The sequence below is a fragment of the Lepidochelys kempii genome, chromosome 7 (assembly GCF_965140265.1).
Source record: "Lepidochelys kempii isolate rLepKem1 chromosome 7, rLepKem1.hap2, whole genome shotgun sequence".
NCBI classification, from domain to species: domain Eukaryota; kingdom Metazoa; phylum Chordata; order Testudines; family Cheloniidae; genus Lepidochelys; species Lepidochelys kempii.
In genome coordinates this window covers 55266107-55336907 of record NC_133262.1, presented here as the reverse complement: position 1 = coordinate 55336907, position 70801 = coordinate 55266107, and the positions used below count along the sequence as shown (strand labels likewise).

General features: G+C 48.2%; 2 protein-coding genes across 2 annotated transcripts; both read left to right on the top strand.

Moving 5' to 3' along the window:
• Positions 1–30060: 30060 nt before the first annotated feature.
• LOC140915298 (broad substrate specificity ATP-binding cassette transporter ABCG2-like) lies at positions 30061–56737 on the top strand. Its single transcript, XM_073354880.1, has 16 exons — positions 30061–30167; positions 32917–33201; positions 33505–33564; positions 38274–38388; positions 40047–40199; positions 41604–41761; positions 43173–43324; positions 44875–45000; positions 46105–46361; positions 47453–47535; positions 48005–48094; positions 50230–50354; positions 50860–51014; positions 52391–52480; positions 53892–54010; positions 54897–56737. Exons 2-16 carry the CDS (start codon positions 32930–32932, stop codon positions 55042–55044), a joined length of 2103 nt encoding a protein of 700 aa, XP_073210981.1. The 5' UTR covers positions 30061–30167; positions 32917–32929; the 3' UTR covers positions 55045–56737.
• A 746-nt stretch (positions 56738–57483) lies between these two features.
• Positions 57484–67601, top strand: BLOC1S2 (biogenesis of lysosomal organelles complex 1 subunit 2). The gene is made up of 5 exons (XM_073352904.1): positions 57484–57623; positions 59424–59540; positions 61450–61569; positions 64897–65001; positions 65576–67601. The coding sequence occupies exons 1-5, from the start codon at positions 57566–57568 to the stop codon at positions 65605–65607; spliced, it is 432 nt and encodes a 143-aa protein (XP_073209005.1). The 5' UTR covers positions 57484–57565; the 3' UTR covers positions 65608–67601.
• The last annotated feature ends 3200 nt before the right edge of the window (positions 67602–70801 follow it).

Below are 70801 nucleotides of genomic sequence, written 5' to 3'. Positions count from 1 at the left end.
CCCATTGGCTTAATAACAGCATCTCTGGAAGAGGCAGCAGCTATGTTGGCAGCAGAAGCTTTCCTGCCAACCTAGTGCTGTCTACACGGGGTAGGGTGACCAGATGTCCCGATATTTAGGGCTTTGTCTTATATAGGTGCCTATTACCCTCCACCCCTGTCCTGATTTTTCATACTAACTATCTGGTCACCCTAACACGGCGGGGTGGGGGTGTTAAGGTCAATATAACTATGTCGCTCAGGGAGTGAAAAATCCAAGCCTGAGTGCACGATTTTTAGTGCCTAGCAGAGTTATGAGTTTAAGCTCCCAGAAGCATCTTTTGAAAGTGTTGTGCAGGTTCCCTTTGAGGATGAGGACTGATCAGTCAGAGACGGAGTGATCGCTTTGTGAAAAGAATTCGCCCACAGGTGATGTGGGGTTTTGGTGTCTTACTTTCCTGTGAGAGTTCATTCAAGAGCCTAGTGATTCTCTGGTTTCACCCATATAGCTGTTGTTGTTGGGACAGGTACATCACATGTTGTGATAGGCAAGTGTAACCCTTCTGCCAGGTGGAGCCAGCAGCAACAAGGGCCGCGTTCAGTATCTAGCAGTTCCTTTTCAACAGTACAACACAAAACCGGCTCGAGACCCCACCGAGTGACCTGGGACAATTACACACCACCCCCTGGTGCCTCTAGGAGGCAATACTTCCCCTCTCGCAAGCACAGAGTCTGAGTGTAGGAAAAACTTTTTTAATAAAAGGAGGGAAGTAACTCAGCATTAATTTGGGAAAACACCACCACTAGGGCTCATAAACACAAACCATGAGCAAAAGACCCACCCCCAAGTAAGCAGTGTCCTTTTCCCCTCAGGTTCTTAAATCCAGCAACCCAAAAGTCCCTTTAACGTGCCCGTCCGTGCTCTGTACCCCACTCACAGTTGCTGTCCTTGGCCAGTGCAGCCCCAGAGTTCAGAGGTTCATCCACAGAGTTCACCTCCCATGCTGTGTGGACGGTGGGTGGGGGGGTAAGGAAGCACTTTATACGCTTCGCTGCTCAGGCACTCACTCGTTGCTCCAATGGCCGATTGCCACGCCTCTGCGGGGCTCTGCTCTGCTCTGGCCCTCTCCGCCAGCCTCCCTGCTGGCCGCTTGCCGCACCTCTCCACCAGTTGTCCGTCTGGCTACTTGCCAAGACATCTTCAGGGTTCCCCCCACTTAACACGGCTCTCGGTGATTTCAGCTGTTAGTGGGGGAGCCTCACTGCTGGTGCACGCTGGGCAGTCTCTTGCAATAGAGACACTGTCCCAGAATAGGTCTAATACGTAGACCTACATATCATGGAGTCACCGGGTCAATGCTCTGAAACTACTCCCTATGAGGCCAGTCAAGACTTTGGGGAAGCATGCCTCCTCTCTCTGAGCATACTGTCTCCAGGGCAAAAAGCGTACACAGCTTCGACCTTCCTGGGTCTGTCCTCGGAGCATTCAGCATCCCCTTCCACACCGTGCGCTACCGAGAGCAAGTCTACCCAGGCAGTGCCCTTGGGGAAGTCAGAGTGCCCTGCACCCCAACTCCACCATCAGACGTAACTCTCAGCCAGCTGGTAAAACAGAAGGTTTATTAGTTGACAGGAACACAGCGTAGGGCAGAACTTGTTAGCACAGAAGTCAGTGACTTTCAGCCAAGTCCATCTTGGGGGGAACGGAGCCCAGAGCCAGGGCTCTGGTCCTCCCCCTGAGCCCCAAGGCAGCTGAAACTGACTTGCTTCTAGCTGCCTGGCCTCTGCCCTGCCCATTGCTCCTCCTCGGGCCTTTGTTTCACTTCCCAGGCCAAGAGTCACCTGGTCACATCCCCCTCCTGAGTCTCAGGTTACAAAGAGGCACCATAGCATCCATGCAGGCAGCTGGAACAAGCCCCGCAAAAGTCACACACACTTATTCCCTATAAGCACCAGACATTGGTGCAATCCACAGGGAAACTGAAGTACACACAGCATTCATGCAAAACAGTCAGACTCACATACAACATAACAAGAAAAAATCCCCACTTCATCACACTATGCATCAGTGATTTCAGCTCCACAGCATGTAACAAGACTCTTAATTGAATCTAAATTAGCTCTTTTATTAAACCATGGGGAGAGACAATGAGCCCAAGCCCACTCAACTTGTTGGGTTTTGGAACCCGTGTCCCCTGCCTAGGGAGGGCCTTTCAGTTGAGGGTGAGTCCCTCCATTGGCATATGCCAGGTACAGTTCTGCTGCCTTCAATTCACCCAACAAGGATAACAACCCTTTATTACTCCTGCCCCAATAACAAGGAGACTGGGGATCCAACACCAGCCACAAATGATCATTTGAGCAAGCAATCCCATCATGCTGAGCACCTAGGTAGGGTGGATGTGTCCATGCAAACAAGATCAGCTTCTGAAGTCTTTTTCCACTGCTCATCACTAGATATCAGGGGAGAGCTCATTCATACCCTGCTTACATCCTCCTCCCCAGCCAAGAATTTGTCCTTCAGACAAATCACAGTCCATATTATACCAGATTCATTAGTTCCCCCCAGAGGGCCTCAGAAAACCCACTATGGCTTCCACAAGCCTATGAACTAAGTATATTGGCTCTTCACTAGCCACCCCAGGTGCATCATAAATTAACCGCCTTACTGGCCTTATAACCCTGTCCCGCCTATTGAGAGTGGACATTGCAGGGGTGGGGGGGCATCTTCTTGGGCAAGGGATGGTGAGGGTTCCTTTCAGGATCCCTCAGCTATTGGCATAGGTCCCTGCATCTCTGATTCTAATAGGGAAGGTCCAAGGCATCTGGGACACCTTCCACCTGTATGTCTCCACTGTCCAATAACCTAGATGTGTCATTGCAGGGCGGTCTCATTGGTGGCATGGATGTGCCAGCAATGGGCCTAAATACCCATAGGCTTCCAACTGATCTAGAACTTTAAGGAGTCTTTCTTCATGTTCCTCCAAGTCTTTCTTCTTTCTTCATGCTCCTCCAAGATTCTTCCAAACACAATCAGGTCACCCAAATAAACTAATGCAGTAAATTCATGTTTCCCACAACTTTCTTCATAAGACGCTGAAACATATCAGGTGCTCCAGAAATCCCTTGGGGCATGCACTCAAATCGATAAAACCCTAACGGACAAATGAAGGCCATCTTCTCGTTATCTTCTTCTCCTAGAGGGAACTGGTAGTATCCACTTCGAAGATCCAACACAGAGACCCACTGGCTCCCCAACAAACAGTCCAAGGCATCTTGTGTATTGGTCAACTACATTGTGCCTGTTTAGGGTGCAGTAGTCAATACACATTCGGATTTTCCTGCTCTTCTTACAGACCACCACAATGGGAGAGGCATATGGGCTGCGGGCCTCTGTAATGATACCATTCGCGATGAGCTCTTGAAGGTGATGCCGCATGTCTTCCATCTCAGAGAGAGCAATTTTCCTAGATCCCTCCCTGAAGGGTCGGGGGTCTTGTAGCCAGATGTGGTGTTCCACTCTTGCAAGTCCTGGACAAGTCCCCAAAAATGTAACCCTTCTGCCAGGTGGAGCCAGCAGCAACAAGGGCCGGGTTCAGTATCTAGGGGTTCTTTTTCAATAATACAAAACAAAACCGTCTCAAGCCGGGGAGAGCTCATTCAGACCCTGCTTACACAAGTGTAGGACTCATGGATCCTGAAAGGCGTGTTGTGGAAGGTGTTGATCATTGTAGAAGCAGAGATATGTCTGCAGGTTTTGAATCTGTTGTTCTGGCAGGGTCTGGTGCTGCTTTGAGTTGGTGGGTCCTGGTCTGTGGGGAACCTGCTTCTAATGATGAGCTTGGAGAGGTTGGGGGGTTGTTTGTAGGCGAGGACAGGGGGTTTTCACAAAGCGCTCACTCTATATCTGACCTCTCAGTCCTCATCCTCATAGGAAACCTGCACAACACTTTTAAAAGACGAGCCTGGGAGCTTAAATTTATAACTTTGCTAGACACTAAGAATCATGGACTGAACAGAGAGACCCTGGATTCTTAGTGTCTAGCAAAGTTATGAATTCCAGGTGTCATTCCTTACCCCCTCCCCAAGCCCTCTCTTCCCCGTTATGTTTAGTAAAAGTCATGGACAGGTCAGGACTCCTGTGAATTTTTGTTTATTGCCCGTGACCTGTCCATGACTTTTACTAAAAATAACCCTGAAAAAATCTCAACCTTCACTATGAGTAAGTGCTCTGCAGGAAATCAGTGAGGCACATGCTTCACTTTAGGGGGTGGCCCACCCTACATGGACACGTGCAGGGAGGAAGGCAGGGCGTGAGCAGACAGGAATGACACTGGATGCAGTTCTCCTAGGCTCCACCCTGAGCCATGAGATGAGGGTAATTAAAGAAACCCATCCTCTATTGGACCAGAGCCTCAGCTAGTGCAGATCAATATAGCTCCAGTTGAAGTCAATGCAGGTTTACACCACTCTGATCCACAGGTGTTGCTGGCATCGGCCCAGCGGCAGCAGATGCCCAGAGCTGCTAGTAGCTAAACCAGCACTGTACTGTAGCTTCAGTGAGCAGATGCCTCAGGCTGTGGTAGGTAACATCAGAGCAATGCAGGCACTGTCCCGGAAGGGGTGTGGGGCGCACCCATTGGGGCTGAGCCCTTGTATAAGATCCTGGCAGGAGAAAGGTATTTAATGAAGCTGATAGGGGAGTGCATGGGTTTGGTGACAGGCATTCGGCACGAGGCCCAAGAACAAAGCCATCGGTCACCTTGCAATGCTATAATTACACAAGGACACATTATCCCATCCACCCATAAGGCCTGCCTGGTACAGCCGGGCCTGCAGGGAGCTACAGGAGCCGAATGCAGGGAAACCTAAAACTGTCCAAAATTGAGGAAAGGCCTAACTAAAGAACAGGAGGCAATATTCAGGTGCCATAGCCCCCCCCCGCCCCCCGCCATTGCCATGAGGCTAACAATCAGTTCATTGCTAATGGGCCCAGCCAGAAGCTAAGAGAAGCCATAACCAGGAGCCAACAGCCTCATGTCAGAGTCCTGTGCCAGGCTGGAGTGGTTGCACCACTCTGCAGGGGGTTCAGCTGGATAGTAAAGGCAGGAAAGCAGCATGCTTGTGAGGCAGTGTTGCCTAAGGCATAGAGCACTAGTCTGGGACTCAGCAGATCTGGATTCTGTTCCCAACTCCACCACTGACTTTCTGGGTAACCTTGGGCCAGTCACTTCCCTGCCCCGTGCCTCAGTTTCCCCTTCTGTAAACTGGAGATAATGATACTGGTCCCCTTGGTAATGAGCTTTGAAATCTACTGATGAAAAGTGCTGTGTAAGTGCTAGAGCTTAGCATTAATAAGGGTGTCTGGTTCTGTTTGCCAGGAGACAAGAGATCTGGGAGAACAGGCCTAGGAGGGGATGGGGGAGTCCCCCCTGACTGTAGGGTGGCTTATTAAAAGTTGGTTCTGGAGATTTGTCTCAATAAGACATCACAGAAGATGCTGGGAATTCAGGAGCATGCAGGATACGTGGGTAAGGGAACTTGGTACCAACCAGCCCTACAGACATTCCCAGAGCATCGCTTGGTTGATCCATAGTGCAGCACATGTTGCCAATAGAACCAGCGATGTAGGTATTGTGATCAGCAGACCATGCTTGGGTCTCACAAGTGCCTCAGCCACAACAGCTAGCTAGATACAAGGAGAGTTTAATGCGTAAAGGGGATTCTCACCGGATGCTGAGTGCAGGCTGTTGTGTTAGAGACAATGCCATTCCAAGCTGTGCTCTGACCAGCTCAGCGGAGCTGACCAGGACCCTGTCACCAATCAATGGAAGAACCCAAAGGAAAGCCATGTGCTGTAGGAAATGGTATGAATGACTCAGGTACCTGCCCTCCAAGTCAGAAGTGACACAACGCCCCAGTATGGAGTTTGGGGGTGCTCCACTATTGGCTTGCACATGAGATATCTGGCTGAGGTCCAGGACCCTGGTGGTTATTAAAGATCCACTATCCATTTTTTGTCTTAACTCAGGCAGGGTGGCCAAATCCCAGCACAGGCGATTATATTCTCCCTCCCCAGGGAGACTCCCCAGGGTAGCTTCAGCAGGCTGTTTCTGTTCTGAATGGATGCAGTGGCCTGTCAAACAAGTGCCAGCTCCCACCCTCAAAGGGGCTGCATTTCAGGGTGGGCGCAAGGATATATGTATCTTCCCAGGCAAGCTCAGCCCAGCCCTAAGCACAGTTCAGCAATGTGATTCCACTTTATCCTTTAAAAAAGGTGGGACCTTTTCCCTCTTGACTTGTGCAGAGTACAGGCACAAGAGTCACTGGCCCACGGGTAACAGGGATAAGACCTGCATGAGGATAACGTAACCAAAGCCAGAAAAGTGTGAAAGACCGGCTGTAATTTGGGCTGTCCTAAAAATAAACCATCCTCTTTGTGGCGGTGACCTCGGGCAGCAACTCCCTGTGATGCTTTAGTCCAGGTGGCTGTTCTTCGTTCACCCTGGAGTCCCCTCTCCTGGTTGCCCAGGGACTCCCACCCACTAGTTGCTTTTCTATATTTTTAAAGACGATTTCACACTGGTGGAAATTGCCTGATTTGCAGCCCCTTAGGCCTCCGCTTAATCACAGAGCAGGAGCCCTGGAGGGTCAACATCTGAGGGAAAGAAGGGAGTTCGGGTCCCCTCTGCGGAGATAGCCAATAATGCCAATTACAGTATTGGGTTGATAGAATCATAGAATATTAGGGTTGGAAGAGACTTCAGGAGGTCATCTAGTCCAACCCCCTGCTCAAAGCAGGACCAATCCCCAACTAAATCATCCCAGCCACGGCTTTGTCAAGCCGGGCCTTAAAAAACTCTAAGGATGGAGATTCCACCACCTCCCTAAATAACCCATTCCAGTGCTTCACCACCCTCCTAATGAAAGTTTTTCCTAATAGCCAACCGAGACCTCCCCCACTGCAACTTGAGACCATTGCTCCTTGTTCTGTCATCTGTCACCACTGAGAACAGCCGAGCTCCATCCTCTTTGGAACCACCCTTCAGGTAGTTGAAGGCTCTATCAAATTCCCCCTCACTCTTCTCTTCCGCAGACTAAATAAGCCCAGTTTCCTCAGCCTCTCCTCATAAGTCATGTGCACCAGCCCCCTAATCCTTTCTGTTGCCCTCTGCTGGACTCTCTCCAATTTGTCCACATCCTTTCTGTAGTGGGTGGGGGACAAAACTGAACACAATACTCCAGATGTGCCTCACCAGTGCCAAATAGAGGGGAATAATCACTTCCCTCGATCTGCTGGCAATGCTCCTACTAACGCAGCCCAATAAGCCATTAGCCTTCTTGGCAACAAGAGTATACTATTCACTTGTATCCAGCGTCTCATCCACTATAATCCCTAGGTCCTTTTTTGCAGAACTGCCGCTTAGCCAGTTGGTCCCCAGCCTGTAGCAGTGCATGAGATTCTTCCATTCTAAGTGCAGGACTCTGCACTTGTCATCATTGAATCTCATCAGATTTCTTTTGGCCCCATCCTCCAATTTCTCTAGGTCACTCTGGACCCTATCCCTACCCTCCAGTGTATCTACCTCTCCTCCAGCTTAGTGTCATCCACGAATTTGCTGAGGGTGCAATCCATCCCATCATCCAGATCATTAATGAAGATGTTCAACAAATCCTGCCCAGGACCAACCCCTGGGGCACTCCGCTTGATACCGGCTGCCAACTAGACATCGAGCCATTGATTCATCCAATTCATCCAATCCATACTTTTTTAACTTGCTGGCAAGAATACGGTGGGAGACCGTATCAAAAGCTTTGCTGAAGTCAAGGTAGATCACATCCAACACTTTCCCCCTATCCACAGAGCCAGTTATCTCATCATTGAAGGCAATCAGGTTGGTCAGGCATAACTTGCCCTTGGTGAATCCATGTTGACTGTTCCTGATCACCTTCCTCTCCTCCAAGTGCTTCAAAATGGATTCCCTTGAGGATCTGCTCCATGGTTTTTCCAAGGACTGAGATGAGGCTGACTGGTCTGTAGTTCCCTGGATTCTCCTTCTTCAAAGATGGGCACTATATTTGCCTTTTTCCAATTATCTGGGACCTCCCCCAATCACCACAAGTTTTCAGATATAATGGCCAATGGCTCTGCAATCACATCAGCCAACTCCCTCAGCACCCTCGGATGCATTGAAACCAGCCCCATGGACTTGTGCATGTCCAGCTTTTCTAAATAGTTGGTAGGGTTGCCAACTTTCTAATCGCACAAAAGCAAACACCCCAGCCCCGCCCCTTCCTGGATGGCATGCCTCCTGCCCTACCCCATCCCTTCCCCGAGGCCTCGCCCCCAACTCACTCCATTCCCCCTCCCTCGGTGGCTCACTCTTCCTCATCCTCACTTGCCCTCACTGGTCTTGGGCAGGGGGTTGGGATGCGGGAGGAGGTGAATGCTCTAACTGGGAGTGCGGGCTCTGGGGTGGGGCCAAAAATGAGGGGTTCAGGATGCAGGAGGTGGCTCCGGGCTGGGGCAGAGGGTTGGGGTGCGGAAGGGGTGAGGGCTCCGGTTGGGGGTGCAGGCTCTGGGGTGTGGCCAGGGATGAGGGGTTTGGATTGCAGGAGAAGGCTCCAGGCTGGGGCAGAGGGTTGGGGTGCAGAAGGGGTGAGGGCTCCGGTTGGGGGTGCAGGCTCTGGGGTGTGGCCAGGGATGAGGGGTTTGGATTGCAGGAGGAGGCTCCAGGCTGGGGCAGAGGGTTGGGGTGCGGAAGGGGTGAGGGCTCCGGTTGGGGGTGCAGGCTCTGGGGTGTGGCCAGGGATGAGGGGTTTGGATTGCAGGAGGAGGCTCCAGGCTGGGGCAGTAGGTTGGGTTGCAGAGATGGTGAGGGCTGCGGCTTGGGGTACAGGCTCTCGGGTGGGATGTCTCAGTTTCCATCTGTACAATGGGGTTGCCAGCACTGCCCTGCCTGCTAGGAGTGGTGTGCAGATACTGTGATAACGTGGGGCCTTTGGTAGATGACCGACCACACTGAGGTGAAGGGGAATGTTCGCTGTCAAAGGCCTTGTCCACACTACGAACGCTGCGCTGGGATAGCTCCACCGCCGAGTCCCCTAGTGTAGGTGCCGGAGGTTTCTTGCTCAGCATAGTGACACCAGATGACACTGGCTCTCCAACAGAAGCACTCTCCTGGGGGCATAGCTGCATCTACACTGAGGGTTTTGCGGGCATGGGAAGGGTGTGGGAGTTTTTCCCTCCCCTCCCCTCACTAACAAGTGCTGATGAAACGCTGTAGTGTAGACCTGGCCAAAGACTCTGAAAACAGCATGTGTTCAATCTTAGCTCCTGATTCACTGGTGCTCTGCACCATGTGGTGTCACTTGCATCAGTGCAAAGACAGTGTGAAATGCCACTATTCTGATGTGGGCGCATTCTCACACCCACTTTGTACTGTTAGTGACAGCATGAGGGGAGGGCAACAAGCATTCAGACCCTCAGGTTTGTCTGCACTTAAACTGCTGCAGTCGTGTAGCTGTAGTGCTTCAGTGTAGCCACTCCCTACAGTGGTAGCTAGATCCACAGGGGTTTAGGTGAGCTTAACTACATTGCTCAGGGGTGTGAATTTTTTACACCTCTGAGCAACAGCTGGGTCAACTTCACTTTTTAGTGTAGACCTGTCCTTAATAATTCAGGCTGCTTTAGCAAACTCTTTGGCCTTGTCTTCACTGCAGGAAAGGAGTGCTCTTCACTCATGTTAACTCACTCAGGGTAGAAATCCAAGTGAGGACAAGGCAGTTAGTTGTTTTCACACATGTTAGCAGGCCAAGTTAATGAGCAAAGTCCCCCATCAGTTTTTACTTGAGCTGCTAACTCATGTGAAAACTACACCCTGCCTAGCCGTCACTAAGATTGCACCTTGAGTCAGGCCAGGTCTACACTACAAAGTTTTGTTGGCATAGCTGTTGGTCAGGAATGGGCAAGGCCGGGGGACCACCCACTAGCTAGTGGTAGATTAATGATTTTGCCGCCCCTAGGCCCAGAAATAATTGCCACCCCCCATTCCAGCTCACCTCCGCTCCAGCTCCGCCTCCTCCCCTGAGCGCGCCATCAGGTCCTGCTTCTCCCCGCTCCCTGCCCGTGCTTGTGCACAAAAGAGCTTCGTGAAGGAATGGGGGGAACGCAGCACGCTCAGGAGCGGAGGTGGGGCTGGGGCGGCGATTTGGGGAAAGGGACCAACAGGGACAGGGAGGGGGCAGGGAATGAGGGCAGGGAAGGGGTGGAGTTGGGGCGGGGTCAGGGGTGGAGGGCGCGAACTGGCACTGGGGGAAGCAGCCTCTGGCTGCTATTATAAATTTGCCGCCCCTGCAAATTTGCCACCCTAGGCCTAGGCATTGTTGGCCTAGGCGTTAATACGCTGCTGTTGCTAGCACCATAGCGGTGCCCGCAGAACCCGGGCTGTAGCTGCAGCTATGCCAACAGAAGAGGGCCTTTGTCAGGGAGGTGGTGTCACCATGCTGGCAGAAAAACTCCTGTCAGCACAACCTGCATCTATGCTGGGGAGGCCCCGCCAGTACAGCTGTACCAGCACAGCCTTTGTAGCATAGACATGGGTAGGGTTGCCAATTTTGGCTGGACGTATTCCTGGAGATTTAATCACATGACATAATCTTTAATTAAAGATTAATCTTTAATTCCTGGAGACTCCAGGCCAATCCTTTAGGGTTGGCAACCCTACACACAGCCTGAGCTAACTTGAGTGAGGAGCACACGTTTCCACGGCGAAGTCGAGGCCTTCAACACCTTTCAACGCAGTTTCTGACAAAGCTAGCAGGTATCCGCTAGTCTCAAAGAAGCTGGCTTAAACCTAGTCAGTCTCACAGCGACTCACCACCTTTGCAGACCTTCTTCAGCCCTCTTCAGCCAGTTGTTTCGTAAACAAGGGAAACCACCCGATCCTCTGTCATTGTTGAATAAGAGCTCAGCCAGCGGTTGCATAAGTTGTTGACGTTCCAACGAGATTAACGTTACTTCTTTCCAATAAAAATCCCATTCAGGCCTTGTATTAAAAAAATTCATGAAGCATAACTTACTTTGCAAGACCGCTGCTGCCAGTCTGGAAGGCAGGGTTTGTGGCAGAAGACATTTGGATTTGAATTCCGGTGAGAGCTGGGGAATGAAAGAGCTACTGGTTTTGGTCCCCAGACAAAACTGAAACTGAGTCAGCTTTTGAAAAATGACATGGATTTTACTGAAAGCCACGCACTTTTCAGACACACCATCTCCCCCCCACCCCCCCATTGCCATTGAAAAAATGTTTGGGGCGGGTGGCTGGTTGTTCTTTCAGAATGTTGCCTGGAAATTACTTACTGTTTGCTGACAGTCCTAGCCCTGATCTCACAAGTCCTGGCACGGGGTGATTGGCCCCTGAAGAGAGAGCAGAGTCCAGTGCATCTGCCTGATCAGCTACCTCCCAATTGTGCTTAAGAGAGGGCACCTGGGCCATATAAATGGGGATACCCAGAGAGTGTGAGGAAGGGGTAAGAGAGAGTTGTCTTTTCAGATTTCACTGATGGGATGGGCAACTTTCAATGGGGATCCAAGGGTAGAGTCCCCTATACTTGGGTGGGTACCTGGGGGATGGTGAAGCCCCCAGGTAGGCAAGGCAAGGCATGGCACGATGTGATATGATATGATTGGGCAACTGGACCTCTCAAATTTGGGGCAGTCAGGCAGGTAACCTGGGCCTGCTCCTTAGCAAAATTCTGGTCATGTCCCTGGCTCAAATACTGGTGGGGCTGGACCTGCTTTCCAGAATATTGGTGTCTGTATAATCTGGGACTCATGAGCCTATGGAGATGGATATCTGCCCTGCCCTCCCCTGCCCTTCTTTTTGGTGCCTTGGGAGTTGCCTGAGGGAAAGAGCTGCACAAGACCTGGTGGAGGGTGGTAACTGTGAGCTGCTGGCGATGAGTTCTGAGCTGTGGGGAGGACCAGCTGGAGCTGGGGGACCCTGCTGAGCTGCATGAAGGCTTATGCAGAGGCGCCCAGGAATGAGGGGAAGAACCGGCTGGGTCAGTGTAAGCAGGGCCCACAAACCAAGGGTTGGTCCTGGAAAAAGATTCCCCTGAGCAGTAGTAGGGCTCACAGGTAAGGAGACCTTGGGGAGTGAAATTCTGTGGGGAGGCCCCTCATGGGAGACCTGACTTGGGGCTACAGAACCAGACTTGTGGGAGCCGGTGGGACTTGGTACTCTCAGGTGGACAGCCTGGAGAATGTGGTCCTAAAACAGGGCTAAGGAGCTGGGACTCAGTGGGTAGGTGGCCTTTGAATGGGACTGAAAAAATGCTCCACTGTCACCTGCTCATGGAGTGGAGTGGGGGGAAATGACTGTTTTTATCATGGGGAATCTGTGGGCTGTAGCACTTGTATATAAAATCAAAAGGTTTGCATTTGTGGCTGGACACAATATTCCTTTGCATGGGTGGATAAAGGGGAAACCAAGGTGGGTCATGCCAGTGCTTCTGAGGTCTGCCATAGGAGGGTGTTGGTGTTGGTGTTTCCCTGTAGCAAGCCCCCTAGAGCAACAGTTCTCAATAGGGGGTCCATGGCCCCCTAGGGGTCCACATAGCCTCTCAGGGGGGCCGCGGGGCCCCACGGCTAAAATCCAGAGCCCAAATCCCCAGCATCCCCTGCAGGGCTGAAGTCCAGATCCCCGGCACCCCAGAAGCAGCAGGGCTGAATTCTGTAGCCCTGAGCCCCGGTGCTCCCCACGGGGAAGAAGCCCTGAGCCTGTGGGAAGAGTTGGGGGGACATGGGGGTGTTGCCCACCCTGAAACTACAGTGCAAGAGCATGGCAGTCCTGGGGACAACCACCCCCTCTCCCATCTCCTCTCCCTGCCCCCTGGCCAGGTCAGAAGTGGGAAGCTGGAGCTGGGCAGTATGGGACAGTGCTGCTGTTCTGGCTGGTGCCATGGAGCAGGCAGCCACAGCGTTCCCTCGTCTCCTGCTGGTGTAGGGGGCTGAAGCTGCTCCTCAGCTCCCAGCCCCCTTTGCTCATGCAACTGGTAAGCCCAGTGGCTGGCAGAGCCCTCAGGGAGCAGCCATTACAGGGGAGCCCTCTTGGCGCACAACTCCTAGCCACCCCTCTCCCTGCACCCTGAGCTACCCCCTCCCTGCACACAGCCGCTAGCTACCTGTTGGTGGGGTAACTCACATAACTGGAGCACTGTCATGGATGGGAATAAACTGTTCGTGAAGGACAGACCGGGGAGAAAAGGTAGAGGAGTTGCACTGGATGTAAGAGAGCGGAATGATTGCTCAGAGCTCCAGTATGAAATTGGAGAAAAGCCTGTTAAGAGTCTTTAGGTTAAGTTTAGAGGCAAGAGCAACAAGGGTGATGTTGTGGTGGGCGTCTGCTATAGACCACAAGACCAGGAGGATGAGGTAGACAAGGCTTTATTTGTGTAAGGGGACTGTTGCCCCCTTACTAACATTCAGTGCGGGTGTTTTAGTTGCTAGCTCCCAGTACTAAAAGGGGAAGGGTCTATGGGAAACCAGGACCCTAAGACTGATAGACTCCAGGAACAATGGGGAGAGGCCAATGCTCCAGGTCAGCCTGAATGACAGGACGAGCAGGCTAATCAGGGAGGCAGGAGGCCAGGGAGGTCCCGTCCTCTGTGTGAGCTGGATTTGCCTGGGTCAGACAGAGTGGGGCCGAGCTAAGGAGAAAGGAGGGGCCCAAGCTAAGTTGGGGAGCAGAGCAGCGCCAGATCCAGAGGGACCAGAAAAGCAGCCCAGAGAGAGCAGACCCTGTCCTGGGAGCAGAGCTGCAGCCCCAAAGCTGAAGGCACAGCCCAGAGAGAGCAGACTTGCCCTGGGAGCAGAGCTGCAGCAACCAGAGCCAGAGAGGCCAGAAAAGCAGCCCAGAAAGCAGGTCAGTGCTGGGAGCAGAGTCACAGAAGCAGCCAGCAGAGCAGACGTGTGCTGGGAGCAAAGCTGTAGCAGGCAGAGGGGCCAAAGAAGCAGCCCAGGGAGCTGGAGGCAGAGCAGCAGCAGTGCAGAGACAGAGTGGTGGAGCTGGGGCTGGAGCAGTCTGGAGCTGGGTGCGGTGAGCAGCTGGGTAGAGCGAGGGGGGCCCTGGGCAGTGGGCCCAGCATAGGGAGATGCCTCAGCTGAGAGGCTCTGCAGGCCAGGCTTGGATCGTAACCCCGACAGGGCGGGGGCGACACCAGAAAGAAGGGTCCTACCACTTAGAGCCCGAGAGCGTGTGGCCACCACCAGAGCAAGTGTCCAACCCGCAGCATCCCTGCAGCACAGCCAGGGCCTGAGAAGGAGGCCTGGGACTTACAAGGAACAGACTGTGAACTGCCCGGACATTCCAGAGACACTGTTTGTGAAGTTCCCTGCCACAGAGCGAGTTGATGTGTTTCCTTTAACCTTTCCCATTTTTCCTTATTCTTTTTAAAATTAATTGTTGATTAAATAACTTGCATTTGCTTTAAATTGTATGTAATGGTCCGTGGGTCAGAGAAGTGCCCAGTGTAGAGAGTACCCCGGAGTGGGGACACCCTAGCCCCTGTCTCAGGTGACCACAGCAGAGTTGGGGGTCGAGCCCCCCCAGGAATCCTGGGCCCAGCCTTGTTGGGGTTACAAGGACTCTGCCAGACAGGAGAGCGGAAGGGGAGTCCTCAAGGGCAGGGAGGCCACTGGGTAAAGGAAGTGGGAGCGAGGACTCGGATCCTTTCGCTAGCCCACTTCACCGGGGTAGTGCAGGAGCCAGGAAAGTTCCCCACAGTAGTGGGACTATTCCTCCGCTTACATTTGGACAACTAGCAGGAGTTTCCAGATGACAGGCCCTGGTTCTCATGGGGGACTTCAATCACCCTGACATCTGCTGGGAGAGCAATACAGCAGTACACAGACAATCCAGGAAGTTTTTGGAGACTATTGTGGACAACTTCCTGGTGCAAGTGCTGGAGGAACCAACTAGGGGCCATGCTCCTCTTGACCCGTCTATTACAAACAGGGAAGGATTGGTAGGGGAAGTAGAAATGGGTGGCAACCTGGGCAGCAGTGACCGTGAGCTGGTCGAGTTCAGGATCCTGACAAAAGGAAGAAAGGAGAGCAGCAGAATGCGGACCCTGGACTTCAGAAAAGCAGACTTTGACTCCCTCAGGGAACTGATGGGCAGGATCCCCTGGGAGGCTTATGAGGGGGAAAGGAGTCCAGGAGCTGGGTGTATTTTAAAGAAGCCTTATTTAGGGTGCAGGAACAAACGATCCTGATGTGCAGAAAGAATAGCAAATATGACAGGCTACCAGTGTTCCCTCTAATGTTTCCCACCCATGTGTGGAATGAATTAACAAAATTCATGTGGTGGGGGTGGGGTGAGGGGTTCGGAGAGTGGGAGGGGGCTCAGGGCTAGGGCAGAGGGTTGGGGTGCAGGGGTGTGAGGGCTCCGGCTAGGGGTGTAGGCTCTGGGGTGGGGCCGGGGATGAGGGATTTGGGATGCAGGAGGGTGCTCTGGGGCTACAGCAGGGAGAGAGGACTCCCCACAGCTCTCTCTCCCCACAGCAGTACTTGGGCTGGGTGGGAGGGGCACCTCTCCCCACCGAGGTAGCTCCGGGGCTGAGGCCACAGGATAGGCACCTCTCCCCTGGGCCCTGCAGGTCTGAATGGGGCTGGGTTCAGGGAGGGGCACCCCAGCCGTGACGGGTCCAGGCTGGGCCACCCCGGCCGCAGCTGGGTCTGGGCCTCAGCATAGTTAGGGATGAGGGGCCACCCCGGCCACAGCTTGGTCTGGGCTGCAGCATAGTTGGGGCTGGGGGGCTGCCCCTGCCTTGGCAGGTTGGGGGCTGGGCTAGGTTGGGGCTGGGGGAGGGGCACCCCTCCCCCAGCTGCAGCAGGTTCCCAGGGGGGTTCCCTGAGCACCTGTGTGGCGCTAAATAGGCTGCTGCACAGCTGCATGGCCGTGCAGCTTGCAGGGTGTCACGGACTCACAGGTCATGCCCACTTTTGGCCCCATGCGGTCCGTGGGGGGTGCCCCTTTCAGTGAGACAGCCCTTCTCGGGGGTTCACTCTCTCTCTCTTGGGGTAAGCCCCTCCACCTCCTGGATCCACACCTCTTGGAGCTTTAGCACCCCTGTCTCTGTGGTGGGCCCCCTCGGGGAGTCCCCTTGCTCTGGACCCCCCCCGGGGCCTCCACCCCCTGAAGGGGACGATGCAACCCTGTTCTCTAGACTGGAGCGACTCTCAGCCAGCGTAAAACAGGAGGTTTATCGAGCATTGAACACAGCCCAGCAACTCTCAGGACCCTCAGGCCTGGCCTCCCTCAGCACAGCACATCCAAATCTCCCTGCATCCAGGTGGGCTCTTCCTGCCCCCTCTCTCCTGCCCAGAGACTCCCTGCCGCCCAGCTGGGCTGCTAGTATCACGGTCCCCAAGCCCCACCTCTGTCCATTGTCTTCTCTCCAGGTAAACAGAAAACAGGGTCGCCTGGGCCTCCTCTCCTCTGCCCCTCTGCCCTCTCACGCCTCTGGCTGGAGCTGGCTGGTCAGGTCCCCAGGGGGTCCTCTCGTCACAGCCCATTGTTCTCCCGCTGGCCAGAACCGGCTGCAACAGAGCTGGGCCTCCAGGTCACCAGTCGCTGGGGTATCCATGCTCCAGGCCATCAGCTGGGGTCCCCAGTTCCCTGGATGGTCGTCTGTAACAAAAAACTCCCTCTCCCATTCCCTCGTTAAACCAATAACACCCAGGGACACTGTGTCCCACCCCCTCTGCATGCAAACCCAGAAAGCCCCCCATAGGAAACAAGGAACAACCAAGAAAACCCCCCATGTCGTTACACAGGGAACTCAGCAGATGACCAGCTTAAACACAAAAAGGAAGCTTACAAGAAGTGGAAACTTGGACAGATGACTAGGGAGGAGTATAAAAACATTGCTTGAGCATGCAGGGGTGTAATCAGGAAGGCCAAAGCACAAATGGAGTTGCAGCTAGCAAGGGATGTGAAAGGTAACAAGAAGGTTTTCGACAGGTATGTTAACATCAAGAAGAAGGTCAGGGAAAGCGTGGGACCCTTACTGAATGGGGAAGGCAACCTAGTGACAGATGATGTGGAAAAAGCTGAAGTATTCAATGCTTTTTTTTGCCTTGGTCTTCACAGAGAAGGTCAGCTCCCAGACTGCTGTATTGGGCAGCACAGTATAGGGAGGACATTAGCAGCACTCATTGGTGAAAGAACAGGTTAAGGACTATTTTAAAAAGCTGGACGTGCACAAGTCCATGGCTCCAGATATAACGCATCCGAGAGTGCTGAGGAACTTGGCTGATGTGATTGCAGAGCCGTTGGCCATTATCTCTGAAAACTCGTGGCTATTGGGGGAGGTCCCGGACGATTGGAAAAAGGCAAATATAGTGTCCATCTTTTAAAAAGGGAAGAACAAGAATCCGGGAAAATACAGACTGGTCAGCCTCACCTCTATCCCTGGAAAAAACATGGAGCAGGTCCTCAAAGAATCCATTTTGAAGCACTTGGAGGAGAGGAAGGTGATCAGGAACAGTCAACATGGATTCACCAAGGGCAAGTCATGCCTGACCAACCTGATTGCCTTCTATGATGAGATTACTGGTTCTTTGTTGATATGTGGAAAGCGTTGGATGTCATATACCTTGACTTCAGCAAAGCTTTTGATACGGTCTCCCACAATATTGTTGCCAGCAAGTTAAGGAAGTATGGATTGGATTAATGGACTATAAGGTGGATAGAAAGCTGGCTAGATTGTCAGGCTCAACGGGTAGTGATCAGTGTCTAGTTGGCAGCCAGTATCAAGTGGAGTGCCCCAGTGATAGGTCCTAGGGTCAGTTTTGTTCAGCATCTTCATTAATGATCTGGATAATGGGATGGATTGCACCCTCAGCAAGTTCGCATATGACACTAAGTTGAGGGGAGAGGTAGATACGCTGGAGGGTAGGGATCGTTTCAGAGTGACCTAGACAAACTGGAGGATTGGGCCAAAAGAAATCTGATGAGGTTCAACACGGACAAGTGCAGAGTCCTGCACTTAGGACGAAAGAATCCCATGCACTGCTACAGGCTGGGGACTGACTGGCTAAGCAGCAGATCTGCAGAAAAGGACCTTAGGATTACAGTGGACGAGAAGCTGGATATGAGTCAGCAGTGTGCCCCTGTTGCCAAGAAGGCTAACGGCATATTGGGCTGCATCAGTAGGAGCATTGCCAGCAGATCGAGGGAAGTGATTATTCCCCTCTGTTCGGCACTGGTCAGGCCACATCTGGAATATTGTAACCAGTTTTGCCCCCCCCCCACTACAGAAAGGATGTGGACAAATTGGAGAGAGTCCATCAGAGGGCAACGAAAATGATTAGGGGGCTGGGGCACATGACTTATGAGGGGGAACTGGGCTTATTTAGTCTTCAGAAGAGAAGAGTGAGCAGGAATTTGAAAGCAGCCTTCAACTACCTGAAAGGGTGGGGGGGTTCCAAAGAGGATGGAGCTTGGCTGTTCTCAGTGGTGGCAGATGACAGAACAAGGTGCAATGGTCTCAAGTTGCAGTGGGGGAGGTATAGGTTGGATATTAGAAAACACTATTTCACTAGGAGGGTGGTGAAGCACTGGAATGGGTTACTTGGGGGTAGGGGTGTGGAATCTCCATCCTTAGAGGTTTTTAAGGCCCAGCTTGACAAAGCCCTGGCTGGGATGATTTAGTGGGGTTGGTCCTGCTTTGAACAGGGGGTTGCACTAGATGGCCTCCTGAGGTCTCTTCCAACCCTAATCTTCTATGATTCTACCCCCTCCCTGCACCCTGAGCTACCTGCACACAGCCCCTAATTACCCCCTTCCCTGCACCAAGCTACTCCTTCCCTGCACCCTGAGCTACCCCTCTGCCCGCACACAGCCCTTAGCTACTGTGACACTCTGTACCACGGGGGAACACCCTACAACCCCATGTTCATCTTTATAAAATGATTGTGTGGTATCCAATGCAAAGTTTGTCATGTTGGGTGTCTTCGGAAGGTTCATGATGCACTGAACATGGTTGTTATAGTGATGTTATAGTAATTGTAACAGTAATGTTATAGGTTATAATTTCATGTATATAGTTATGAGACTGAAAATGTATCCTCATGGTCCATGCAAAAACTCTCCAAGATTTGAGAGGCAGTTCACACCTCATCAGAGCAGGTATGGGACAAATCCAGCCCAGCCTCACAGGAACAAAGGACACTAGTCCAGGCAGCAACAAAAGAATCTGTTAGATTCTCGAGGGAGTCACCTCCCTTCCTTTGGTCAGTTTGGAACTGCAATGAGGTAATGCTCATCTGACTCTGAAGAGGGGCGGGGGGCAAAGCCAAGAGGGAAGAAAGGACATGATAAAAGGGAGAGACATTTACCATGCTCTTTCTCTCGCTTCCACCTACATCTACAGACACCACACCAAGTGACTGAAGTGCTGATCAAAGGGGAGAGCCTGAGTGAAGAACAACCAGATAGCCTGTGGTGAGAAGCATCTAAGTTTGTAAGGACATTGAACGTGTTAAGATCAACTTAGAATGTGTTTTGCTTTTATTTCATTTGACCAAATCTGACTTATGTTTTGACTTATAATCACTTAAAATCTGTCTTTCATAGTTAATACATTTGTTTGTTTATTCTCCCTGAAGCAGTTTGTTTGGTTTGAAGCATGTCAGAGACTCCCCTTGGGATAACAAGCCTGGTACATATCAATTTCTTTGTTAAATTGACAAACTCATATAAGCTTGCAGTGTCCAGTGGGCATAACTAGGGTTGTGTCTGGGACCGGAGATATTGGCTAGTGTCATTTGGTTGCACAATCCAAGGAGCAGCTTACGTGCCAGAGGCTGTGCGTGAACAGCCCAGGAGTGGGGGTTCTCACAGCAGAGCAGGGTAAGGCTGGCTCCCAGAGTCAAAGATTGGAGTGACCTAGCAGATCACCGGTCCAGATAACACCCGAGGGGAACGTCACAGCTACCCCCTCCCTGCACCCTGAGCTATTCCCTGTCTGCACACAGCCCCTAGCAACCCCCTTCACCTTGCTACCTCCTGGCTGCACACAGCCCCTAGCAACTCCCTGCACCCTGAGCTACCCCCTGCCCACACACAGCCCCTAGCTATCCCCCACATGCACCTGAGCTGTTTTCAAACTTTTTGAGCTGAGCCCCTCATCTTTGAGTTATAATTTTTGGTTGTGTCCCCTTCCCACAACCCAGACAGGTGGGTGGCCTTCTGAGGAGAGTCAGGGGGTGGAGGTGGCGCTCCCTCCTCGGACTCTGCTGTGTGGAGCTGGCTTGACCCCCACTGGCTCCTGCCCAACCAAAATAGAAGTCAAACTACACCTATTCCTGAATCCCCCCTCCCCCCACTGGCCCAGAGCCCAGAGTCCCGTCCCCCCCTTCCCACTGAGCCCTGGAGTTTTTATAGCATGTTCGGGGCAGGGGGCTCAGAAAGAAAATGGTTGAGAACCCCTGCCCTAGAGGCTACTCGAATACTATTAATAATCTTTGTTTGATCTTTGTTTGTGGAAACAGGTGGTGTCCTATAAAATTGAGTGGAAGCTGCCTACAGCTCTCATTTTAGGGGCCGCATGCTGAGTAATAACATGAAAAAACTCCATGCTTGTAGAACCAAACTGGCTCTTTAGTAAGCAAACTATTATTGACTGATGCAGTGGTAGTTGGCATTCTAGCCATGTGCACACAGACTGTCTTCCTGGTGCCTCCTCCCTCCTGCAACCTGGGCCCCCGCTCCACATTGCATTTCATACTCCTTTATCTGTTCTTCTGCACAGGTCTCTTATCAGACCTAAAATAAAAGCTGCTCCTTGTAGGGCTTTGCACTTGAGTTAAAATTTTAGTGAAGATAAAGTGGTTTTTCACATGTTAGCAGGTCATGTTAACGACTATGGGGCAACATAGGGTGTATTTTGGCCTGGGAACTTTTATGAACATAACAGACTGCCTTGTCTTCCCTAGGATCTCAACTCATATTAGTTACCTTCAGTTAAGAACATGTCCTCTTTCCCTAGCGAAGGTACGATCTACACTCCACTCTGTAATAAAGAACTGTTATCTATACAGGCCAAGAACAGGTTGTCTGGTCAGTATTTTGTTGTGTAGTGAGCCAGTCAATGCCTGGCTCATATCTGTTGTTACTGCCATGTCTTGTGAGTTGAACACCCCGGATTCCAGTTTGAGAAGTTCCTCAGCCATCCCATCTGAAGCCCCATCTGACCCCATCAATGGAGTTGGATCAGACCTATCCAGAGGCTTGTCAGCCACCGCGGACTGAATGACATTTAAGTGTAACTGGTAGAACTATGCTGCTTTGGCATGTGACCTTTTATTTTAAACCAAAATAGCTACCCTAGTACCACCCCACATTGTGGGTGCAGCTAGGCTGGTACAAAGGGACCTGAGTGTGGTGTAGCCTGTTCCCCTTCCTGTATAAGAATAGCTCTACTGGTATAAGCACCTTTTGATATTGGTCTCACGGCATCACCACTACAGTGTTTTGCCACTGCACCCGTGCCAGGAGAGTTAAAGCAGTACAGCTTGGGGGTTTTGCCCTTTGCTTGCTCCCCCCCCACCACCGCCCCCATCTTTTCTGTACTGCAGAGACTTCACATACTTCTATCCCCTTCCTCCATCTGCCTCCAAGGCAGCTGGGCATGCCTTCCTGATGTATAAGATATCACCCCTTCTCCTTTCCCCCCGCTCCTGGTCAGATCACACCATTCTCTACAGCCATCTAGGGTGGCCAGGTGTCCAAAGTCAGTACTGCTGACCGAACACCAAAAGTCTGGTTACTGCAGTAATTGCAATCGGCCTCTGCCACTGGGAGGGAGGAAGAGCTGAGAGCAGCTGCTGCTGGAGGAAGTGGCTCCCGGCTCTGGCGGAGAGGTAGGTACCGGCACCTCCCGGGGGAGGGATCCTGACAGTGCGCAGCATTTGAGGAGCAGAGCCGGCAGCCAGACTCGCTCCCTGTGACATCCCGTCCTGCCTTCTCAGCCTCTGGGGCCCCAGCTCTCTCCATCCCCTTGCTTCAGGGACTGACCCCTGTTTTCACCCTGCCATGCTTCAATTGCCCCCAGTCCCTTGCTCAGGGCACCAACCCCCCCTCCGTCCTGCTCTGCCCCAATTGTCCCTGGCCTCTCACTCAGGGGACTGACACTCCCTTCTACCCTGCCGTGTCCTGATTGGGCAGGCAGGCAGGCTCCACGCCAGCTTCTCCCAGCCCAGTTCTGCAGGCGGCCAGTGAGTCCTGGGGGAGGTGGTGGAGCGAGCGTCAGGAGGCCTGTAGTGTCCAGTTTAGGAAAGTTGGTAACCCTGCAGCCAGCCAGGCATATGTGCTATCCATCCCCGTTAGAGCTCTGCTCAGACAATGAGACTTCTAGTTCTTCCTGCTTGTGGCTGGAGTGCTCAGACTCTCAGCTTCTGTTTTGCTTTTTCTCTCATCAGCCAGCCCCAGTTCAGCTCAATTACTTTATACCCTTATACAAAACAATCTTATGTGGTGACCTCCAAGCCCTTGATAAAGTAGCATTATCGTTGTCATATAACAGCTGTGGGCTGCTATAAAAGTACAACTGGGTTCAGAAAAGAATGACGTAAGTTCACGGAGGAAGGTCCAGCAATGGCTGTTAGCCAGAATGGTCAGGGATGCAGCCCCATGCTCTGGATGTCCCTAAACCTCTGGCTGCCAGAAGCTGGGTCTGGATGACAGGGGATGGAACACTCGATCATTACCTGTTCTGTTCGTTCCCTCTGAAGCACCTGGCACCGGTCGCTGTCAGTGGCAAGCCATTTGGCTAGATGGACCATTGGTCTGACCAAGTATGGCCGTTCTTATGTTCTTCTGGCTGACTAGGCACTACAGAACACAAGGAGGTCGGAGATTCCTTTCCCCCGTCCCTGCTGTGCTGCAGAGCAGAGCCCCTCCATTCCAGCTTTACTCCGGCACCTGAAAGCCAAATAGCTGTTATGAAAGGCTGGGGTGGGTCTATCCTCCCGTGAGCCTAGGTAAGGGCAAGTTGCACTTTGCTCCTGGAAATGAGGGTTATACAGGTTATAACCTTGCGTGATGTGTCAACACTCACACCCAGGGAGTGAGCCAAACTCAAGAACTTTCCTATAGTGTGAGGAAAAATGTAGTCATGCGAACGCTGCATTAACCAACATTCCTAAAACAGAAACCTTTCTTGAGCCATGAGGGTTTTCCACTGGCATGAAGTGTGCAAGCCAGCCCGGTGCAAACAACAGGACAGAAAATGGCAACTAAAGCCCCATGGAGGAAGTGAGCTTCCAGCGTATACAGCATAGCTGTCTAGAGCAAAATTGCATTCGTGACTTGTCTCTCTAGAATGTGTGTCGTGGCATCTGTCTTCCTCAGCAAAATGAATGCTTTCACTGGGGAAGGTTTCAGAGTAACAGCCATGTTAGACAGTATTCGCAAAAAGAAAAGGAGTACTTGTGGCACCTTAGAGACTAATCAATTTATCTGAGCATAAGCTTTCGTGAGCTACAGCTCACTTCAGCATACTGTGGAAAATACAGAATATGTTTTTAAACACACAAACCATGAAAAAATGGGTGATTATCACTACAAAAGGTTTTCTCTCCCCCCCCCCCCCCTACTCTCCTGCTGGTAATAGCTTATCTAAAGTGATCACTCTCCTTACAATGTGTATGATAATCAAGGTGGCCATTTCCAGCACAAATCCAGGGTTTAACAAGAACATCTGAGGAAGGGGGGGTGGGGAGGGGGAAGGAATAAGCAAGGGGAAATAGGTTACTTTTTATAATGACTCAACCATTCCCAGTCTCTATTCAAGCCTAAATTAATTGTATCCAATTTGCAAATTAATTCCAATTCAGCAGGCTCTCGCTGGAGTCTGTTTTCGAATTTTTTTTGTTGAAGGATAGTCGCTTTGAGATCAGAAATTGAGTGACCGGAGAGATTGAAGTGTTCTCCGACTGGTTTTTGAATTTATAATTCTTGACATCTGATTTGTGTCCATTTATTCTTTTACGTAGAGACTGTCCAGTTTGCCCAATGTACATGGCAGAGGGGCATTGCTGGCACATGATGGCATATATCACATTGGGGTAGACTCTAACAAAGGATAGAGGCAATGCGGTCTACTGGGTAGGGCACTGCTTGGGGAGGCAGGAGACCTGGGCTCTGTTCCCAATTCCTACATGTGACCTTGGGCAAGTGACTGCCCTGTTCTGTGCTTCTGTTCCCCCACCCATTCTGTCTCTGCCTCATCTATTTAGACTAGGGCTGTCGATTAATTGCAGTTAACTCATGTGATTAACGAAAAAAAATTAACTGCAATTAAAAAAATTAATCGCAATTAATTGCACTGTTAAACAATAGAATACCAATTGAAATGTATTAAATATTTTTGGATGTTTTTCTACATTTTCAAACATATTAATTTCTATTACAACACAGAATACAAAGTGTACAGTGCTGACTTTAAATTATTATTTTTATTACAAATATTTGCACTGTAAAAATGATAAAATAGTATTTTTGAAGTCACCTCATACAAGTATTGTAGTGCAATGTCTTTATCGTGAAAGTGTAACTTACAAATGTAGATTTTTTTATTGTTACATAACTGCACTCAGAAACAAAACAATGGAAAACTTTAGAGCCTACAAGTCCACTCAGTCCTTCTTCTTGTTCAACCAATCACTAAGGCAAACAAGTTTGTTTACATTTACAGGAGATAATCCTGGCTGCTTCTTATTTACAATGTCACCTGAAAGTGAGAACAGGTGTTTGCATGGCACTTTTGTAGCCAGTGTTGCAAGATATTTACGTACCAGATATGCTAAACATTCATATGCCCCTTCATGCTTCTGCCACCATCCCAGAGGACATGCTTCTATGCTGATAATCCTTGTTTAAAAAAAAATGTGTTAATTACATTTGTGACTGAACTCCTTGGGGGAGAATTGTATGTCTCCTGTTCTGTTTTACCTGCATTCTACCATATATTTCATGTTATAGCAGTCTCGGATGATGACCCAGCACATGTTCATTTTAAGAACACTTTCACAGCAGATTTGACAAAATGCAAAGAAGGTACCAATATGAGATTTCTAAGGATAGATATGGCACTCAACCCAAGGTTTAAGAATCTGAAGTGCCTTGCAAAATCTGAGCGGGATGAGGTGTGGAGCATGCTTTCAGATGTCTTAAAACAGTAACGCTCAAATGCGGAAACTACAGAATCCGAACCACCAAAAAAGAAAATCAACCTTTTGCTGGTGGCATCTGAATCAGATGATGAAAATGAACATGCACTGGCTCTGCTTTGAATCATTATCGAGCAGAACCCGTCATCGGCGTAGGCCCATGTTCTCTGGAATGGATCTTTAGCGCATCTTGCTATGAAATATGTTGTGACGCTGACTACAACAGTGCCATGCGAACGCCTCTTCTCACTTGAGGTGACATTGTACACAAGAAGTGGGCAGCATTATCTCCTGTAATTTGTAACCAGATTTGTTTGAGCGATTGGCTGAAGTAGGACTGAGTAGACTTGTAGGCTCTACTGTTTTACACTGTTTTATTTTTGAATGCAGTTATTTTTTGTACATAAATCTATATTTGTAAGTTCAACTTTCATGATAAAGAGATTGCCCTACAGCACTTGTATTAGGTGAATTGAAATATACTATTTCTTTTGTTTTTTACAGTGCAAATATTTGTAATCAATTAAAGTAAGCACCCTGCACTTTGTATTCTGTGTTGTAATTGAAGTCAATATATTTGAATATATAGAAAACATTCACAAATATTTAAATAAATGATATTGTTTAACAGTGCGATTAATCACAATAATTTTTTTTAAATTGCTTGACAGCCCAAATTTAGACAGTAAGGCCCAGATCTGCAAAGGCAGGTAGGCATCTTTCAATGGGAGTTAGGTGCCTAAATACCTTTGAGGATCTGGCCATAAGCTCTTTGGGGCAGGGTCTGTCTCTCACTGTGTGCTTGTACAGTCCCCAGCACCATGGGGCAAGGACCATGTCTTTGTTCCAGGTTTGCACAGCACCTAGCACGATGGGATTCTGGGCCATGACTGGGGCTCCTAGGTGCTACTGCAATGCTAAGCATCCAGTGAGATACCTAGTGTACATCAATCACACTGGATACAAGCTGCAGAGAGGCTTTACGAGTGATGCTCAACCTCCTGGATCCTCCTTCACCACCTTGACCCTTGCACAGAGGGTTTGTGCTGGAGTCAGGGCTGGGGGAGCGTGGGCTGGGAAGTGAAGAATGCAGGGGAAGCCAGAATGCAGCCAAATGCCATTGGATTGGCAGGTCGGGCTCCTTCCCATCTTCCTGGCCTCCAGTAAGAGGGAATTGGAACCTAGCCTGTCAGTCCTGGGGTGATGAGGCACCTGGCCAGCGATCTCATAATAACAGAGCAAAGAGGGGGCCTGTCCCAGGTATTTCTCATTCCCATTCTCCACTGCAGCTTGTGGGACTCCACCTAGGAGTAGCAATACACTTTGCATTAACCGGGACTCCGAATCTGGGTTAAAAGCTACAGTTGAGGAACAACAATGACTGGGCAATTAACAGGGCCTAATCCTGGCGCATGCACGTGTGCACACAGACACACATCTGCCTTTGTCTCCCTCAAGTTACAGAAGGGGGCACAGGATTTAACTATGGGATAAGGACCAAATAATGCTTATGTTTGCAATGCCCCCAAAGAGACATGCACCTCTGAAGCACCTGGCACCGATCGCTGTCAGTGGCAAGCCGTTTGGCTAGATGGACCATTGGTCTGACCAAGTATGGCCGTTCTTATATTCTTCTGGCTGGCTAGGCACTACAGAACACAAGGAGGTGGGAGATTCCTTTCCCCCGTCCCTGCTGTGCTGCAGAGCAGAGCCCCTCCATTCCAGCTTTGCTCCGGCAGCTGAAAGCCAAATAGCTGTTATAAAAGGCTGGGGTGGGTCTATCCTCCCGCGAGCCTAGGCAAGGGCAAGCTGCACTTTGCTCCTGGAAATGAGGGTTATACAGGTTATAGAGGAAGTACTGGGGCAATGAACTTCAGATTTTAGGAGAAAGAGGAAGTCAAGTCACAAACAGAACAAAGAATAAAGTTTAAATGCGGTTCTGCTCTGAAATGTGACTGTGAAAATGCCACCCTTACACTCCGGGAACAGAATTGCTGAGTATCAGTGTCAGAGCTGCTGATCTCAGGGAGGTGGAAAATAGGTCTTTACTGCTCTGCATTTGCAGAGTCAACACTGCTGAGCAGGGGGAAGTGGAGTCTTCCTTCTTGTGCATCAACAGAATGGTTTATGTAATTGGATGCACGTGTGGAAGCCCAGTGACAGCCAGGGTGTGGCAGATATAATCTGGGCCACAGAAGCTTTACCATCAGTGATGATGGGAAAGGTAGAAAAGACTCCCTAGCTTGTCTCTCAGAGCCCAGGCTGAGTTTGCAGAGCTGGTGGTTAGAAGAAGCATCTTTGTACTTGTAAACTGAGTGCATTTGGTCTGGAGTTGCTGAGGGACAATAAAACCAAAGCTAGTGGTAGTTGGTAGATAAACCTAGATAATTTAGGGGGAAATGTACATTTGCCAATCACAATAGGAATCCTTACCTGAAATCAGGAGAGCAAACAGCCCATGGAAACCATTTATTTATAAAGGCATAGTTTTTCTCTGCAGTGTTTGAAACTCAGACAATCCAGCAGCCTAATAATGAAGGATGTGAGACTGAAACTGACTAGTCTGCTTTCCTGACTTCTCCAAGCTGGTTAAAGTGTAACAAGTAAAAACACTTGCATAAACAGCCAAACATAAATTGGAGCTTTAAAAGACTTTGGCCTACATTCAGTCTGTCAGTTTCTAGCAGCATAAACTCCTGCACAGAAAGCCCACTGGAGGCAGCTGTAGTGATGTAAAGTGGATGCAAGTACTCCAGCCAGTGCCAGGACATAGGCAGCTGCAGGGAGCCAGTACTTCCCAAAAAGTGAGTGGTGCTGAGCTGAGCAGAGGGAGGGCGTGGCAGGGACAGAAAGCAGGGAATGCCCTGCTGCAGGCCTTGTCCGTAGACAAACAGCCCAGGCACTCCAGAGGAAACGGTGAAGGTGGTAACAGGTGAGTCTACTTTGGGACATAACGTGTGCATGCAAGAGAGAGAGAAAGTGTACACTACAGACTTCTGCTGGCCTAGCTCTGTCAATCAGAAATGTGATTCCCTGACTGACACAGCTGTGCTGGCAAAAGCCCCTAGCATAGACACAGTTATGCAGGCAGAGCTGTGCTTTTATGGCGTAGCTTGTGTTTTTCTGGACGGTGGAATAAACTACACCAGTAGAGGCTACGCTGACACTAGCAGCCCTTTGCTGGTGTATTGTACTGGCACAGCTATGCTGGCAAAAGCTCCTAGTGCACCTTGATTATCACACACATTGTAAGGAGAGTGATCACTTTAGATAAGCTGTTACCAGCAGGAGAGTGGGGTGGGGGGAGAGAAATCCTTTTGTGGTGATAAACACCCATTTTTTCATGGTTTGTGTGTATAAAAACATCTTCTGTATTTTCCACAGTATGCAACATTAGCTTTAATAAAAAAATTTAAATTGTTCTTCACATCATCAGCTTCCTCCCGCGGGACAGGATGGAAGGAGACTCAAGACCAGGTGAGCCCTGCATTATAAGCAGTTTCTCCATGTATAAGCAAAAACAAAAGGAGTACTTGTGGCACCTTAGAGACTGTGCATCCGATGAAGTGAGCTGTAGCTCACGAAAGCTTATGCTCAAATAAATTGGTTAGTCTCTAAGGTGCCACAAGTACTCCTTTTCTTATTTCTATAGCACCATTCATCCCAAAATACGTTACAGTCTTGAACTGCTCTCCAGTCTACATACGGGGCTCACTTCATCCGCCTCAGAAATGCAGCCACCTCTGGGGTAGAGCACGGCAACTGTTTAATAGGATAAGGAGTCAAGAATACCGTATCCACTCTGAAGTGGAATTCAGGGACGCAGAAAGTAATTTGGGGTTGAAATGTAGCCAGGACATGAGCTAACACCTTTAGTCTTGCAAAGGGTGATGGGAAATGCTGAGGGGCCCTAGCCAGCCAGAACCTCAGTTTCACACCTCAGGTGAAAAGAACTCTGCTGTCTAACGCCATGCAGGGCACTGAGTGACCCTGAGCAAAGGGCCCCTTCTCCTCTACTGAGCCATCCTGCAGCATGGTACCCTGTAGCACAGTGCCGGCGCGGGGCGGGGAACACCACCTATTGAATCACCACCAACAATTCTGCAGCGTAGCCTCGTGAGCCAATGTGTTCCTTGTACATCTCCCAGCTAAGTCTCAAACAGCCCAACCCTGCTCAGCTAACGAGATGTGACACGACCACTCCCAGAGGTATCATGGCTTCAGGTGTACCACGAGCAGCACCCAGAGTGGGGAGTGAGGTCCATCAAGGGGTGGACAGCCCCTCCTGTTCCCCCCTCACTGCAGAGGCTGGTGTGTCCCCTTCAAAACCCTGTCATCTCCTTGATGGGGGATGTGTGGCTGCCCTCCAACCCGCATTTGGAAGTGAATAGGCCCCCTGCGGCTTAGAGCTGTGCCTGCTTTGTGGACCAGACGTGAACCCTGAGGGCAATCGCTCTAGGAGGTTTGAGTATAGATGCCATGGCAGTTGCTGCTCTGCGTTGCTGGCGAACACGTGTTAAACTGGCAGTGTGCTGGTAAATGTCAGGCTGGTGCTGAGGTCACCCAAAGAGCTAGGCCAAGGGAGTTTGGCCAAATCTGCAGGGATAGTTTGATAACGAATGGGGGTGGAGTCCCAGCTCCATCTGCTCCCAGCAGTACTGGTGTCACTCCAGGGTCCTGATCTGATGTCCCCAAAGCAGAAGGCACGTGCCACTGGGCTAGGCTGGCTCTTTACAGGCGACTTTTTCTCCAGTGACCAGGGGTGGATTGCATGAGAGCAGTAATTCGACACTCCCACCAGCTGGCATGCAAGCAAGCAGTTTATGTAACTAACTTGAACTGAACCGCACGCCACAGAGTAGAGAATCACACTCCGCACACTCACTGTTGGAAGACCTCCGGATACAGCAGCTGAGAGGAAGCAAAGCTGAGATCTAGGGAACAAAGAGGTGATGATTCCTTCGGGGTTTTGCTCCTGGGTCTGGGACATGGGGAGAGTGTATGGATTGCAAAGATTTGCCATTCTCTGCAGCTCAGCTTTGGGGAGAAGATGGCTATTTTATAGAGTGATTCATTTCAGTGTTTAAAAATGTTAACTGAAGGAAAACCAAGAGAGCGTTGATGAGCACCCAGTAAACAGCTACAATAGGTGAAAATACAGATTGATTTATCTGTTCATCTGAAATTATTCTGTCTCAGACATTTCTTTGGCGGCAGTGGGTGCTCCTGAATAGTATTTAACAAGGACAGACTAGCATTTTGTCCAGTGTAGTTTGTTTGTACATTTAAAACAGCTGATGGAAATACAGTTCTTTAGCTTGTGGTTAATGTGGAAATCCAGGTCCCACGGAGACCTTTGGGAGCAGCACAGACAGAGACACTTTTGCATCTTGTTTCACTGTACTTTGAGAGGAAAGGGTGGCTCTTTGTTATTTCCTTTGTCTTAATGCCTGGGACATTCAGATATTGCTTGAAGCGAACAAGGAGCTCGACCCCTGATCATTTAAGTTATGAGATCTGGGGTTGTAGCTGGGCTCCTGGCTCTTTTCTTTCTGGTTGATTCTAGGGCTTTGTGCGAAAGAACATTAATGCTCCTATCTGAGTTTTCCCCAAAGGGAACCCCTCCCCACTGCCTCTGGCTTATCTCAGATGTCTCCCCTCTCCTATTCTCAGCCCTTCGCCATTTACTAGCCCATGTCAGAATGCCAAACCTGAAAAATGTACCCTGGAATAAAGACTTTGGGTTGTGTACACACAGATGTACATGTCCTGGTTGAATTTACAAATTGAGTTAAACCAAGGCAAACCCCTGTGTGGACACCTTATATTGGTTTAAAACTGGTTAGCTTGCTCTTGTAACTGATCTAAGCCTGGTTTAAATCAGTTGACGTGTCCACACACGGAGCTGCACCTATTTAACTAAATCGGTTTAAAATCATGTCTTTGGTGCAACCGTGCTGGTCTACACTAGAAAATTAGATCAACCCAGCTACTTTGCTTGAGGGTGTGAAAAATCCACTTCCCTGCGAGATGTAACTAAGCCGCCCTTAAACCCCAAGTAGACAGCATTAGATCTTCCGTCAGCCCCGCCACCACCCCTAGGGGAGGTGGTTTAGTGCAGAGACAGGCGAATCCCTGCAGCCGCTGTCGTAAGTGTCTCCACTGAAGTGCTATAGCAGTGTAGCTGCAGTGCTGTAGCTTTGTCCCTGTCATGTTTTAGCCTGTGTATGTTAAGGCGAAGCTAGCTCGAGAGGACTTGTTGATAATATAAGTTACCTTTGTTATCAAACAATCATTAACGCTCCAGGAAACTCAGAGGAAAAGAGAAACTTACAAAGAGCTCAACCACCTGAATGGCTGTGAACTCAGGACTCTGGTGACGTCACGCTGGTTCTCCAGTTCTTACATGGTCTTCGGGACAGACAAGCTCTGTATTTCGAATGTGGCAAGCAGCTCTTCCCCTTCCACCGGATCAGTTCAATGGAGGAGACCAGACTCACATTAGTGACTTTCTAAGAGAAAAAAACAAAACAAAGCAGAATTTTGACATTACTTAAACAAAACCCTCACCCCAGCCTTTCAGGCCTTCTTTATCCATCACAAAGAAACACAAGCAGGGCACAAGTCCAACCACCTCTTAATTCCTTTGCAGGTTGCCTTTGAAGCCAGTTTCTGCTTCCCTCAGTCACCTCTTCCCTTCGGCTTACAGGGACTGCGGGGTGAGTAGGTGAGCCATGGGGATGAGAAATACGGGCAGAGCGTTGAGGGATTTCTACGCATTCTTGGAAAGACAAGCTCCCTCGCAGCTCACCCATCAACTGCCCTACACCAAGCCTCAGCCCAGGGGCTAGTGCGGGACACTTGGTGGCTAAATTGGCTAGCTGGTCAGTCCCTTGTGATCAGCTTCCTGCAAGAGCATGTAACATTTACCCCAATCCTCAATAGAGCCCCCACTGCATCATGGGATATTACTCTCAGAGGAAATTGTCCAAGACACCTATCTACCACTTGAAAAAATCTCCCTGCTCCTCCCTTGGCTGATAAAGCTGATCTGAAGGGTTTATTTATTATATAGCTTATTCCCCTTCCTTGATGGGAAGAGCTGTATTGCTATAAAGTACCTATTTAGTGATGTACTGGCATATGCATGGGGGGGGGGTTGTGTTACTTTAACTGTACCAGTATAGTTATATTGGTACCTCTTGTGTGTGTAGACAAGCCCTGAGTGACTGATCTGCCCTATTCGAAGTTTCACAAGTATAAGGTGGCTTAATTTGTAATCTACTGGTGAGTGTGTGCTTTGCTACATGTCACCTCCATGCCAATCCGCGAGGGTCTGAATTGTCACAGGCCCAGCAACAGTGCTTTCTAGCTGTAACAGTGCGTGTTTTTAGCTGGTTCAGTCCCCTGTTGTAGGCCAGGATGGCAGCCGTCACACTCACCCCAAATCCCTACCTGTGGCTGTGACTTTCCACCTCACTCAGTCACTCCTCTTGCTAATCTAAGCTTCCCAAACATGTACAGGTCCGGTTCTTCACACTTGCCATGTGTGTTGTTCTGGATGATAGTGAAGCCTGGATCTGAGCTTCAGAGCTGGGGTGGTTTTTTGGTTGGTTTTTTTTTTTTAAGATTCAAAATTGTTTTTCTTCTTACAAAAAACTTTTATTTTCTGCCCTTTTTCTAATGTTTCCCACCCAGTCAATTCCAACAGATGGGAGCTGTGGAGCACCCTGACCTTCCTCCAGTGGAGTTCAGCCTCTGTAACAAAGACATGAGGTCAGGCACAGCCAATCACAGCATCCTATCCATCGGGGAGGAAGAAGGAGCAGGCAATTTCCTGCGTTCTATCCCAACACGAGAATCCCTTCAGTGCCCTAGGGGCTCTGTCGTGAGCTTCCATGACATCCAGTACACCATCAAACAGTCCCATGGGCCCCTCTGCAAACGGACAACGGTGGAGAAGAAGATTCTCCACAATGTGTGGTAAGTTCATGCATCCCAAAATCTCTTTTGGAGAAAGGAGAGGAGTGAAATTTGTTAGAGGGGAGAGGCATCATCTCCTGCAGAAGCCTCCTTTATGCCACTGAGGACTAGGGACAAGGAAGGGAACATGGTTACTGCTTTCAAATTGGCGTGAGGGAGGATGTTTCACTTTTTTATTCATAATTTTTCTAAAACTTCCCACCCCAAGGAATGTGTTTGGATCCAAAGTCAGGCCCCGGTTCTGCCAGGGGCTCCCCGGAGGCAGATCCCCATTTGCAAATAACTGTTTCCCTTCTCTTCCAGTGGCATTATGAAGTCGGGTTTGAATGCTATCCTGGGACCAACAGGGAGCGGCAAATCCTCGTGAGTATTTCTTTGGTTTCCTCCAATGGAGAATGAACAGTCCTAGGTGGAAACTCAACTCATTGGGTGCTGGAGGAGAATAGATGGAAAAATCTATGGTCCTGGAAAGGCACCTTCGTGATTTAGGAACATAGGTCTGGAAGGAACCTGCTGGATCAAGTCCCCTGCTGTCACAGGCAGCCACGTCATATCATCCCAGCCATGAATTTATCAAGCTCTGTTTTAAAACTAGATAGGTTGTTTGCCCCACTACTCCAGTTCAAAGGCTGTTCCAGAATCTTGCCCCTCCGATAGTTAGAAATCTTCTGCTAATTTCCAGCCCAAATTTATTCATGGCCGGTGTATACACATTGCATGGGCTTCAACTGAGAGTGTAGTTTCACGCAGGGGTTCTCAACCATTTCCATACTGCAGCCACTCTGGACCCCCCTCCCATGTAGTCTCCTGTTTACCAGGGTGATTGTGACTCCCTGTTTTCTATCAGGTTACAACCCCCAGGTTGAGAACCCATGGTCTAGTCCAGTGTTTCCCAAACTTGGGACACCGCTTGTGCAGGGAAAGCCCCTGGCGGGCTGGCCGGTTTGTTTACCTGCAGCGTCTGCAGGTTCGGCCGATCACCACTCCCACCGGCCACGGTTCGCTGTGCCCGGCCAATGGGGGCTGCGATCGGCCGAACCTGCAGACACGGCAGGTAAACAAACCGGCCCGGCCCTCCAGGGGCTTTCCCTGAACAAGCAGCGTCCCTAGTTTGGGAAACACTGGTCTAGTTCTTAGAGAAGAGGCAGGACTCTGGGATTCTATTCCCAGCTCTGGGAGGGAGCAGAGTCTGACCCCAGGGTTTTGTTCATGGTTCTGTAACTGATTTGCTCCATAACCTTGAGCAAATGATTTCCCTTGTTCTCCCCATCTGTAGCATGGGGGATGATAATACTTTCCTGTCTCACAGGGGTGCAGAGGGGCTGCAGCAATGTTTGTAAAGTGATTGGAGATCCCTGGGTGAAAGACGCTAGGGAAGTACAAAGTAGGCTACTTCCATTTCAAAGTTGGATCTGTTGACTTGCTCTTGTGTGGGAGGAAAAGAGTCTTGCATTGCCATGCTCTCACCACCACGGTGGTCAATGTACGAGTGACAGTGATGGGCAAAGTAGCTCATGGAAGATCATTGCAATGCAAGGCCTAGAGCAGGGTCATCACCCAGGAAGATCAGAGTGGGGGGTGAGATGGTCTCTTACAGCCTTCGTTGAACTCCTCCCAGCAGGGTAGAGTGATTTAAATCAAAGCCAGTTAAATCCATGATTGAAATAATGATTTAAATCACCACGTGGCAAGCCTCGTTTTAAATCAGCAATTTTCATCAACCTTTCCATTTGTACTTCAGTTATTTTCTAAAGAAAGGTGCCTTCTCATTTGTTGAAATAGCTATTAAAATATGTTGATTTACCACTAAAGAGAGCTTTTACGCTAGATTTGGTGCATCTTTTTGCAGCCTACAAGGGTACACTACAACTATATACATTTATTTAAGCAATTATAGAGCAGAATGTTTTCAGATTCTTATTAATTGTACATTTTAGTATGTTAGAAAAAGGTGAATGATATCTTGCTTATTTAATAGATAATTAATGTTTTGCTCATGATTTGTGTCAAGCTGCAACTAGAATTTAATTAAACACACAAAACAGAATATTTATGTCATATTTAAATGCTTTATGAGATTATAAGATGTTTAGGCCTTAACATATTTTGCATTAAATTCAGATTTCATTGAAACAGATGTATATTTAAAAATACTTATTACAATTTAAATAAAACCAAAAAAATCTGATTTAAATAATATTTGATATCTAAATTTTTTTCAAAAAAGCATCCATTTGTATTCACCCAGGATAGGACAAAATCCTATCTGCATAAGGCTATGTCTGCATTACAGAGCCTACGTCGGCATAGGCCTGTCAGCGTAGATACAGCAAACACCAACAGAATGAGTTTTCCTCCGATGTAGGAACATTGTTAGCTACATTGAAAGAAGTACTTTTCTGTATACATCTGCATCTATACTGGCGGTTTTGTTGCTATTCACCGACATACCTATACCAATATAAATTCTAAGTGTAGACCAAACCTAAGAGTTCACTTTGGTAATAGTGTTTTATTCACCTCTTTTTGTATGTGTGTGTGTGTATATATATATATATATATATATACACACATATATATAGTTGCTCCTCATTTACAATGGATAGGAAACTTATACAGCACATTTCTGAGTTATAAAAAATTAGCTTGAGTTTGGCTGTTAGCAGAAAGACTCATTCCTTGTCTCCACTGGGATTAAAGCCACTGCTTAGAGTAGGGTGAATAACAGAATTCTCAGTTGACTTGTCATTCCAAAAAATATTGGTTTTGGCTGAACAGAAAATGATGTTTGACGTTTTTGGTGAATCAGAAAGTCAAAAAATATTGGTTTCCAACAGAATATCATGTTTGACCCACATCTAAAATTTTTTTTCAGTTTTGAGCATTTTTTTATTGCTTTCAATTTTTAAAAAAATAAAACAGGAAAAGTTCAAAAGGACAAGTTATTTGCAATTTAAAAAATGGAACCGTTTCACTCTGAAAATGTTGAAATGAAATGGTTAGACTTTCAGAATATTTTTGTGGTTTGGGGTTTTTTTACACACAATGCAGTGAAATCAACAGGAATTCCTGAAAAATTTTGCTGTCATCAAATCTTTGCGTTTTTCACCAGAAAAACATTTTGGCTGCAAACTACCACCCAGCTCTACCAGTGTTGTGGCTGCTCCAGGACAATCTCCTAGCTGTAGGCACTATTTACACGAGTGCAACATGATTTGCACCTACAGTAAGAGTTTGTTCCAATGGCTAAAATCCCAGTGCAGTTGAGGCCTGAACCTAATGCCTCTTGCACTGCTTGTAGCTGAGATCAGTCAGTTCACAGCATGCTCTGAGCAAATTACAGTGCAGGCCCAACAGAAATGCAAAGCCTTAGTAAAAAGAAACGGAGTATTTGTGGCACCTTAGAGACTAACCAATTTATTTGAGCATGAGCTTTCGTGAGCTACAGCTCACTTCATCGGATGCAGACCGTGGAAACTACAGCAGACTTTATATATACACAGAGAATATGAAACAATACCTCCTCCCACCCCACTGTCCTGCTGGTAATAGCTTATCTAAAGTGACCATCAGGTGGGCCATTTCCAGCACAAATCCAGGTGACTAGCCATCACCTTCAGCCCCCAACTAAAACCCCTCCAACGCATTATTAAGGATCTACAACCTATCCTAAAGGATGACCCAACACTCTCACAAATCTTGGGAGACAGGCTAGTCCTTGCCTACAGACAGCCCCGCAACCTGAAGCAAATACTCATCAAATCATCAGCAAATACTCAGCAAATCATCAGGTGGGCCATTTCCAGCACAAATCCAGGTGACTAGCCGTCACCTTCAGCCCCCAACTAAAACCCCTCCAACGCATTATTAAGGATCTACAACCTATCCTAAAGGATGACCCAACACTCTCACAAATCTTGGGAGACAGGCCAGTCCTTGCCTACAGACAGCCCCGCAACCTGAAGCAAATACTCACCAACAACCACATACCACACAACAGAACCACTAACCCAGGAACTTATCCTTGCAACAAAGCCCGTTGCCAATTGTGCCCACATATCTATTCAGGGGACACCATCACAGGGCCTAATAACATCAGCCACACTATCAGAGGCTCGTTCACCTGCACATCCACCAATGTGATATATGCCATCATGTGCCAGCAATGCCCCTCTGCCATGTACATTGGTCAAACTGGACAGTCTCTACGTAAAAGAATAAATGGACACAAATCAGATGTCAAGAATTATAACATTCATAAACCAGTCGGAGAACACTTCAATCTCTCTGGTCACGCAATCACAGACATGAAGGTCGCTATCTTAAAACAAAAAAACTTCAAATCCAGACTCCAGCGAGAAACTGCTGAATTGGAATTCATTTGCAAATTGGATACTATTAATTTAGGCTTAAATAGAAACTGGGAGTGGCTAAGTCATTATGCAAGGTAGCCTATTTCCTCTTGTTTTTTTCCTACCCCCCCCCCAGATGTTCTGGTTTAACTTGGATTTAAACTTGGAGAGTGGTCAGTTTGGATGAGCTATTACCAGCAGGAGAGTGAGTTTGTGTGTGTATGGGGGTGGGGGGGATGTGAGAAAACCTGGATTTGTGCAGGAAATAGCCCAACTTGATTATCATGCACATTGTGTAAAAAGTTGTCACTTTGGATGGGCTATCACCAGCAGGAGAGTGAATTTGTGGGGGGGGTGGAGGGTGAGAAAACCTGGATTTGTGCTGGAAATGGCCCACCTGATGATCACTTTAGATAAGCTATTACCAGCAGGACAGTGGGGTGGGAGGAGGTATTGTTTCATATTCTCTGTGTATATATAAAGTCTGCTGTAGTTTCCATGGTATGCATCCGATGAAGTGAGCTGTAGCTCACGAAAGCTCATGCTCAAATAAATTGGTTAGTCTCTAAGGTGCCACAAGTACTCCTTTTCTTTTTGCGAATACAGACTAACACGGCTGTTACTCTAAAGCCTTAGTAATTATCCCTAATTGCGAAATGATTTTCCCAATGAAAATAAGAGTAGTTATGGAGGAACCTAAGGACTGTTGCTTGTCTTTAGTCTCCTAGATGTGCTGGCTGCTAGAAAGGACCCTGCTGGCCTGTCTGGGCAAGTATTCGTAGATGGCTTCCCGCAACCTCCGAATTTCAAGTGTATCTCAGGATATGTCGTGCAGGTCAGTGTCTGTTTCTGTTCTCTCTGCCTCCTGGCTGGGAGAAGCTGAGGAGCAGAGATATTGGTCATCAAGAGTGGTCAAGGTGTGAAGTCTTTGTAAAGGGGGTTGCATGAGAATGGAAAAGTGGCATCCAGACTCCTACATGGTCACATGGTTCTTTAACCAAGGTGATGGCCCACAGGCAGAGACATCTCAAGCAGGGCCCTTCAGATGCAGGTGGGTGGTTGTCATCAGATGTTTTACTATATCTAGTCCTTGCTAAAGCTGGGAAGCAACAAGAGCTCTAAGGATTTTCTTCAGACTCTGGTCAGCCTCACTCCTACCACGTTACAGGCAGGAAGTGCCAGTTGAATCGTGGAACGAGATTAAAATGGTGGACTCAGCTCATTCCAGAGTAGCAATGATAACCTAGAATTCAGGTAGCTGGGAGAGGCAAAGAGAATATACCTGAACTTGGCAACTAAAGCAGCAGCTGAAAACAGAGGTTGAATTGATGTTGGCTTTCAATCCTCCAGCTGATGTCAAGTCCCAGGATCCAAACATTCCCCCGTAGCTCTTAGAAAGTGTGAAGGATTTTGATTTTTCCCATAAGAATTCCAGTTTCCAACCCACCGGCTATCTATAAAGCAACCAAAGCAAAATGCAAAGTGACCTGCATATGGGGAAAATTATTGGGCTGTGCCCCCCCCTTTTTTCTGCTTTGTAGGTGGATGAAGGGCGTCAGCGGGTTAAAGATATCTGCTCCTCTCCTGCCTTGGAACCATATTAATTATCCACAGAGTCAGCACTTTGGCTGATGTACCTAAGCATTGTCTATGGAACTCTGCTGATTTCCATCAGCTGAAGGTCTGGCTTGCAAGCCTTAAATAGTAATTTCAATGCTATGAAGCTGCACAGATATGTGCAAATTTGACAGGTTTAATCTGATCGAAGTGCCCAGGACTGTGTTGAACAGTTGCGTTTTGAGAGCAGTGGGGGTGGTGCTTCCTGACCAGGTGCTACAGAAGAATGTCGGATGGAAGCACTGGTGATGCTGAAGTCAGTGGCAAACCCCCATTTATGTCATTGGGGCCAGGATTCCACCCACAGTTTTGGTGCTTTGTGGGGTTGAGTATGACTTGCAGCTGGAGCCAATAGGTGTTAAAAGTGTTTCGCTGGCTCAGTCTCATATTGGGGGCCTTGGCTCCTCCGAGGGGCTGCTTTTCAACCTATCGAGACTAAGTACTTGCAACTTCAGCTGGAGTTCTCAGTCCTCAGCACCTCTGGGAGTCAGGCCCACAGTAACTTACATGACAAATGACCTCCCAGTGCAAAGCTGCATAGCCTGCATTTCCAGCACTACAGCAGCCTTTGTGGGAAGCAGTGTTGCCTAGTGGATAGCGCATCGGGCTAGGGGACAAGAGACCTGGGTTCTGTTTACTGACCTGCTGTGTGAGTCCCTTCCCCATCTCTGTAGCCCTTTGTGTGCCTTGTTTATTCAGATTGCAAGCTGTCTGGGGCAATGGCTGACCCTCACTGTGTGTATGTACAGCTCCTGGCACAATGGGCCCTGATCCCTGCTGGGGTCGCTCGCTGCTACAGAAAGGCAAATAACAAGGTGCCTGGGACTGAGCTGAAATGTCCTTGGCTTTTCAGCAGTGAATTTGCATTGTTTTCAGGATGACGTGGTTATGGGCACGTTGACTGTGAGGGAGAATCTACTCTTCTCTGCGGCCCTGCGCCTCCCCAGCTCCATCAGCTTTAAAGAAAAGGAAGAGCGGGTCATCCAGATAATCACTGAACTGGGGCTCAGCAAAGTAGCTGATGCTAAGGCGAGTACCTGCCGGGAGGAGGGGTCAGGGGGAGAACCTGCTTCAGAATCCTAACTTCTCACCCCTATAGTGGGGATGGGCACTGTACCATGGTAGGAATGCAGGGCTATTCTGCTGAGCTGCCCTGCACTCAGGGGCTACAACCAGCACAGAGATGTAGAGTTACTTTTGCTGGCTCACTCTGATGTTGGTTCAGCTGCATCCCATTAGCTCCAAGCCAGAGATATAAAAGAGTTTGTGTCTCTCTCTAAGGCTGAGAAAACTAGGGTAGGAGGGATCCTGCAGAGAAGACAGTAGGAACAGCTGAGCCATGAAGGCAGTTTTAGGTTTTGTTGAGCTCCAGGAAGTGGGGCAGCTTGGACCATGTCCAGTGTGCATGTGCTATGTAGGAACAGGGGAAGAACTTTGCCTACAGCCCCCCAGATCACAGGGCTCTCTCCTTTGCCAGCCACTTCCTGGCTTTGCGGTACGATGTGAGAAAGTCGGGGTCATGATGCTAAAATTCATGAGGGGTCAGAAGGGCCCCAGGTGGCAATCTCAGCTGAGGTGTCGTCATTGTCCCCTCTGGTCTACTCAGGCCCTTATGCCATGCCCATCACTGTGGTAGCTGAGCACTCAACCGCACAGTGGAAAAGGCTATGGGGCCCATCCCACAATGGGGTGAATCCATCCTTGCCCCATCTCTGGTTCCCTGGGAGCTGCCGGTGCTCAGAATCTCTGAAAATCAGGCTGCCTTTAGCCAGCAGCACAACTTGTGTTTGAAATATTTGCTCTTGTATATGATCTCCACACTGCCGCTATGGTGTCCCCTGAGGACAGGATCCAGCAAGCACGGCTTGGCCTAGCGCTTGCAGACATGGCTAGTCCCCTGGGAGTTAATGGGACTGCTTGCCAGAGGTGAGAGTAACTTAAAGGACTTACCGATATGCCAGAGTCCTGAGCAGGGGGGCGGGGCCTCAACCGGAGGCAGGGCCTTTAAATCCCCAGGCCCTTTAAATTGCCACCTGAGCCCTGCTGCCGGAGCACTGGTGTAGCAGCAACAGCCTGGGGCTCCAGCGGTGATTTAAAGGAACTGGGGCTCCCAGCTGCTGCTACCGCAACTGAGTCCCGGGCCCTTTAAATCGCTGACGGAGCCCCAGGGACTCCCGGCTGCCGCCGCTACCCCAGGGCTCTGGCAGCAGGGCTTGGGTGGCGATTTAAAGGGCCCAGGGCTCCAGCCACTGCCGGGAGCCCCAGCCCTTTAAATCACCAGCCTGGGGAAGCCAGTACAGTTGGCGGTGTACCAGCTCTTGCCGGTATACCGTACCGGACCATACTGGCTTACTTTCACCTCTGCTGCTTGCCATGGCAACCCTGGTGCTCCACAGCAAAGCCAGGTACCAAACACAAAACTCTTTGCTGTAGGTAGGAACAGAACTAATCCGAGGGGTGTCAGGCGGGGAGCGGAAGAGAACCAACATCGGCATGGAGCTCATCACGGAGCCCCCAGTCCTGTTCCTGGATGAACCCACCACTGGCCTGGATGCTAGCACAGCCAACGCGGTGCTCATCCTCCTAAAAAGGTAGGAGCTGCAGGGGTTTATTATCTAACACCAATGCTTCTGTGCTCATCTAAACCCTTGGCTTCCTAGTCTTAGTGCTGGTGAAAGAGGCTGGCCTGGCAGTCTCTTTCTCAGGGCCTGATCCAAAGCCCATTGACTTCTTCAGGGCTCTGAGCTGAAGCCCAGTGAACGGCCACAGTATGGACAGTCCCGTTGCCAGCTTCCCACTGCAACCAATGCACCCCAGCTCTGTCCCAAAGAGGTCACCTCTGGAGCAGGGAGGATTTGAGAGCTCAGTCCTCATGGTCTAGTCACTTTTTGGCTGTCACTCAGAGCGACTAGAGCTGTCCAATGGTGGATTTTTCAGTTTTGCTGGCAATTCCAAGAAGTAACAATAGCAAAATTTGTTTTGGGTTGAACCAAAAATTAAACTTTTCAAAAATTTTCAGCAAATGGAAGACTCAAAAAATCCCAAATCCTCTTGGGTTGAATGAGCCACTTTATCTTGACAAAATCGAAAAGTTTAATTTTAGTTTTCACCAGTTTGTGTTTTAATAAAACGAAAGGAAATTTTGAAACAAAAGAAATCACTTCAAACCAAAAAATCGAAATATTTTGTTTCACAACTGTCAAAGAATTCCGGTTTAAAAATTATGTGTATATATATATATATATATATATTAGGTCTTTGGACCAAAACAATCTAATGAAATGGACATAAAATGTTTTGATGCTGCCAAATCTGCAGTTTTGGACCAAAAAAGTTTTGTACAAAATGTTTTGCCCAGACTTCCTCCCTACGTTAGGAAAATGGGCCATGGCTGATAACAGGTTTCCTCTGGTCTCTCGTAACTGAGGCTGTAGATGGACTGACTGCTGGGTGTAGATAGGGCCAAATTGTCCATAACAACCATTCCAGAAAGGCTGCTGAATCTCTCATTCCACCAGAGATGGCTCCCTCCCTCTCAGGCTTGCAGCTTATTGGCTGGGCATTGTAGGGGAAGCTTTCCCAGCTGCTGCCCATGCTGTATCTGTTCTGAGGGCAAAAGCCTTCAGGGCTGTCAGTTTGGCACTTTCTTCAACACTATGTTCACCCAGTGAAAGGGCTTTCAGCAAACTTAGTTCAAAGGAAAACTAGGTAATAGTGGTCTGGGTAGACTAGGCTAAAACAGTAGCTAAGAGAAATGACCGTGAATGACCAGATCCTCTTGCCCTCTCTTCTGAAATATGTATATAAGAACAGCCACACTGGGTCAGACCAAAGGTCCATCTAGCCTAGTATCCTGTCGTCCAACAGTGGCCAATGCCAGATTGCTTCAGAGGCAATGAACAGAGCAGGTAGTCATCAAGTGATCCATCCCCTGTTGCTCATTCCCAGCTTCTGGCAAACAATGGGCACAGTTGAGATTTGTACTCTTTGCTCCTATCCTAGACTTTCGAGAAGAGGTCGGACCATCATTTTCTCTATCCACCAGCCCCGCTATTCCATTTTCAAGCTCTTTGACAGCCTGACGTTGTTGGCTTTGGGAAAGGTGCTGTATCATGGTCCAGCAAAGCAAGCCCTGAACTATTTTAGTTCTATCGGTAAGTCTGCAGTGCAAATGCAATAATGCTAATCCCTATTATATTTAAGTGCTTACGTCTCAAAACATGGCAAGAGATAAGGTAACAAATTATTTTAATTGCTTAGTGTCTGATCCTTAATAGCAATGGATCAGCTCCAGCTACATTTAGCCCATTGCTGCATTTTCTAGACACAAAAAGCAGCCCCATGTTTCCAGTCTGAATGAGTTTTATGTAGATTAATAAAAGCAAAAAAACAAAAGTAAGGTCTCCATGAGAGCTCAGGGTATATCCCCTTGTGGGCTCATTGTATCCAATCTGCCTCGCAAAATGATGGCCGACAGCAGGCTCCCAGACACTTAGAAGCTCAGTAAACAAATGACAAGGTCACTACAGTTAGGTGGTTATGTGCATCCCAGGCAGGGTTATCTCAATGGGTCTCACGCTGAGGTCTTTGGACCACTGGGGATCTGGGTGCAGGGTCCGCAGGTCTGAAGGCTGCTGAGAAGGTGGGGAGACTGGCAGGGAAGATCATGTTCAAGAGGGTATTTCTTACAAAGGGTGAAAAGCACTGTGGTTGGTGCCTATGTAACCCACACACCTCCTGGGTGTGGTGTTCTGTCCCATCTATTGGCACCAAGATCACTTGGAGAGAGAGAGATTAATGAGTCTGCTCTACAACCTTTGCTAAGGGCCATGTGGCTTTTAGCTCATGCAGTAGAGGCTCATGCATTTAGCTCCAGAGGTCCCAGGTTCGATACCCACACACCGACGACCAGGGTCTGTCGGTGTTACACCTACACCTGTGTTAGCAGGGTAATGACTACACAGTGGGAACCCTGCTTCTGTGGATAATGGAGAGTGTTTTGTGGACTCCTGGGTTCTATTCCTCTCTCTGTCACTGTGCTGTAACCTTACGTTCTACCCTGTCACTCTTCCTCCCTCCGTGCTCAGGAGCACACTTCATTGTGTGGGTGCACAGCTTACTCCTCTCTGGCCAGTGAGTGGCGGGGGACAGAAGACCAGTGTTATTGTGTCTCCTCAGCCCCTCAGTTCCCTTCTCACCCACCCACTCACTTGCCACAGGCACCGCTGGCTGAGCAGCCCTGCTCTCCTGACCTGTGGCCAGAGTCCCCAGCAGAGCAGAGGCGACATGGAGGGGCCTTATTGCTCCACAGGCCAAGTAGGTACCATGACAGTCTAGCCCTGCAGAGCACTGGAGATACCTTGAGCTTGATTTTCAGAAAGGCCGAGCACCCACATCTCAGTTCAAGGCAGAGGGAGCTGCAGGTATAGTTAGTCCCAAGGTGTCTCTAGTTAAACACCCAAAACCAATGCAGACTTGTCAAAATTGTGGACTTAACCTATGGATATGCCTCAGTTTCCCCACCTGTAAAACAAGGGGTAATCCTCCCTCCCAGCAGCGGTGCTGTGGTTAGTCAGTGTTTCCAAAGCACCCCAAGAGGCTTGTGTGAAAGAGGCTGGTGGAGGGTGGAGTGTTCTTATAACTGGTCATTACCAAGCAGTGTTCTGTCTAAAACATGAATGTGTTCTGCTTGTTATCACTACAGGGTTTCAATGCGAGCCCTTCAACAACCCGGCTGACTTCTTCCTCGACGTGATAAACGGTGACTCCACCGCCGTGGCCGCAAGCAGAGGTGATCAGAGTAGCCTGGACAATGGAGGGACTGGAGGAGGTGAGCCAGTGAATGAGACAGCAGGCCTTGGCCAGATTGCAGGGGAAGTTGCAGGCAGTGAGGGTAGATTTTTGTTTTGTTGTTTTCTCCTAGTGAATGGGCATTTTGTTGTATTTTCCTACTCGTACTTTGCCCTCACGTATAGCACCTTTCAGCAGGAGCCTTCAGGCTCTCAAAATGCTTTGAAAAGGTGCTTTTGTGCTGTCAACCCTCTTTTACAGTGGGCAAAAATTGAGGCATGGAGTTGTGGGAAGTGACTTGCCCGTGGTCACCCAGATAACTGGTAGCAGAGGCAAACTAAAACTCAAGCCCAAGCAGAATTCTGACCCTGAAAAGGGAGCAGTGCCACAGACTCCCTGAAATTCATTAGAGATGTTGGTAATTGCTGTTGGTTTTATGTGGCAGGTGCTCAGATAGTATGGTGATGGGCAGCAGTGTAAAACTCTGAGACAGCCAGATAGCTGGGAGCAGGACCCAGACATCCTGATTCCTAATCCTATGCTCTGACCACTAGAAAACAGTGCTTGTCCTTCAAGGAAGCAACATACACAAACCAGCCAGCATTGATTTATGATCAAACACTGTCTTTTTCTGTAGCCGTGTATGCATATGCAGTGTGCAGCACTGTGTAATACAACAGGTCTGTTGTATGGCCAGACAGCGAAAGCCCTGTTGCACAGAATCTCTCTGTAGAGGGTGCACACTCGCACTCCTCCACCCAGTGAAGAAGGTGCCGGCCACCTTTAAAGCAGTTGGGTAGCTAGAGTGCTGTCACTTGGGCCCAGATTCTCAAAGGGATTTAGGCTCCTAACACCTACTGATTCATTACATTGAGAGTTAGGCACCTAAATCCCTTTGAAGACCTGGGCCCTGGTCTGCAATGCCGGCCAGCAGTCTCTTTAGTGGGCTCCATGAATAAGGAACCTGGAGCAAACCCAATGGGAAGCTCCAACATTGACTCCAAATCCTGGTCAGCTAAAGATTTCACAGGCTCCTCATGATCAGGGGTTGCATTAGTGAGATCCCACTGAGCCAGCGGTACTGGGTTTAAGATGGGAGACTGGACCAGTCATGCTGAGTCCTGTCTTGGGCGCTTTACTCTAGGGGTAATCGGTGATGAAGAGCAGAATGCGGACAGGAGCGTAGTGGAAACTCTGCACCAGCAGTATCTGAACTCCAGTCAGTATCGGGACACAAGAGAAGAGCTGAAGAAAGTGGAACTCAGCCAGCAGAATGAGCAGGGGAAGTCAAGGCGCATGAATGAGGTCACATATGCAAATGGCTTCTTCACCCAGCTCTACTGGGTGTCCAAGCGTGCCATCAAAAACCTCATCAGAAACCCCCAGGCGTCTGTGGCACAGGTGAGACACTGCTGCTGAGCAGGACCACTCCAGTCTCACTCTGCAGTGGTCCTATCAGGCTCCTTGCTGTGGTATCGCCGTCCCCGCTAGATCACTTGTTTGAATCCAGCCCTGGTCAGCAGGGGCAAGAAATCGTGACTGTCTAATGGCTGGCTGGTGACCTATGTGAAACTCCAGGTCTTTAGTAGACATCGCAGCAGACCCCCTGGCTGGCTGGCTGAGCTGAATGGCAGGTAAACGCCAGCAGTCAATGACAGTGCCTCTGGAGCAAGGCAGAAACAGGGGAGGAACTGGGACTCCTTGCGGTGTCTCCTAAGCACAATGTCTTTGCTCCATACAGATTACACAGCCCTGAATGACAGGGACTGTAATTAAAAGCACTATTTAACCCTAAACAAATGAGCAGCAAGCAGGATTCAGCACAGGGAGACAGTGGGCTGAGTTCTTCTCAGAACACTCCTGTGACCTCGTAGCCATCTCTAGCCCACATGTCCATCAAGAAACAGAATTTCACATGGGCCACTGAATGACTTTTGCTCCCTGCTGACCAGGACTGGAGTCCAATCAGTGATCTTAAAGCAGAGGACTCCAAATCCCATTATGTCAATCGATATTTATAAAGCACCTGTCAAAATAGGGCTGGAATTTTCCAGGAACCTAAGGGAACTAGGCACCCTTCTTAGACAATGGGCACTCAACCAACTTAGGCACCATTAAAGATCCGAGCCTTAGTTCTGTACAAGTACAGTGACAGTAGCAGGGAAATGGTCAGTTCTCCATCCCACTGGGGATGTAGTCACTGCCTTGAATTTTGAGTGTGCTGTTAATTCTCTGCCCTGTTTAGGGTTAATGTTACTTTGGAGCACGTGATTCTGTTTCTTTGGGGAGGGGTGCGGCCAAGGCTTTTACGCTTGTCCTGGGGATAACTGATGGGAATTTGGCGCAGTATCTTTGTACCCAAACACTGGCCGAAAACGTCAGAGACAAATGTGAATTTTGGGCCCTGTACGTGGCTCTAATGACTTGTGTTTTATCCGATGACTCCTCCCTATTCTTCCCTTTGCACAATGCCTTTTTCTTTGCACCTCCAGATTGCAGTGACCATCATCCTAGCCCTGATTGTGGGGGCCATCTTTTTCAGAGTAAAACTAGACCAAAGTGGCATTCAGAATCGGTAAGGCTTGAAGTAGGGTCAATCTCTGCTACATTTCAGCAGCAGGGAGGCATCGGGTCCCTGGGCTACATTCAGATCCAGGAGGGGTGAACAGGGTTTGACATCCTAGCTTTTGGTGCCGAGGTCAGGCATTACTGTAGTTCCTGAAGCAGCAGCTGTGCCATCAGCCCCAGGAGTATTCCCACATGGAATATGAAGGAAACAAGAAGAGACAGGCACAGCCACAGGTGGTATCAGTTACGTATCTGATATCTCCTATATGCAATGTTGGTCCAATAACATATATTACATACCCACCTTGTCTCTCTGATACCTCCTGTGTCAGGGAACTGTACTGTATTGGCAGGGGAATGCCCTGATGATATAATAGGCTTCTGGAGTCTCTAGCGCTATGATCCTGGATAAGGTTTATGGTATTGGAGAATTTGGCCTGTGCCTTGGTCTTCAACTATTTTGATTTGTATTCCAGGGTTGGATCCTTGTTTTTTATAACCACAAACCAGTGCTTTTCCAGTGTATCAGCGATCGAGCTGTTTATAAAGGACAAGAAATTGTTTGTGTAAGTAGCAGCCCTCCCACAACAATTTCTTTATCAGAATTTAGGACGGAGGGTGGGAATTTTGACAGACTACCTGAAACGAGTTTCACCTGCCAGGACCTGACTTTGAGGCATTGCTTCTTCTCTGCAACCTCTGTTGCTATCAAAGATCGTGCCACTGAAATAGGGACCCTGCTCTGTTTTAGGAACCTGGGATGGTACAGAGGGAACATAGAGCCCAAGCTAAGTGGAGGGGGGACAGAATTTGAAGAAGCTGCACAGGAGTGCTCAAGAGGTAGAGATAAGACAACCCATAATCAGGGGCACCAGAATGGAGGGCCCAAGGCCCTCATACTTTTTGACCAGGCCTGGCCCACTGCCACTGCTCTTCCCCCTGAGGCCCTGCCTCCTAGGCAGGCCAGGAGCTGGAGCACGGCCCAGGTAAGAGCAGTCCTGGGGAGTCGCAGACCCTCCACCTGCTGAGGGGGAGGGGGGCAAGAGCAGCCCCTGGCCTGCGTCCCCACCCTCTGGGCCCCAGGGCAGGTGGATGGTCCACAGTCCCCCACAGCTGCCCACGCGACTCTTACAATGGCCAGGCTGCAGCTCTTCAGCCCCTGAGGCTCTGCCCCCAGGCCAGGCTGGAAGCTGGAGCTGGATCGGAGTAAGAGCCGCACAGGCAGCTATGGGAATCCACGGACCCTCCACCTGCCCCGGACATGGGCCAGAAGCTGCTCTCGGGCCCCTCCACTCTGGGCAGGCGGAGGAGCGCAGGCTCCCCAGGCAGGCTCTGGCTTCCAGCTTGGACAGGGGACAGGGCCCCGGGGGAAAGAGGGAGCTGGGCCTTGTGCCCCCCCCCCACACTTTTAGGCAGAATCCATCACCCCTGCCCATAATGGCTTAGCATTGAGGCCCAGCCCTGTAAGGACGCCAGAACTGTGAGCCTGGTGATCCCACATACATAGATAGGAAATAGACCTCAAAGAATAGCTTCCACATCAGTGGGCATCAGATCCTTGGCCCCTGTGAAGTCCCCTTTGCATCACAGCAGTAATGCAAATGTGGTTTAAAGCTGCCCCTAAAGGAATCTCTCTCTGAAATGCAACTGTAACACACTGGAAAGTGTATGTTACAGGTCCCCTTCTGTGCCTATTCACACAGGATATGAGTTGTTACAGCCCTCAGCTACAGCGCCTTGGGTCAAGCTGTAGTAACTCCTACTTTTAGCTCTGAAGCTCACTTGATCAATCCCTGCTGTGTTGACAAGATGACAGCTGTCACATAACTACCTCTTAAAAGTGTATGCAGTGCCTCCATAGGGTGCTGGCATGATAGCCCCTGGAGACTGGATGCATCTGCCTCTTCCCCACTACAGCCTCAGCAGCAGCACTGCCAGCTTCCCTCAGGTTGATTTCTGCCAGCGCTGTGCCCTAGAAAGCACTCTAGGGATGAGGGCCTGTCAGAGTTCAGCCTCCACAGCTTAATCATTGCTTGGCCTGTCTACAAAGACTGCCAGCGCAGGCTCCTGTTAGTGCTAGTGGTGACCGGGGCACCTTGGCCCTGGTAACTGACCTGAGACCAGCTCATTTCACCTGGCCCAGCAAACAGCAAATGACTTGTGGTTACGACCTGGGCTGGATTTGAGTCAGTGGCCTAGAAGTGAGTCCCAATTTTTGAGCCTTCCACTTCCGCTTGGAAACAGATTTTCAGAGTTAGCCAGGGAAACTTTCAAATCAATCCTCTTCCAGTGAGAACCAGCCTTTGGCCTTCCACCTGTGCAATGTTCAGGACCATTCCCTTTGGGGGTGGGGGGCCTTTTCAGCATAGTAAGGCTTTAGACTGCTATAGTGCCTTCCACTCAGGGATCTCAAAACCCTTTACAGAGCATAAGGAAGCTCTTATGACAGCCCTGTAGGGGCAGATCAGTATCGTCGTCCCCCCCCCAAACTTTATGGATTGGGCAACTGAGGCACAGAGCAGGTAAGCAACTTACCCAAGGTTGGATAGTGAGTCAGTGGCAGAGCTAAGAATAGAACCCAGTTATCCTGACATTACAGATGTCTTTTTAATAATTAACAGATAGACATTGCTCATTGTAGTTCTCATCCATATTGATAACCTCTAAACATGTACAATAATCTGTGTTCCTGTCTTCACAGCCATCAGTATACCAGTGGGTACTACCGAGTGTCCGCATACTTCTTTGCCTTGTTGATTGGGGACCTTTTGCCCATGAGAACTGTTCCAGTCATTCTCTTTTCATGCATAAGTTACTGGATGATTGGTAAAGAATTGATACGTTCACTTAACCGCCCTTCCTCCCCTCCCTTGTTCTTGCAGAAACACCTTCGATGTCTTGAATCTGAGTCGTCCATGCTTAATTTCTACAGCTAAGCCACACAAATGTTTTTTAAAAGGGGGGAGGTAGTGCCTCCAGGGTCCCTGCACAGACTGAACTGTGCGAGTGTTTGGAGGCTGTTAAATGCAGTCTGGTGTACAGAAACAATTCATGGGGTGAAATCTAGCTGGAAATCATGCTAGAAAAGGGCCAGCCGGCAGCAGGAATGCAGGGTGAAGCTGGCTACCGACTCCCAGTAAACTTACTTTTCAGTTTTCATCTCCTGAATTCTTGGCCATCTGGCTTCTGCTTCATTGCAGCCAACTCTAAACCCTGTTGCTCCTCGCCTAAGCAAGTGTCTTGCTACCATGGACAGGGATCCAAGAGCAGCTGCCCAGGTTTTGTAACCCAGGCATTCACCGGACCTGTCTGTCTCTTGCTGTTTTGACAGGCTATCAGGCAGTAGCAGGACGGTTCTTTTTCTTCATACTGACACTGGTGCTAGTGTCCTACACAGCCACGGCCATGTCTCTGGCTATCAGTGCTGGGATGAATGTAGTGGCCATTGCCAATCTGCTTATCACTCTTTGCTTTGTCTTCATGCTTGTGAGTATTGTGTGCGTGGCTGGGGGGAGAGGGGGTTGCATGGAAGGCAGATGTGGATGGATTGAGCACTAATGGAAGTGAGGGATTGCTAGGGGTGGGGAAGCTCTGACAGTCTTGGCCCTTGCCTGTTCACAGTGCACCTCAGTCCTGACCTCCAGCACCCCCTGTCACTGCAGTCCGAGATCACACATACAACTCTACCAATGCATGTTACTTCTGCCTTGCAGCTCCCACACAGCTATTCCAGTCCTAGACTTCCACCTAATGCTGCCAAATGCCCATGGGCCTCAGCACTGACCTGCAGTACCCCTTGCCCACGTTGTCAGGCCCAACATAGCTCTGCCTGTGAACCACTCTCCTACTGCACCCTCTGCTATTCCCATCCTGTCCTGCATCCAGTGTACCGCATCCTAACCTGCTGCTGCACCTTTAGTTATTCCAGTCCTGGTCTACAATGCACCTTAACCCTGACCTGCAATGCTCCCTGCTTGTCTAGTCCCAAGCACACCATACCAGTGCAATTCTGCTGACCCACAATTTCACCTGCTATTCCAGTTCTGGCCCATCAAATAGCCCTACCAGTGCACACAGTCAATAGCCTTCCTTCTGGCAAAGAAAGCTGCCGAGGCTCATGGCTCTGTGACGTGAGCATGTCCGTAACGAGGATTGGGCTGAGAGAACCGGGCTCCTTTTACTGCTTGCCAGGGGCCATATTCACCAGTGGCATTAGTGGGTGCAGCTCCTCCAAAGCCTGCAAAGGCAAGCCTGCTTCCACCAAAATTCTGTGTCTCAAATAGAAGTAAATGTTTTCATGATTTCTTTAACAACCTCAGTCAAGGAAGTTTAAAAACAAACCCCTTTTCCCTGCACTGCAGGCAGCCTGGACAAACAATATCGTGCCAGGTCATGGGGAAAAGACCTTGAAATAAGCTGTAAAGGGATGTATTTTGTTGTGCTGAATGCTGCACGTAGTCTGAGGAATGGGGATGTTCACCCCCCCATTTATGCTTTGGCTCTGGTTTGCTTTTGGCTTTCGCCATTAACTTGTTTCTTCCTTGAATACATTTCTTCAAGGCTTGGGTGAGTTTAAGGTGGGGTGATGGGTTTTTAACTCCTGTAGTTCTACAGGTACAGCCTGAAGAGTGGGTGCAGTTTGATTGGCATACAGGTGCCGTTTTCCCAGGTGGGAAGGGGAATAACCAGTATAAGGCACACTTTTACCAGTACACGTGCATCCACCCTAGGGGGAGCAGTGTTTCTTTAACTGTACTGGTATAGTGAAAGTGACGCAACTCTTGTGTTGCCAAGGCCTAAAAGTGTATGGATCTGTGTCAGTGCGTGAACGCATGACAGCCTCTTTCCTTCTGTCATTTCAGCTCTTTTCTGGCCTGTTGGTGAACCTTCCTTCTGTCATGGGATGGCTGAACTGGCTCAAATACTTCAGCATCCCCAGATACGGCCTCACAGTGAGTAGAAAATGTTATTCTGAAATGAATAAGGTGCTCAGGGTGTTACCTTCTAGAGAGTTTTTTAAGGTGAATAAAATTATTTTGAAGTAATTGCTTAGGACTCTTTTTAAAATAATTTTATGAGTTAATATATTCTCATGAAAGGTGTTGGGTTGGAAGCTCTAGGGAATGAACTCCTCTACTGAGCCACAAAATAGGTACCACCTGGGCAGCAGCAAGGCAAATCACCCTATCCTGCCACCCACCCATGGGCTTAGCCCCTAGCCTGGAGAGACCATCTCTATAGGTGAGAGGGCAGTTCAGTAGTCCATGGCTTGATAGCAGAGATTGCCAGCGCAGTGACCACTGTGTGGTGGCACTATATGTGATGTGGACATCTATCTATGTTGTTTGTATGGCGCCCATTACCACAGTGTCTGAGCACCTCACCATCTTTAATGAATTTTCCATGGGAGGCAGGGCAGTGGTACCATCCCATGCTAGTGCCCTAGTCACCACACCATCTTTTCTTCCACCAGGACCAAGCTGGGACACCCAGCCCTGTTCACGTAGAACCTCAGACACCTTCTCAGAAAGCAACAGCTAAGGTTTTCAAAGGCAATGAGTGATCTTTGGCCCCTCAGTTTGGGTACTTAACGTGAGACACCTGAAGGGAGCCTGACTTTCAGAGGGCGGGTGCCCAGCACTTTGTGGTATCTCACATCAGGTACCCAGAATCACTAGCCACCCTTCAAAATCTTGGCCGTTCCAGCTGAACATTACCTATTTAAATTGGATTTGAACTAGCGAGCCGACCTGAGAAGCAAACTCTGCATGTTTGCCAGGCGTAATTAGCCACAGGGAAGAGAAACACCCAATAGCTTTTCACCCAAAACTGAATATCCTTCCTGCATCATCAGGCGTCGCTTAGGGCAATAATAACGCTCTGTCATCCCAGTCTATCGTGCTGGTTGCTAGAATGGCTCCCTTGCTTTGTTTCAGTAACTTAACATTTTTTCCTCCCTGAGGATAGGTTTTTTGACCTGTTGATCAACCCCCAGCCAGAAGGATCAGACATTGCTCTTCTACTGGTCCCTGTCCAACTTAGATGGCTCTACCAGGAGTCGAAATCTCCCACTGGCCTAACTCTCAAGGTCATTGGGACACACAGCACTTCTCACTTCATCAGGGTGCAGCACCTAGGAAATGATTTCACCCAAAGCTGAATGTTTACTCAGCACAGCATCCGATGAAGTGAGCTGTAGCTCATGAAAGCTTATGCTCAAATAAATTGGTTAGTCTCTAAGGTGCCACAAGTACTCCTTTTCTTTTTGCAAATACAGACTAACACGGCTGTTACTCTGAAATCAGCACAGTAGGATGATGTTGCAGTATTTTACTACATCATGATGTCTGCTTTCCTCCACAGGCCCTGCAAGTCAATGAATTTAGAGACCTTTACTTCTGTGGTGAGAAGCCCCAGAATATTACTGCGTCCTCTGGGGATGCAGCTGATTGCTCCCCAAATGCTACACAATTTGGAAAAACGTAAGTCTCTGGCTTACAACAGTTCTTGGGCCTCAGTGGGAATGAATTTTCTGAGGGTGGAGTTTTTACAGCCATTAGCTTGGGGTCACTATACTGCTCGTGAAAGTAGATGCTCATCAGCCGCTTTCTCAAGGAAGCATCGCAGGGCACCCACCTCAGCAGATTTTGGGGGGCTTGTGTCTGAGCAATTTTAGCAAATATACTGTAGTTCAGGGGGGAACTGTAGGCTGCGGGCCTGGAACCCCAGCCTGGGAAGGACGAACAACAACACATCCAAACGAACTTTGCCTATCTGAAATTTAGTTTTGGTAGCCTGACATGGGTTATCTTTATAAAGAATATTTTTTTAAAAAATCCTCACGTTTTCCCATAATGGGGTATATCAACAACAAAAGAGAGGCTGTGGAGTTGTCATGAGAGGTTAAAAAGTTCCCATCTGAGATGGTTTAGGAAGAATGAAATCATCCCCGGCATGATGCAGAAGCACAGGCTGTATGACCTCATGGTAGGACACTTCAACCCAAATGAGTCAGAGTATAAAAAGATAAGGTACCAGCTTAAACTGTTTTAACCCTGGATACAGTGAGATGTGACGGTTAAAGGGTCACTGTGCTGACATATTAGGTATTGCTGGTACTCTGAAGCCAATAAAGGAGCCAAAGTGGTCTAGAGGATAGGAAAAGTGGGAGTCAGAAGACCTGGGGTTGTATCCCAGCTCTGCTACTGACCCACTGTGTGATTTTGGATAAGTCTCAGTGTCTCTGTTTGGGGAGAAAATGTCTCTGCAGAACAGAAATAACAGTAGCCACCTTCGCAAAGCACTTGGAGATCTCTGGCAGAACATGCTAAGTATCACTATTAACGTCTGTCCCATGTCCCCCTGCAGGTGTTATGGTGAAACATATCTGTTAAGCCAAGGGATTGCATCTACCAACTGGGCCATGTGGGAAAACATAGTGGCTCTGGGCTGCATGGCTACCATCTTCCTCCTGATAGCCTATGGGAAACTTCGATTCATGAAGAAGTTCACCTAGCCTCACCCATTACATTACTCTGTGATTTACCTCAGGACTTGAAACTGCAAAGTTTGTCAGGCCCACTGAAGACCAATGAAAGATTCAGTGGGCATCGGCTCAAGCCCGATGTTTCTTGCACTTGACAAGTGGCCACATTTTGCACATCTATTATGTGATCATATGAGTAACATTTTTTACCTTGTCTATTGTTGAATTGCTGGCTATTTTATTTGTAAGGAATTGTTAGAAAATCATGTTCTCTTACACACTTCTGTAAAGGTGTACTCTAATTTATATAACTTCATTATTCTGTGGCCACTGTCTGCAGTATCTCAGGAAAACATATTTAAACATATAAATTAATGTGAACCAGATTTCATTTTGGCAATCACCTTTATTCTGCCTATCATGGGTATATAATGACTGTTTTTCTGCACTGGTATCGGGTTTGTACTAGTGCCTATTGGATCACAAAAGAGGCCTGTTCTGTGAGGCGCTTCAAGGTTTAAGACTAGAAAACATTTTAAATTGCCTTGCTTTGCAAACTGGGCATGGTGCAGATTTTATCTCTAGTAGCATCATAACGTCAGAAGCTTTCCCCATACCAAAATCAGCTCTCCTACCACAAGGTAAAGAAGAAAGATCAGCTATGTAGGACCTGCCAAACCCAAACAGGCTCATGGTCAACTAGTGTGGTCTTTCTCAAGCAGTGGGTCTCAACCTCACAGGGGCGCAGAGTGTGCTGTGGAATTTAACATTGCAGAATTGAAATTTTTCAACAATAAACAAATATTATGCCTAATTCTATACATACAGTGAATGGCTGCAACCAGTAAGTCATGTACAGCGAAGGTCACCATAGCAGCACTAAAGATTCTGCAGTTATTTCTTATTCTCAGTACAGGGAAAGAGTACAAAATCTGATACCTCTGTGTGATATGTTGGTGAATGTTTATTTTATAGAGGGAACCGCAGTCTGAGTGTATCTTCACGCACCGTTAACTCCTCTTAAGTGAGCCTAGCTCCACTGGAGCAGACGTGCGGCCAAACACTTGAGCAGCACAGCATGATTAGGTTGGCAGCACAGAAAAGCTGCATTACTAGCTCCGATGCCCGCAGCAGTGGAGCTTCAACCCACCCCCCGGGCCAAGCTAGCTTGAGTATAAAGCACCACTTCACTTGATCTACAGACTTTTGTGTGTGGGCCTGACTCAGGTTAAAGGCAACACTGGAGTTACAGCTCGAGCTAGCGCTGCAGCAAAGACAACCCTTACTGTCCTGAAGATAAGCATGTGCAAGTCATATGTGGCAGGCAGAGAGCACTTATCAAGATCACAGTTGAGCCCAGCCATGCTATCACCACAAAACATGTGTGCTTCTGTTTTTCACTATCAGATAAGGAAGGGCCCCTGCTAGATCTGAAATCACAATTCCTGGCTTTTCACTTCCTCAGCAGCTTTGAATTGTTCGTACAAATGTTGGTGTTGACTAGGTCAGTTTAAATAACTAAATAATGTTGTCTGATACTTAGAATTGTTTGTGATTAGTCTTCTTGTTTTTAAAGTAATTATTAAAACATTTTTAAATGTGTTGTTTGCTGGAAAAAGGCACTTTTTGGTATTACACGGCCATTAATTAACATATCCATAGCTATTTATATTACTGCCTGGCCCTGAGATCAGTAATTGTGCTAGGTGCTGTACAGACATATTAAGAAAGTCTCAATAACCAGGTAGGAAAAGGGCAGCAGAGCCTGCTTAGTAATGGTTATAAATTGGTTAGTCTCTAAGGTGCCACATGTCCTCCTTTTCTTTTTGCGAATACAGACTAACACGGCTGTTACTCTGAACCATCACCAGGTGTCACATCAACTCCGACTCTATCGAAGCTGGGCATTAGGGCACCACCAGGCTCTGTTGCAGTAGCGATCTTTGAAGGAACACAGCCAGCAGTGTGGTTCCCTCAGCAGCATGAGGTGGAGCTTTCTTCAGGGTGAGCCCCATAGGGAATGGAAATAAAGCTTTTGGTCATTTTAAAATGATCTGAGCGGCTCCTGGGTCCCCTGGAAAGAGCCTGATTGACCGTGCTGGAGCCGGAGCCCTCTGTCCATAGACACAGCAAAGGCCATGGGCAAAAGGCTGCGTCCACACTGGGCGACCCCCAGCCCCTCTCAGCTCTGCACCACAGGGCGCACCTCAGAGCGAGAGAGGGCCGGCCGCTCTGCCAAGGCTGCCAGCAAGGGGCGAATGCGGATGGCCCCGCTGGGGCCTGGAGCAGGGGTGTCACGCGGTTAGCAGCAGCGGTGACGCATCAGGGGGCTGCCTTATCCACCCCCGCCACACCAGAGGCCACGGCCGCCACCTGACTCCCCGCCCAGGATAACCACGTGCGCAGAGGGACGTGTGCCAGCCGTGTCTGTGCGCAAGCGCCACGCTCCCGCGCCTGCGCAGTAAGGAGCAGGGGGGCGGGGCCGCGCTCGCCGAGTTCGGGGGAACGCGGAAGCGGCTGAGTTTTGCCTACTGGAGGGGGGCCTGTCGCTATGGCAACCGCTGCCGCTGCCGAGGGTCCGCTGGAGGCCCGGGTGCAAGTAGCCAAACGTAAGAGAGAGGCCCGGGAGGGAGCCTGAGACCCGGGCCCGAGCCCCAGCCCCCTCCCCGACCTGAGACCCCATCCCAAGCTGGGGGCCTGGAGCCGTGCCCCCCCCCCCGAGTGCCGCGCTGCTCATGTGCCCCCACCTCCCACGGGCTGGCCTCTGGCTCCTGAGCGGGAGCCGCTAGCAGGCTGGCGCTGTTGCCCTAGGAGGGGTCTCAGGGGGTCGGCCCTGCCCCAGGAGACCCTGTAGAGTTGGGGTCTGGTCCCCTCACACGCCCCAGGCTACGAGAGGGGCCGGCGCGCCCATCCCACAGGGACCCGCACTTGTCTGTTGGCCATCGTGACCGCTGGGGCGGGAACGGGGCACGGCCTGAGCTCTTAGTTCCCCCATCACCTGTTGGCAGGTGTGAGCCAACCGGGTGGCATCGCTCTGTGGCCAAAAGAGCAGGGTCTCCATCCCCTAACCAAGCAGGGGTTGTTTCAGCAGTGACGGGCTGGGGTGCTGGCTTGGCTGATTGCCCTTCACAAGGCTGAGTTAGTCTTTTCCCCCCACACACCGCGCTCCCCACTGTCATACACAATGTTAAACCTTCCAGACGTGGGTGATGGCACCTGTCTTCTGTTATAGGCAGCTGGTGCCATTTCTCTTTCTGTCTCACATGTGACTTGCTACAGCCTTTATTTGGCAAATATTCTTTGCTTACAATGACACTGAAGTGAGAAGAATGGAGCAGCAACAGGGAGAGGAAAATGTCTTCACTTAGATGGGCAGCCTATGGCTTTGTCATGAAAAGCTTTTCCAGGCTAATAAGACTATCACAATTCTTCGCAAAAGGAACTGATGCTTACTAACCATTTTTCAGAGTAACAGCTGTGTTAGTCTGTATTCGCAAAAAGAAATGGAGTACTTGTGGCACCTTAGAGACTAACCAATTTATTTGAGCATAAACTTTCGTGAGCTACACAAGTACTCCTTTTCTTTTCCTAACCATTTATATAGCACACAAATTATCATCATGCTATTCCAAACATAGAGTAAGTCTGGTTCACTGCTCCAGAATGCATATTGTTTATGGGCTTGATCCTGCAGTATGCCAAGCTCTTCCAGGAGTTGCTAAGTGCCCTCAGCCCCTAGGTAAGTCAGTTGGAGTTATGGGTGCTTGGGCACTAGGGCACTGCCAGGCTCTGTTGCAGCCGTGATCAATTGTTGAAGGAACACAGCCAGCAGTGTGTTCAATCCAGTATCTCAGGATCAAGCCATGTAAAGAAAATACAGAGCAGAAGAGAACTACTCAGATGAAGCAGTGGAGAGATTATTTGTGGGAAGAACAGGAGGAATGTTACAAAGGGGTTTGAAGGAGAAGAAAGAGTTTAGTGGACAGGACTGGGGGACTGTTGCAACACCTTCTGAAGGGGACATAGGGAACAGTTCTCAATCAGTGATCAAAGATGGGAAAAAATGACAGTAGGCACAGCCAATAGAAATGATCAGACTCAAAGATCTTTCCTGAAATCATTGTCTTCACATCATTTAATTTTTGCCTTTGTAATAATAAGGGAAACTTACAGAGGCCTACCCCTGAAATAGATAAAATATTTATTGATTTAAAATCAAGCTGTTAAATCAACTTTATGCAATTTTACAGATAACTTTGTGGGTTAATTGTTTATTAATCTAAAATGTACACCCCATGTTGAAAATAAATGTAACAAAAAGATGTGTGCTGTTTTTACTATCTTGTGTGTATTTCAGTATTTGACTAACTTTCCCTTACCTCTGTACTGTTCATTTATAACCTGATTAGAGGATCCTGCTGTGGAGACAGCAGAGGAAGCTAAGGAACCAGCAGAAGCAGATATCAATGAGCTTTGTAAGGATATGTTCAACAAAATGGCCACTTACTTAACAGGTGAACTGACAGGTAAGGCAAACTGTGAAACTAACAAACCTGGCTAGCATAGAGATAAACTGTTTAAAAAAAGAAATACTTTGCTTAGCATTTTAGGGCTTGTCTACACAGGGATACTCAGGAAAAGTAATCCAAATTAATTAAAGGTGTGAATTAAAAATGGATTAGTTAAACTGCGTTCAGCTCCTGCGTGGGCAGAATTAAAGTGGCTTTAATATAATTTAAGGGTTTTATGTACACAAGCCATTAGATTATGGCAACCTGGGGTGTGAATCCACCCTGCACTAGCCTGCCCCAGTCTAACTGTCCAAATGCACCCTGCTGATGTGCATTAATAGTTCATTAATGTGCTCTGAGCTAGTCCCATTTCAAAGAGGATGAGATCAAAGTGCTCTAACGAACTGTTAACACATGTCAGCGGGGTCACATGGGCAGTTAGATGACTGCCACTTGGATCATATGTTAAGATAGAACATCAGAGCATCTGAATGTAAAGCTAAAGAGGGCCCCAGATTGATGTGACGTTTTATCTTTCAAAAAGTTTTTAGTGTGGTACTGAATCAGGTTAACTATTTCTTCTTCTGAGAGCTTGTCTATACGAACACTTAATTTGTGGCAAGGTGAGGTGGAAATCTATTTCGCTGTAGCCTGCCATGCACTAAGTGCCTGCATGGACACTGCTACCACGTGCTAAAAGTTCCCTAGTGTGCTTTAATCTATTCCCTAACTCTGTAAGCGTCTATACTAAAAGGTAGCTCCCACTGATGTAACTCGCCCACTTCACCGACTTAATAACTCCACCTCTGCGAGAGGCGTAGTGATTAGGTCGATGTAGTTAGGTCGAAGCAGTGTCAGTGTAGACACTGCATTGCTTACATTGACTGTTGCTGCCTTTCAGAAGCCATCCCACAATGCCTCATGCTGACAGTCAAATCGGTACAAGCGCTCCTGGTGAGGACGCACACTGCCAACACAAGGTGTGTAGTGTGGACATGCAAATCACTGTGGTGGCTGTACGTTGACATAACTTAGGTCCACTTAATATTGTAATGTAGACTTGCCCTAAGTGTTCACATAGACAAGCCCCCATTGGGGAGGGAACAGATGTAGAGCAAGAGGGACCTGTAAACATGTTGCATCTTCATGACTGGACCAAAGCTGACTTTGGAACTGAGCTGGGCTGCCATTCTCCTGTGACAAGTATAACTCACCTCCATAGGTGGGGGAAGTAAAGGCCATGTAATGGAACCACAGCTGTCCCCTTTAAGAACAGCAGGAAGCTGCAGCAAAGACTACATGGGAAGGGCTCCCCTGCAGGAAAGACTGAAGTCAAGGAGGTCACCCCCAACTAGGAGTAGCCTGCTAAGGCAGGAGAAAGACCCTGAGACCAGGGGAGTTTGGAAGTCAAAGCTAGAAGGCTGAGCTCCAGACAGATAAAGCCTGAGAGTGGTCATTGAATGGGGACCCTGCTCCAGGAAAGAGGGCTGGGGATTCCCTAGCTGAGGGGAAGAGAGACACTGAACTGGGGTTGGGGCCTGGAGTGCCAGTGTGTACCGAGGGGACTGAATAAAGGCATAAGGTTCCTGCATGCAGATCAGCTTTCAGGATCAAGGCCTTTAGCTTTGTAAATAGAAGGTTTTGCCTTCCAGAATGATAGGTACTGTAGAAATGTATAAAATAAGTTCTTGTTTTTTACTGAATATGCTACACATTTATTCTTTAGTCCATTTGATATTTCAGTCCGCAAGATTTGATCCCCTCGTTTTTAGGGAGCATCTTGCTAAGAGCCGTATTATTGAATGAGATATTCTCAGCTGTGTTCAGCTGTCACCTTGAACTCTTCAGCTCTGAACAGCACTTAGATTCCAAACTGTGCTAGTTGTTTTTATAAAGGTGTAAGTATTTTCTCTTTTTTCGAAAGCCACCAGTGAAGACTACAAACTCCTGGAAAACATGAACAAGCTGACTAGCTTGAAATATCTGGAAATGAAAGATATTGCTGTAAACATTAGTCGAAACCTGAAGGACCTAAATCAAAAATGTAAGTAAAAACGAGTCAGGAATGACTATAGTAAATGGATGTTATACTGTAAACGAAGCATCTAGGAGCCTATAGTTCAAACTCCTATTAATTTCTGAAGGAGAAAAAAGTCTGTAAAGGTTGTATGTGCCTAGAATATGTGATAAGTCTAGAATAATTTTCGTTTGAAGCTGATGGTTAAATGAGTGGAGCTCTCTGAATAGTACTCATCCTCCACCCTTTGCTTTTGTGCGGGAGACGAAGGTTGGCTTTGTGATTAGTTAGCAGAAGTGAAGCCAGGAACCCTGGATTGTATTCCCAGCTCTGTCAGAGTCCCATTGTGGCATTGGGCAAGTTAGCGTCTGATCCAACTTAAAGTCAATGGAAAGACTCCACTGACTTTGAGGGAGAGTTTGCTCAGGTCCATAAGGTTACTGTAGGAGGGCTTGTGGTACTGCCACCCTTACTTCTGTGCTGCTGCTGGCAGTGGTGCTGCCTTCAGAGATAGGCAGCTGGAGAGCGTCAGCTGCTGGCTGGGAGCCCAGCTCGGAAGGCAGAGTCGCCACCAGCAGCAGCGCATAAGTATGGATGGCATAGTATGGTTGTCATAAATATAAAGGGAAGGGTAACCACCTTTCAATATACAGTGCTATAAAATCCCTCCTGGCCAGAGGCAAAACCCTTTCACCTGTAAAGGGTTAAGAAGCTAAGGTAACCTCGCTGGCACCTGACCCAAAATGACCAATGCGGGGACAAGATACTTTCAAATCTGGAGGGGGGGGGACAAAGGGTTTGTCTGTCTGTGTGATACCTTTGCCGGGAACAGATCAAGGATGCAATCCCTCCAACTCCTGTAAAGTTAGTAAGTAATCTAGCTAGAACATGCGTTAGGTTTTTCTTTGTTTTGGCTTGTAAATTCACTGTTCTGGCGGGAATGTGTATTCCTGTTTTTGTGTCTTTTTGTAACCTAAGGTTTTGCCTAGAGGGATTCTCTATGTTTTGAATCTGATTACGCTGTAAAGTATTTACCATCCTGATTTTACAGAGGTGATTCTTTTACCTTTCCTTTAAATAAAATTCTTCTTTTAAGAACCTGATGGATTTTTCATTGTTCTTAAGATCCAAGGGTTTGGGTCTGTGTTCACCTGTACCAATTGGTGAGGATATTATTATCAAGCCTTCCCCAGGAAAGGGGGTGTGGGGTTTGGGGGAATATTTTGGGGGAATAGGACTCCAAGTGGTCCTTTCCCTGTTCTTTGTCTAAAACACTTGGTGGTGGCAACATTTTATCTAATCCAAGGGCAAAGACTTTGTGCCTTGGGGAAGTTTTAACCTAGGCTGGTAGAAATAATCTTAGCAGGTCTTCCATGCGGGTCCCCACATCTGTACCCTAGAGTTCAGAGTGGGGAAGGAACCTTGACAATGGTATTGCCACCCTTACTTCTGTGCTGCTTCCTGCAGAGCTGGGCCCTCAGTCAGCAGCTGCCACTCTCTGGCCGCCCAGCTCTGAAGGCAGCAGCGCAGAAGTAAGGGTGACATGGTATGGCATTGCCACCCTTACTTCTGCCCTGCTGCTGGCGGGACGCTGTCTTCAGAGCTGAGCGCCAGGGCAACAGCTGCCTCTCTCTGGCCGCCCAGCTCTGAAGGTTGTGCGGAAGTAAGGGTGGTAATACCACAATTCCCCCTAAAATAACCTTGTGACACCCCCCCTTCCCCCGCCGCAACTCCCTTTTGGGTCAGGACCCCCAATTTGCAAAACTCTGGTCTCCTCCGTTAAATCAGTATGTAGTATAGGGTAAAAGTACACAAAAGACCAGATTTCACAGACCGTAATGCGTTTTACGTGGCCGTAGCCGTGAATTTGGTAGGGCCCTAATCATTGTGAATGTCCTGGCCCAGGATCGGTGTTCCCTCTAATTTTTTACATCCTTGTCCGGAATGCATTTTGTTATGTGCACCAATATGGAGGTGATGTGTGACACATCACCTTCATATTGGTGCACATATCAAAAATCATGTGATGGGGGTGGGGCCAAGGAGTTTGGCATGTGGGAGGGGGCTCAGAGCTGGGGCAGAGGGTTCGGGTGCGGGGTGGGTGAGGGTTTTGGCTGGAGTTGAAGGCTCCGGGGTGGGCTGGGGATGAGGGGCTCAGGGCTGGGGCAGAGGGTTGGTGTGCGGGGGGGGCCGGGGATGAGGGGTTCGGGAGGGGGCAGAGGGTTGGAGTGCGTGGGGGGGCTCTGGGAAGGAGCCAGGGATGAGGGATTTGGGGTGGAGGCTGCCCAGGGGCTACAGTGGGGAGAGAGGACTCCTCCCAGCCCTCTCTTACCACAGCAGCTCGGAGCCGAGGGAGAGGCACCTCTCCCTGGCTGTGGCAGCTCCGACGGGGCGGGGCCAAGCCGAGGTAGGGGCTCCTCTCCCCTGACAAGTCTGGGACAGGTCTGTGTTGGGGGAGAGGTGCCTCTCCCACAGCCAGTCCAGGGCAGGTCTGCGCTGGGGCTGGCGGCGAGGGGTGCCTCTCCCTGCCCCAGCAGGTCTGCGCTGAGGTGCCTCTCCCTGCCGCAGCCCTGAGCCCCTGCACAGGGCTTAAGAGGCAGCTGCGCAGCCGCGTAGCTTCGAGGGAACGTAGCTCAGGATATGTACTTACCTACCTTTGGAAAGACCTCATAATTTTTTTTTATTCAGTACCTGTTTCTGAAAGAGTGAAAGTTTCTTTCTAAGATTGGGATGACTTTCTAGGAAGTGTTAGTGGATCTTCAGAATCTGGGTTTGTGTAAATGTCAGTTATATACCTTCCATCACAGATACAGTTATGTACACATGATCTTGTTTTCCAAACACCGTAAAGCTTTGCAATTCAACATCAATGCTGATAATGAATCAATCCTGCTTGATTACTGCTGAAAGCTGGAGATTTCTAGGATATATGTACAAAATGGGTGATAGCCCTTGTGCAGCTATCTGTCTTGTACACCATTTATAAAGCTATATACTATAGATAATAAAATGCCTGTACAGTGAGTGAAGTAAATAGGTTTTTCCTTTCATTCTCATAACTAGGCTACATACTCAGTATATTTGCATTCAGCTGATTAGAAACCGATTGAGAATTTAAAAAGATACTTGTATTGATTTAATTCTCACTGTATATTTTTTTTGGTGATGAGTTTGAGAATAGTTTAATTTTTATAATATACTTAAAAATCCATCTCTAGACACTTGTTCTTTTTGTCATCTGTAAAATATATTGACCAAACAATGTCCTGAGAAGCTCTTTGTTTCAGGTCTGAACTGTTCCCTCTCAGCGAATTAGTAAGAATTGATTGGTCTGGTTTTCCCCCCTTTTTTAAGATGCTGGTCTTCAGCCGTATCTGGAACAAATCAACCTCATTGAAGAGCAGGTGGCAGCTCTTGAACAAGCAGCCTACAAGCTGGATGCCTATTCGAAAAAACTTGGTAACCATGTTCCTGTATTGTTATTATTGAGCAGGATAGCCTATTGTACAATGTACGTGGAAGAAGCCAGGAGTAATTTTCATAAAGATTTAACTAGTCTGTGTTGGAACTCTGAAAATGCAGTATGTGATTTTCCTCCTTTCAGGAAAGTGAGTAATAGAAATGTTCTGGAATAGCAAGAAGCATATTATAACATGGGTATATTAGAAGTAGCAGGCTTTATGTGAAGGCTGACTATAGTGTGGGTATTGTTGCAATGTAATTATTAACACCAACTGATTATGCAAGGCACTCAATATCTGGTGCCTAAAGATGCAGATAGGTCCTCTTAAAAATTTCACCTAAGGAGGTTATGTGCATAAATCCCATTGATTTCCATGGGAGCTAAGCACCCAGTGGTATTTTTAAAAGCACCTGTTTGCAAATATAGGTGCCTAAATACCTTTGAAAAACTGTCCCAAGTGCCTCTTGTGACTCTGAAGTCAAGGGTAATCTAGAATACACAGCAGTTTACAGGATTGGGTCCTTTAGCCCTCCTCTCAGTTCTAACAACCATTCTGTTTTTCTTCTGCAGAAGCAAAGTACAAAAAACTGGAGAAACGATGAAATTCTACAACAAAAGGACACTTTCCTAAGATACGAGAATTGGGTCATGACTCAGATTGACTTGTCAAATTCCTAAGGTTTGAACTGCACCAAACATACAAGCTGTTATTCTGGAAGAGCCGTGTAGCCAGCGGGATGGATGCCTTGGCTAAGGACTTGACTGTAGCAGACATCAGACTAGTAATGTTGCTGTGTGTCTATTCCTTCTGAGGCTAGAAAACCTTCCCTTTTCTCAGAAGCCTGTTCTTTTACTGCCTCTATTATTGAGCTGTAGTCAAAAGCTGAAAGCTACACTGAGCTCTTATGAGTTACCATAAGACAGTGTTCAAATGTAATACTTCCTGAGTTCCATAGGGCCTTGTAGAAAACTTCCTCCATAGCCTACCAATACATTCTCCTCTACAACTGTAGGACCGGAAATTCCCCTTGTTCCACTGCTTCCTTTTCCTCACTTAGAGCCCCGTGTCTAGCATAAATATTCTTTCCATCTGTACTGTCTAAAGATCTGTTTTCAGAGGTGCGAGCATGGTTTTGGATCCTCTTAAATTTGTCTTGGTATCCAGACTCTGTGGAAAGCGGAATAATAGTTATAGCTTTACCATAAAATTTTTCTCCATTGCAAAAGTCTTGAAACTATCTCAGATTTTGTTTCTGAGAACTGGTTTCTCATGCTTTATGCAGGTTTATCCTTTTAATGTAGCTGAGAACAGAAGCATCTAACTGTCATTGAGTGTATTTAGAGATCACAGGAGAAGATATTTAAGACTAATTCTGTACTTTGAAGTGGAAGTGGATTAAGCAAAGATACATTTGGAAAAAGGTACTTAAATTGTCAACAGCTTATTCCAGAATATCCCAGGATAACTCCATGTGTTGACAAGCCTTAAGTAAATATGTAACAGGCTAGAAAAGCTAGGATCTTGCATTATGAAAACAAGTGATGATTCATAATCAGTTTCATGGAGATACTTCCCAGTACTAGGAGATTGTATCTTGTGTAAGTGAGTTGTATAGACCTCCCTGCAAGTTATGGTACTACTTATTTATCTGCTTTTTAGTTATCTAAAAGCAAACTTTTGATGGGACACCAATAATATTTATGGTGTCAATGCTATGTAGTGTAGGTATGAGATAGGAACCAAAGACTTATCAGCTGAAAATAAGCTGTTCCCTTTGTAACAATGGGATATGAACATTACAAATAAAAGCCAGATTTATCAATTCATGAGTTTTAGTGAGGTGGTATTGGAGGGTAGACTAAGCTTCAGGACAAAAAGAGTGCCTCCAAAGACGATCAAAGGAGAGGTTAACTATAACAAACTTGTCTTTCTACTACATTTAGTCGATTTCTTGTTGCACTTCTGCCCTTAGAATATTTGATCCTTGGTGTTCTATGTGTGCCCTGTTAAGGAGACTTAAGTTGTATTCAGTTTATAACTAACAAACAGGTTGTAGACTTAACACAATCAGGTCTCAGGCCCTGTTGTACTATAAGAGCATTTCTTCAACCTTTGCTGGGTATTTCCCATGGGGAAAGTGGGCATTTTACTGTAGTTATTAGAGATGGATTTCTTTATATCTGATTAATAAAAAGGCTGACAGTGAGTCATGAGCATGTAATTTTTTTTTTTTGAAGAAACAAGCTTTCAGCTTGGGAACTGAATGCTAAAGTTTGCCCTGAAGGGGTTTCAGGTTGAGGGAGAAGTTTGCTTTCTGGATGAACAGTGAGTAGCAGTAGTGGAAGCTTGCTCTCTAATGTTGCAGAGCAAAAATTATTCTTTATAGCAGCACTGTAAATGAAAGTGTACCAACCCTACAAAGCACATGGACAAGGGGGATCCAGTGGGTATAGCACACTTAGATTTTCAGGAAGCTTTTTACAAGGCCCCTCACCAAAGCCTCTTAAGCAAAGTAAGCTGGCATGGTATAAGAGGGAAGGTCCTCATGGATTGGTAACTGGTTAAAAGATAGGAATAAACGGTGAGTTTTCAGAATGAAGAGCAGTATAGTGGTGTCCTACAGTAGTCTGTACTGGGACCAGTCCTTATTAATAAGGTATCTGGAAAAAGGGGTAACTAGATGGCAGAATTTGCTGAGGATACAAAACTACTCAAGAAAGTTAGCCTTGGGCAGACTGCAAAGAGCTACAAGAGGCTCTCTCAAAACTGGGTAACAAAATGGTAGATGAAATGTTAATAGATGTAAAGTAATGCACATTGGGAAACAATCCTAACCATACATAGAAAATGGGGTCTAAATTAGCTGTTGCCACTCACTGAGATCTTGGAGTCATTGTGGATAGTTCTCTGAAAACATCCACTCAAGGTGCAGTGGCAGTCAAAAAGTGACCAATGTTAGGAATCATTAAGAAATGGAGAGAAAAATATATTTGACAGGTTTGGTCACAGACCCCCTTGGGATTGTCACCTGATGTACTGGAACTACCTCTGAGCCTGTTTTCCCTGATGGCAGGGTTCCTGAGTCCCAAGCCTTCTTGAGCCACACATGCCAGCTTGCTGCAACACAGACCCAGATCTGGTCTGTGCCCCCAAAGCTGCAGGCTTTAACTGAAAACCACACAGCAGCTATTCTTGTCTCTAGCACCCAGACACCCATCTCCCACTGGGATCTGAACGGCCAGTCAATCCATTTTACTCTGTATAAAGCTTATACCAGGTAGACTCAAATTATCTGCCTTCTATAACTCAGATATGCACAGCTGTTTAGTATCTGGGTGAGCACTCACTTACTCTAGGTTTATTAATAAACAAGTATAAAAAGTAATAGAACAAAGTTACCAAGCAAAATAAAATACACAAGTCTAAGCCTAATACATTTAGGCAACTGAATGTGTAAATCTCACCCTGAAATGTTCCACTAAGCTTCTTTCACAGACTAGATGCCTTAGTCTACATCTTGTTGGTTCCAGCTCAGGTGGTAACTAGGGGATTTCTCATGTCTGCAGCCACCCCCTTTTTATAGCTTTGGCACAATGTGGGAATCCTGTGCCTCTCTGGGTTCCCACCCTTCCTTCTAAATGGTAAAGGGCCAGGTTTAAGATGGATTCCAGAACCAGGTGACATCACATGTCACTATAAGACCTCATTCTCCATTCTTTCAGTGTTGGCCTGCACATACCCAGGAAGGTTTGCAGGTAAACAGCACCATTTACAACCACTTGTCCTGGTTCATAGACTATCGGGGTTGGAAGGGACCTCAGGAGGTCATCTAGTCCAACCCCCTGCTCAAAGCAGGGCCTTAAAAATATCTAAGGAAGGAGATTCCACCACCTCCCTAGGTGTAACGCATTCCAGTCCTTCACCACCCTCCTAGTGAAAAAGTTTCCTAATATCCAACCTAAGCCTCCTACACTGCAACTTAAGACCATTACTCCTTGTTGTGTCATCAGCTACCACTGAGACCAGTCTAGATCCATCCTCTTTGGAACCCCCTTTCAGGTAGTTGAAAGCAGCTATCAAATCCTCCCTCATTCTTCTCTTCTGCAGAATGAACAATCCCAGTTCTCTCAGCCTCTCCTCATAAGTCATGTGTTCCAGTCCCCTAATCATTTTTGTTGCCCTCTGCTGGATGTTTTCCAATTTTTCCACATCCTTCTTGTAGTGTGGGGCCCAGAACTGGACACAGTACTCCAGATGAGGCCTCACCAATGTCACAGAGAGGGGAACGATCATGTCCCTCAATCTGCTAGCAATGCCCCTACGTATACATCCCAAAATGCCATTGCCTTCTTGGACTGAATGCACCTGATGAAGTGAGCTGTAGCTCGCAAAAGCTTATGCTCAAATAAATTTATTAGTCTCTAAGGTGCCACATGTACTCCTTTTCTTTTTGCGGATACAGACTAACATAGCTGCTACTCTGAACTCTGTAGATTATTAGCTTTGTAATGATACCTTAGACGACTTGCATAAAGCATATTCTAGTTACATTATATTTACACTGTCATATTTCCATAAAACATATGGAGTTCAACACCACACTATTGCTGCTACATAAATCCATGGTACACCCACATCTTGAATACTGGGTGCAAGTATGGTTGCCTCCATCTCAAAAAGAGATTTGGAAAAAAGGTAAGGAAAAGGGCAACAAATGATTAAGGATATGGAATGACTGCCATGTGAGGAGAGAGAGAGATTAATAAGACTGGTTTCAGAGTAACAGCCGTGTTAGTCTGTATTCGCAAAAAGAAAAGGAGTACTTGTGGCACCTTAGAGACTAACCAATTTATTTGAGCATGAGCTTTCATGAGCTACAGCTCACTTCATCGGATGCATGCTGTGGAAACTGCAGCAGACTTTATTTATACACAGAGAATATGAAAAAATACCTCCTCCCACCCCACTATCCTGCTGGTAATAGCTTATCTAAAGTGATCATCAGGTGGGCCATTTCCAGCACAAATCCAGGTTTTCTCACCCTCCACCCCCCCACACACAAATTCACTCTCCTGCTGGTGATAGCCCATCCAAAGTGACAACTCTTTACACAATGTGCATGATAATAAAGTTGGGCCATTTCCTGCACAAATCCAGGTTCTCTCACCCCCTCACCCCCCTCCCAAAAACCACACACACAAACTCACTATCCTGCTGGTAATAGCTCATCCAAAGTGACCATTCTCCCTACAATGTGCATAATTAAGGTGGGCCATTTCCAGCACAAATCCAGGTTTTCTCACATCCCCCCCACCCCCATACACACACAAACTCACTCTCCTGCTGGTAATAGCTCATCCAAACTGACCACTCTCCAAGTTTAAATCCAAGTTAAACCAGAACATCTGGGGGGGGGGGGGGTAGGAAAAAACAAGAGGAAATAGGCTACCTTGCATAATGACTTAGCCACTCCCAGTCTCTATTTAAGCCTAAATTAATAGTATCCAATTTGCAAATGAATTCCAATTCAGCAGTTTCTCGCTGGAGTCTGGATTTGAAGTTTTTTTGTTTTAAGATAGCAACCTTCATGTCTGTGATTGCGTGACCAGAGAGATTGAAGTGTTCTCCGACTGGTTTATGAATATTATAATTCTTGACATCTGATTTGTGTCCATTTATTCTTTTACATAGAGACTGTCCAGTTTGACCAATGTACATGGCAGAGGGGCATTGCTGGCACATGATGGCATATATCACATTGGTGGATGTGCAGGTATATGAGCCTCTGATAGTGT

Bases quoted from the DNA above. Each gene is read 5' to 3' on its own strand.
- LOC140915298 (XM_073354880.1), top strand. From the start codon at position 32,930: ATGGGAGCTGTGGAGCACCCTGACCTTCCTCCAGTGGAGTTCAGCCTC. The intron at 45,001-46,104 runs GTGAGCCAGTGA...GCTTTACTCTAG, and splicing joins CAATGGAGGGACTGGAGGAG to GGGTAATCGGTGATGAAGAG. The intron at 48,095-50,229 runs GTAAGTAGCAGC...CTGTCTTCACAG, and splicing joins AAGGACAAGAAATTGTTTGT to CCATCAGTATACCAGTGGGT.
- BLOC1S2 (XM_073352904.1), top strand. From the start codon at position 57,566: ATGGCAACCGCTGCCGCTGCCGAGGGTCCGCTGGAGGCCCGGGTGCAA. The intron at 57,624-59,423 runs GTAAGAGAGAGG...TAACCTGATTAG, and splicing joins CCGGGTGCAAGTAGCCAAAC to AGGATCCTGCTGTGGAGACA. The intron at 65,002-65,575 runs GTAACCATGTTC...TTTCTTCTGCAG, and splicing joins TGCCTATTCGAAAAAACTTG to AAGCAAAGTACAAAAAACTG.